Genomic DNA, 60,865 nt, shown 5'->3' with positions numbered 1-60,865 from the left:
ACAATTAATCAATTAACATCCTACCATGCTCTGTGGTATGTAGACAAATGCTGAGCAGTCCCAGTTGACCTCGATTTTGGATCAAGATGGCGCAAGGAAAATATCTAAGTGACTTTGAAAGAGGGTTCATTATTGGGGCATGGATGACAAGAGCTTCAATCACAAAGACTGCTCAACTGGCTAGTGTTTCAATAAGAACAGTGACTAAAGTGGTATCTGTATTTAGATCAATGGGAAAGACTTCAGTTCATAGGGTTGGAAATTGTGGTCGACAGTGCACATTCAATTCCCGTGATGTTTGATGCTTATGCATTAGTGCAATATGTAAGGAAAAACAGAAGAGAAACTCTTCCTCGGGTGACTGAGAATATCAATGCAGGGCATGATCAGACTGTGTCAGCAAGAGCAGTCCATCAACAACTACATAAAGAAGGATATTATAGTAGGGTTGCAGTGCATAATCCCCTCATTACGAAGACAAATGCACATTTGAGAGTTCAGTGGTGCAAAAACCATCGGCCCTGGTCTACAGAGATGAGGAAAAAGGTGATATGGGTCATCCTTCACCATATTCTCAACAAGTGGGTGAGTACATGTGTGGCGTACACAAATAAAACGGTACAGGCTTAAATGCTAGACAGTGGCTCTCAGTTTTCAGTTACTGCCTTAGAGCAACATTCCATGCCTGGGCATACAGACACTCTGATAGAAAATGGCCAAATGTAAGGTGGCATAAATTCATGCTCAGTAATAAGTCATGGCTCAAACTGTTCCAGGATGGCAGCAGGTGAAGGGCGTACCATGTGGAACAATTCAAAGTGTTAATGCATTAGTGGCAGTCCAGCTTGAGTGAAGTGAACACGGTATTGATGGCGAGAAAAAATAATCAGAAGAAAAAAAGGCCTAATCCACTGGCAGCAAGTTGTAACATTCATGAACTGAACTGTTCCAACAAGTCAATATTACTCCTCAGGCAGCAGGAGCAGGTACAACTCATCCTTTGATGACATCCATTTGGCTCCCATATTGTCCCAGCAGAATACATTTGCAAACTGTAAAATCCTTTTGTTCTCATAACTTCCAGACAAATCCTTGTTCAAACATAAATTATCTCAGTCACATGTGTGTTTGTACTGGGAATGAATCAGTTCAAGGGATATGCAGATTCTCATGTTTCAGAGCTCGCCAGCAGCAATTATAAGACTTCTGTGTATGTTGGGGAGTGGGTGAGGGATTGGGGGTTGGGCATTCTGCTCTCAAAAACCCACTAAGCATTTAAAAAATAAATCTTATCCGCTTGGTGGAAATCAGCAGAACTCTTTTATGATATATACTGTATATAGTAGCAGAGCATATACCATATGTGAGGAAAATTGCAGACCTTTTCTTTCTATCATATATATATAGTAGGCCTACCAACCCCTCTGATTGTGGATTTCCATAGCCAGGTCAAGCACAAAATCGTTTTAGCTGAACTTGATGCAATTGCTATAAACTAGATGGAAAGGCCTAAGATGCTGAGAGTAGAAATCTGATATGCAGGATGTTCACACACTTTGGTGTCCAGTAGTTGGAAATGTCTTTTCTGAAGTCATGACATTTTACATTTTAAACCCTTTTCTAGCCTTTGAATGTATTAAACCTTTATTTGCATGATACTTTGTATCAATATCAGATATCATATCAAGTTAATTTCTCACAAAATCAGCTTTGTAATCACCAATATTAATTAAAAATGCATTAATACTGAAAAAGTAGCCAAGTCAAAGATGAGTTCTAAGATAGATTAATTGAATCAAGGCCTTTTTTTTATAGGAACAAGACCTGTAGGGACATCTGAAGGATCCACATATTCATTCAAGTGAAACTTTCCAGAATACACCTGGCAGCAGAACAAGGTTATTTTCTAAAAATATGCTGTTAAGGTTAACTTTGCACTTAACAATAAGCATAACCTTATAATGGGCATAAAGACATGCCAACAAAGGCAAGCCAGTTGCAAACTGATGAAACAGCTCGCGGCCAAAGTTTACTCTCATTAATCAAATATGTCAGTCAAGCTGACAGCATACACTCAACTGTAAAAAATCAAGTGTCATTTTTCTCCAGAAACTAGAGTTCCCATACATATCAATTAGCATACAGTGCAATCTAAAACAAAAAAATTCACAGTGTAAACCAAAGCTATTAAAATGGATAAATAATGGTGCTTGCTTGACTATATTTCAGTTGACTTCGAGGATTATACCTCTGTGAGGCTGTATGTTTAAAATGTCTATTTTCAGCACATGCTATGTCATGTCAATCAAAATGCTATGCTTTTTGCAATGTTGGACCATCCATGCTCAGAATTGGGGGGTAATGGATTGTTTACAGAACATATTTATTTATAAGACAACTTTATTTACCATAGCTCTGCACATACCGAGAGAAAAGAATAATTGCCATTCAGTGTTGTTGTAATTAAAGTATATGCTATTTGGAAGTGAACAAGAATATCACTTCGTATTCCACAGTGCAATTGTCTCCTCGTAATGCTTCCAAATCAGATCTGTATTGAATGTGCACAGTTCGCACTGTGCTGGGTGATATCAGCCATGCAAGTGATTTCATTGTGTTGCCACACTCAGTAACCTGGATTTATCTGCCAACCAGTTTTATAATGCACTGATCTGCATTCTCAGCATGTCAGTGAATATAAGCAACAATTCAAATTGGAATTACTGGCAAACGTTGTGCCTCACTTGGAAGTACATATTAAGAGATAGTTACTTTATACATATTTAAAAAATCTTAATTGTGTAATAATAATAATAATAATAATAATAATAATACTTTATTATTATTATTATTATTATTATTATTATTATTATTATTATTATTACACTGATGTAACTGGTCAAGAATATGGGAGTACACTGTACAGACAAATAATGAATCAATAAAAAAACAGATACTTTAGCATGAAAAACCTTTTAAATTCCAATTTGCATTTAATCACCATCATATATAGTTACTAGTTTTTTTAAGGGTGGTATGTAATGCATCCCAAAGTGCTGATGGGGTTTTTAATCTCTCCTAGGAGAATGGCTGTTGAAGATATTGGCCCACAGCCCATTATCAAATCTCAGGGATATGAACAATGTGTACCAGTTTAGTACCAGAAACTTATATTTCTTTCACAGTCCCAACAGCAACACTTAAGCAATATCACTGGAATGCAGCCATGCACATAAAGACACTTAATACTGGACTAACATTTTCTAAAAGCAATAACAGCTTTAAGGGGTTGCGCATTGTAACTACCTTAGATCACTGTAATAACAGCTTATTTTCCTTGCCAATTAACAGCTCTGCTACAAGGTCCAGGAATGAAAATAATGAAGCAGTCTTCTTCTTTTTTGTGGTGTCCTGAATCCTGATATAATTTTGCCAAGCAATCCTTTTGGTTGCTATACCATTTTAAATGAATCTTGATTTGATAATACTGGCTGAGCTCTGAAGATACACTTCCTTATGCCTTCAAATTTATTTAAATGAACATGAACTTGCTCTCATATGGTACACATGCTCAGTGGTGTTTTTGCCTTTGTAATAAGGGTTTGTGTGCTGTAGGTTTAAAATTGGCCTACTTTAGCTGCTCCACACAACAGTCCACTCAGCTAAAGTTCAAGGTCTCAAACAAAGGAAACTAATAACACCTTACCGAAGCTCCAAAGGGTGACATCCCCTACTGTAGCAGACAATATTCCTTTACACACACTTATTCTGTTATACTTTATGTAAGGAATAAACTCTCAAGATGAGTGGTTCTCATGATATGAAAATTTAATTCTCATGATATATACTGTAGATATGCGCACCTGGAGTGCTAATGCTTTGAGATATTTAGAATTGTATTACCATAGCGTAGAAGATGAGCTGTCACATGCATTTAAAGGAAAAATTTGGAAGTGTGTTTTCATGTTGATCCCTGCTTATACAGCCAGTGTGTTTGGTCATATTAATACGGAACTTGGCTTTGAAGTTGGAAGGATTTACAGCGCAATATAGAATATTGCAGGCTTAACAACTAGCCAAATGCAATCGAATATTCATCCTAGTCATGCTGTAAAACCAGCGGTAATGGGAATATCACTGGAATGCCTGGAACATTCATTGATTATTTTCTACATTGGTTTTCTGAGTGATATATACAGTATATCCTTTCCCTCAGTCCTGCCATCCCATTAGTCCTAGAATTGTCATATTTGGTCTATCAGCATATCTCCTCGTGCTTGACATTATTTCATCTAGGATCCATAAGCTCCACCTGTAATTTTTGCCTGCCTTTTTTATTTTAAAAGATGAGTCCATGTCATGAAACCATGAGTCCAGATGATTCCAGATTAAGCAATAAATGTGTCATCGTTTGTGAAAATATTATCAGGCATAAACAAATGCAGCATTTTTGTCCATTAAAGTCTGGAAGGTTCATCAGTCTAAAATTCATGACATTCATCCTTATCATAACCAATTAGTGCTCCAACAAGTTAGAAGTTGGTAGCATCACAGATGCCATTTCATTCTGTGGCTGGCATCTTCACATTTTTCACAAAAAATGATCTGTCTTAGAATTTTCTTGTCTTTCCCTGTAACGACTAAGCTAATCATCCACAAAATATTACATTCTGAACAAATTACTGTAGCAGGTGGGACGTTAGGACCCAGCGGTAGCTCCAGTATAGGGAAGGCGTCACTTTAAAACAAGGTAAGATGTAATCGATCGTCGCGAGACCTCCTTCAACTATCCTTTGGTATTTCACATGCCAGGCCCGCGTTGGTAACCGGACTGAGGTATGTTTTAATTACTTTTAGTTTCGCATTGGCCGTGTTATTAAATTAACGCTTTTTACGAGGGCTTAGGCATAAAGGGTAGGACAGTAGCGCTTGTTTGTACATTTGAACTTTTGTAGCCTTGCGTATCTCGAACGAACGTGACAAGCAAGCGCATTAAGATTCTTTTACGGAAGACAGAGATTAACCTAGCTAATGGCGCTGGCTGGAACTGAGTATGTATATCTCCTCACTTTGATTAGAGAAAATGACACAACTATGTTTAGGAAAGGAAGCTGAGGTTCTCAAGCTATCAATTTCTTACCTGATGTCACCAGTTCAACTCCTAACTGGCAATGACCCATTTTGTATTTATTTTTATTTATTTTTTTACAATTTAGTGTTACTCTCATCACTCACTTGAGCACTGCAATTGAAGTTTGGGCAGTCCTCTGATTTACTTTGCCATGACAAAATGACCATTTGCTCCATCACAGGCCGCACAGTATTCAAAGAGAGATTAGACTGATTAGTTAAGAAGCATACCGCTCACTGATGGAAGCTGCGTGCCTTTGGGCACTTGACGTGTTGCTAAGGCCTCATACACACTACAAAACCAAACTTGCCAATGTGTACAAGGCCTGAGACGAGCGGGTGCAGTGGTAGCCCAAGATAGCCTGCAGAGCTTAAACCCTGTTTACACCAGTCAGGTGAAAATCCAGCTGTGTGCCCCCACTGCCATTCGTAGCAGGCTAATAACAGCTCAGGCTCAAACCTGCCATGTCTAGGCTACAGGTCCCATCCTGCACATGGTATGAGTACCTTTACCAATTTAGCCATTTGGGAGAAATACAGATATCACCTCTGATTTGAAAAATCGTCAGAGAACAACACATTACACAAAAAAAAAAAAAAAAACGGATTCAGAAACAAGTCATGGTTAATTATTTTCCATGATAACAGCGAGTTGAGAGGAAACTTCAGACATGTGAGGAACCATTAGGTACCATATTAGGTGAGTAATAAAATTATTTTTATCTGCATCGCAAAATTGAGCACATTATTTAAAATTGTGGACACATGTACTCTACATTCTCCACACCCATTCTCAGAGAATATTTATAACAGATTTGTTGCCCTTATTGAAGGTTGTGCAGAAAGCAAATGCTGTCGTTAAGAGAGTGGGTATCTTTTTCATTGTGTAGTTACTGATTAAAACTGATTTTCCTAAATTTAATTTATCATTTAATTTCCCTAACATAATGTGACAAAAGTGAAGCTGTTTCTTGTATTATTCCTGCAAATTGAATATTCATATTATTTGCACACTTGTTTATCAATGAAAATAAATAAAAATGTATTTAAAGGGAAGGTTTCTACCCCAACTATTTTTAACTCAGCAACCGCCACTGTAGGGAAGTAAGCTCATTAGTGAAATCAGGTTGTGTAGTAGGCTACATGGTTGGAGGAAATGCTACAGACACTGCGACCTTTGGGACGAATAGAGTTGATTTATACTACACTACATTCTGTAGTAATATAAAAATATCTAGTCCTGTTAAAAACTTGCACTGAAATTAAGCATCGCACTCTCCCTAAAATAAATAAACTATAAGTCGGGGCAAATTTAAAATGAACTGCATGGGAGAGAAGCCTGTTTCATGGCCAGAACACTGAAATGATGTACAAAATTCCATTCCCCAGGTGAGATTTTGCGGAATTCAATCACACACACATTTATACCTTTGGGTATTATAAGATTATCAACAGGAGATTCAAAAAAAAAAAAAAGAAGGCACATAAGGTTTAATGCTTATCCCCTGCATTAACAGTGGAACAACAGCAAGGGCATCTATCACTGCAGGCATAGCAGATGATAAGAGGGTAGATGGCACAGACATGGAGAATGAAGAGTACATTTTGAAAGACCAGAATTAAAAATATATATATATATTCCGTGAATATAGGGAAAATACGTCAGATATAATAGACAAGGAGGTGTGTGTTAAAGAACCACCCAATGCGAAGCAGAGTTTGCCTCCATGGAGTGTGTTCAAACCCTTTAATGCACACCTCAGAGTGTACCATGGCTATGACATCTAATGCTTCATTACAGTTCTGTTTAAATTATCACTCCATGGCTAAACAGTCATTCAAGTCAAAATAACAATCATCATCAGTCACTTATTTCAATACTTAAATTTGATTATGCTAATAATATTGATAAACACAAAGTGCCATAAATGCAATTATCTTGGCAAAATATTAAAATGTTTTAATATAAACTGTCCTCCTTCAGTTTTAAGTGAAATACTAAGAGATCACACATAGATTTAAGAAACAAAAAGAAGTGTATCCTGGTGTCCCTTAGTGTCTGCAAATCTATCCAAAATGTCTAAATTGAGCATTGCTGTAAATCATGACATAATTATATATTTAACTACAAATAAACTGTTTTGACTCATGAAACTCACCTTTGCATCATTTCAAGTGGTAATTATTACCTTTTCATCAATATAGGGGTCTAACATAGCTAGGCGTCCAAAAACATATGAAAAAATAAACCTCATTTCAAAAAATGAATAAAATACTTTTGTCCATCATAAAGCATGTAAATTTGCCCCTTTTGATGGGTTAATATGAAACATTGGTATCACATTGAAAAATAGATGCTATGATGGAATACAAATTTTTGGTGGTGAATGAATATTTATGAACTCCCAGATAGACACTATTGTCCAGTGTGTCATGATTTGGGGGGGTGTAGTTCCGGATGAACTGCGGGGAGGGGGTGCCTCTTGTCTATAAATGAAGCTAGAACACAGAGTTTGTTGTTTTCACACATTGTTTGGTTGCAGGAGCACTGAATGTCTGAGTCGAGCAACCTTAGCAGGCTAGCCACTTGGGGGTTTGCACGAAGGGTTTAACCTTTAATTATGCAGGATAGATTGACAGCATGTCTTTGGATTCAGGTGAAAACCAGAGTACCCCGAGGAACCCCACACGGATACAGAGAGGACATGCAAACTCCATGCTGAAATGCAACGGTCGGATTTGAACCCGGGGTCTTTAAGCCGTGAGACGATAGTGCCATCTTCTCTAAGCCTGGTTCCTGCCCCTGAGGGGGCAGCAGCACTCAGGGAAGAGTTAATTGAACACGTAATTGCGTTTGTTTTCAATTCAGAGGTGTTGTCATATAAGCCTCTCTGAATATATTCTGTGGGGGGGAAAAAACACTCTGAAGCTTTGGTTGCCTGAGCACCCTATCTTGTAAATTACATCAGAATACATGTTCATTTTGATGGTATATCCAATGGAGAAACTTGCTTGGTTTGTGTAACTATCTTTTGTTGAGGAATCTGTCTCCACAATGTTGAACACCACAGATGTTGAGCAGGTGAGATTGAATAGAATATGACAACTGTGATGCCTTAGCAATTTTTAAAAATGTATTTATTTTATGATTGTTACTCTACTGTAAGAACACAACGTGATGATCATGTTAAGATTAAGACCAAATCAATGGTTTAGAAAACACTGAGTACGGTTGGCTTTTTAATATGTAAGATCAAAAAGAGTTGTATTTTTCTCCTAATGTGTTCCTGGGGTGTTTTGGTGAAGTAGGATTTAAAAATACAAAGAAAGAAATGCACCACAGTTAAACATTAAATAAGCCATATCACATTCTTGTGTCTTTTTCATTAACTTTTAGCAAAGTGCTGACACTTTAATGTATTTCCCTGCTAGAAGATATGGCTTTTGACTTTTTCATTTAACTACCAAAAGTAGAGGAATACATTTTTTTGGATTTTCTATCCAACCAATGAACCAACGTACATTCCTTTACTGAGATAAAATAGTTTTAACAGTAAAGGAATGTTAAAGGCATACTATGTTAAAGGCAACCTATGCAGGATATTTACCTTGAATATATTATTAAATAACTATGCTAAGGCATATCTATGATGCACTGGCAATATCTGTCTTTATGCACTTTTACCAAAATTGTGCACCTTTAGCCGTATTTGTTATCTGAAGAAAAACACATTTTCAACGTACAGAAATGCCAAGTTACTCACACATACAAAATGCTGTCTATACTATAAGTCATTAGGGTAGTACTGGGTTATGATTGAAACAGTTGACTCACAAAAAGCCTTATATAAGCAATTATATATAATGTTATAGTGACCTTATTGTAACAGTGGAGCAGTGGAAATGCGCTCTCTAGTGTGATAAATCACGCTTTATTATCTGGCAGTCTGACGGACAAATATGGGTTTAGCAGAATGCATAGTGCCAACTGTACAGGCCCGAATAGTGTCAGCTGTACAGTTTGGTGGAGGAGGAATAATGGTCTGTGGGTGTTTTTCATGGTTTGGGCTAGACCCGTTCCACTGAAGGGAAATCTTACTGCTATGGCATACAATGACATTCTAGAGAAATGTGCACTTTCAACTTTGTGGCAACAGTCTAGGGAAGGCCTTTCCTGTTTCAGCATGACAGTTCCCCCATTCACAAAGCAAGGTCTGTAAAGAAATGGTTTGTTGAGTTTGGTGGGGAATAACTTGACTGGCCTGCACAGAGCCCTGACCCCATCAGACACCTTTGGGATGAATTGGAAAGCCAACTGTGAGCCACACCTTGCACCCAACATCAGGACATGGGTGTGATGTTCAGGTGTACACATACATTTGTAAATTAGTACTGTGTGAAAGTCAGAGACCACCCTTTCATTTATTCAATTTCCAGTCAGATCAGTCATTCAGTGCAATAATGCAGGAGACATTTTTAACATGGAGTTACAGAAAAGCCTCCACTGCTACGTATATATCAGTATTTGTCCACTCTTTTGTGCACCCTACTACCACTTTTTTTTATCAATTAAGCCTGATAAAATTGTGAAACATTTATATTTATGATCACAACTATGTCTCTACAAACATGAGGAAATATCAAATTCAAAGAGAAGTAATAACCGAATATTGCCCAATAACTACCTATTAATAAATTCTTCTTCAAGCATACCTTGCTTTTTCTCATCTAAAACTGACACGCTACTGCATGAGCTGGTTGCTAATTAGCCTAATTTCCTGTCATATTACTCAGCTGGAGAGCCACATTTCCAAATTAACATAATGAGAGAAGAGAAAACAAGCAGCAAAATAACACAATTAACTATTCCAAACATTAGCATTAAAAAATAACCCTAACTACCATAAAACTTCAGCTCATCCTGTCAATTCAAAAAAAGACAGAGAAAGTGACTCTATCAGAGCTGTAAATAGACTGTTCTTTGTTTATTTGTTGATCTTTGTTGATCCCATGCTAGTCTATTTGATTCTTTTTTTTTCATTTAATCATCTATTTTTGTCTACCTGTGCAAAACACTTTATCCTCTTTAGGTGTCTAAATTTATTTTACATGGCATTGTTCACACTAGCTTGCTAACCATGAAAAGATGATCTAATCCTTATGTAATCCAAATAGAATTTTCTGCCATTTTGGGTGTGGGAGGTTGAAAGTCAGTTTAACTGCATCAAACAACTTAGAGACAGTTTTTGCAAAATTGTTCACAGTTCCCGCTGTCCACGTTCACTCATGCCAAAATTGAATGATTGCTTTTGTTCTGTACATACACATCTGAAAAAAAAATACTAGCTTGCTGCCTACAACCTGAACATCATTTCAAATCTACAGCTACACTATTTTTCTGCCCTTAAAAATTATCGTGCTCACCTGCTGTCGCTAGTCCTTCAAGTTAATACCGCCACCGACAGCAAGCCACCACCACTAGCACAGGTTTCAACAATGGATTGATACTGCTCACCACCAATCCCACACATTTGGTAATGTATAATGTACAATAAAGTTCATTTTTAACATTTGATTGTCGGATTAAAGAAATTTAAATGCAACGTGCTTATTTCACCTTCAGTGTAGCATTTACACTCTTTTGTATACAAGTATCACTGAATGGCTTACCTCATTTTCTCTAATATTGTGAGCCGCCATGTCTATAAATCTGTTTTTCTGTACAAAAAAAATGTACAGTGCTGTCTAATGGTCTCCCAAGCAGAAAGAAAATTGCTTTACATTAATATACATTAGAATTTCTATAGCTCCTCACCATTTGACCAACAAAGGTCAGGACTGGACATATTTAATGTATTGGTATTCCATAACCTGATAAATCAGATACATTTTTATTTATTTTATGTAAGCTTAAATTAGGATCCACCACAGCAGTTGTAACAACAATAATCAAACAATCATAATATACTATAGCTGTGGCAACACTTGGAAATTACTGTTCATAACACTTTTTAAAGCTTAAAGGATTCTTAAACTGACATTATGTCTGACTGTCCTATTTGATATTCTTAAGCTGCTTCAGCTTCAAATGACCTCAGATGTCAGTTTGCAAAGTATCAGATAAAAACAAAGAAAGGCTTGGCTTGTTGGTAGCCTTTGGGGTTGTGGAAGTACTTTAGAAAGATACTGGCTATCAGCACTTTATAGGCTAACAACATTAATGAGTTTCAGTGCTCTGGTACTCCTGCATGGACAATCAGAGATATGTGTTTGAATTGAGCTCATCATGCAACAGCAATAATAGGCACTCATTATCTTACTAAAGAAGGAATTTCATATATTCTGGAAAAAAAAATCACAATGTAGCTTTGGGAATACAAAATGTTCATTTTCTGTGATTCACTATGCATTGACCAGCTTCTTGAAATCTCACTGAACGTGATCCTTAATAATATTGCACAAGTCTTGTCATGGCATGCCACCCATTATGAAATGGTCACACTTTTCATATTTTACATCTTTTATAATTATCTTCTTTAGGTTACCTTATATAGGTTAAATACTCATTTACTAGATAGGGATTTATAAATATGAATTTGAGGGACTGCAAGATCATTTATTTTATGAAAACCGTGAAAAAAGGGGAGAAGGGACGGCTTATGTGAGACATGTCAGAATTTGTCTGTGTGAAATGGGATATATGGTATATGCTTTCTATTATTTTATTAATAAACTTTGTTGTATCCCCTCTGTAAAAAAAAATAAAGCATTATGTCAATATTGCAAAAAGTGAAAAACCAAATGAAATTTGGAATGCTGATTACTTTTTCTTTTTATTGTTCATAGGATAGCAACATTTTCTTTTGAATTTATAGTGTTGAGTTGACGGGCACAGATTTATAACAAATAAATGACTTATGCCTCAAGTTTATGGCTCATTGTTTTTGGTTTTTACCTATTTTCACCAAAAAATACCTGGATTTTTTTAAAGAAGCTGGTTGGTTTACGTCGATTTCCACCTGGATTTCATGTTTCTATGCATAAAAAACGTTGTTGCATGCAATATTATGTAAAGTGTCCTCGTGGCAAAACTGATCTTTCGTCAAGACCCGTCAAAGTCTAACTCCTTCGTTACAGTGGCCTAACCGATGCTGCAGTTATTGTATTCGACCAATGCTTGCTGTACTTACTGTACTCGACCAGTTGACTCTATGCATGAAATAATTTGTTGTAAGAAACATCTGATTACTTTTATCGTTGTCCTCTTCCATTGCTGTGGTATGTCATTGACAGCAATTCCTGTGCAATGCGCACTGATTGATTCTGGAAAATAGAGCCTTATGTTAATCTAAAACTAAACATGAGCAATGTAAATTCACATTCATCTTTATTTTTTTTTTTACTATGATGATTTCACTGCCATTCACATTTTACTACATTGCATTGTATGGGTATCTAAACAGTTACAAATTTGCATAGATCATGATGCAAATAGCCTTTGCAAAGAATATGAGTATATAAGTATATTGTGCACTCACAGTTTGCCAATCAGAGATTGTGTGAATATGAGTAAATGTTGACAGACTTATATTTGTGAGACTGGCATTACATGTTAGTCTTTTTACCTTATTCTATATTTTAATTTATATCTATTAATTAATGCTCAGTAATGAGTATGATGTTTGGTAAACACCAGATGATGTTTTGGTAAACAAAAAAATGCGTATGATACCCATAAGAGCGGTGATTTGTGCCATTTTAAATTTATGCAATTTCCATGTCCTGGTTTTGGTTCCTTGAGGAAGTAGATTTTTTAGTGATATTCATCACTACTTCAGCAAAACTAACATAATGCTCTGAAATTTGCCCTATGATTTGGAATATGTAACTTGATATAGTCAACACCAAGCAATCTCACACAGGAATTTGTTTTCCTCACTGTACATTACCTGTAGATCCTGCAAACTATTAATTTCTACAAGGTAGGGAAAATATATGCATTGTGGTTGCTCATGTGGCACCTCTACATAATCTGAGGAAATGGTAGTTGTCAGACGAAATGATCACCATTATTGCAAAACAGCAAATGGTTGTTTGGACCCATCGGCAAAAATGAATTAACTCAACTGTGGCGGTTCCTCCACTAACCACTGTATCACTTTGCATGTGTATAATGCCAAAATTGTAGACATGCTCATTTGTTCCACTATTGAGCAGCTGACAGCAGTTCATATGATGATTGTGTTAATAAGATAACAATAATTGTGATGCAGCAGCATTCAACACCCCACAATTCTCCAGAGGCTGCTGCACAAGCCAAGGCAATATTAATCAGTGTCCTCTTAAAGTATGCAATTACTGCTGAGAGGGACAGAAGAGCTGGACACAGGGAGATGCAATAATTCCCACTTTTCACCAGTTTTTTATTAAAAGAGGGAAATTTAAACAAATAAACAAAAAAACATTTTCCCCTTATGGATTTCAGGTAAAAAATAATAAACTGAAATAAAAATCAAAAACCAAATTAAACAAAATGCAACTAAAAGTTTTCAGCCACATTACTTCTTTGTTTGTTTCTCTCATCGAGGATTCCCCAGTCTCAGACGCCTGCTGTGGAAAGAAGCACACTTTTAAGTTGTGGGATGATCAGTAATACAGCCCAGATGTATGGCTCTCAAATGTTCCCGATTCCCTCTCTCCAATACTGAGCCCTACCACAACTTAGCTTCCATGGAAAAGCCTCAGTTATGACAGAACAACGCTCAGTTCTGCAGTTCTTGGTCCAGTGTCATGTGAGAGATGTTTTCACAAAATGCTTAAGGAAATTTAGTCAGTTTTGTGCCTCTATCTCTCTGTGTGTGTGTGTCGTCTTCTATTCAATGGAATATGTACAAGATGCAAGTGTTCCAACATTGTCTGGTATGTGAATGAGTGATTTATGTAAATTTGGAGTGTGAGGCCTTCAGGTGATATTGTCGTGTTGTTAGTGCTAGTTTCAAAGATCTGTGCTCTGCATGATACACAGTCAAAATGTCCAGTGTTAGTTCTAACTTTTACATTGTTACATTATTTACTGTGTCCGCATACCATGATTCATTAATAATATTCTTGTGTGTGTAGCCAAAATGCAGAATTTTGGTTTCATCTGACCGTAAATCTTAGTTCCAGCTGATGTTCCAATAATCAAGTGTTTTGATCAGATGAGAGCAAAATCAAGCTATTTGGTCAGGCACACCTGAGGTGCATTTTATTTACAAGATGACATTTTGTCATTTTGTAGCAACTTCTGCTTACATGTCTGCAGAAAATTAGCTTTTGGTAATCCACAGTGAAGTTGTCTTTCCAAGACAAGCATTTATGCAAATCCTTCAATTAAATATGCAGCAGTGATTCATACTATTAATTCCCACCCTCGTATTACATTTTCAATTAGCTTACCTCTATTCTGCAAATCAGATTCTAAAGGCATAATTATATACATGTGATAAGGAAGAGATCAATGTCTTCATGGGGCAGCAAAACAGGCTATTACCGTAGAAAATGAGTTGTACATTTCTACAGATTGTGGAGTGTAACTGCCAAGGCAAAAAGCAAAGAACACAACATATCATGATCTTTGAGCAACAGGGCTCAGGTGTACATTTTCAACTTTTTTTGCCCTTCATTTATGATCAGTGGAAACCCTTGTCACAAAGTACTGCCTCAGGGTACCTTAGAATAAAACATAGGGGATGACCCATTGATTGACTTGTTTTTAAAATGTACTTGTATCTATTACATGCCTTACAGCAGTCCTAAAATGTCCATGTACTCCACTGAAATAAAGAATTTAAGACCCCTGAAACCACCTAAAATGTTTGACCAGATGACAATCTGAACTCATATCGGTTTGCACCAAATCAAAACACACATTTTTTTACAGGATTACTGATTTCTACGGTGACCCAGAGGTGTAGTTATAATGAATGAAATGCTAATTATAATGCCATTTACCTAAAATATGGGGATGCTGAGTGGCTCATTTTGTTAATTATCATGTTAATTACTGTTCTAGTGCAAAGATAGCCCCACCTGTCTAGTTTCAAATATGGACTGTTCCAGTGCTGTGTGTGGCGATAACAGCTGACTCTAGCATTGCCCAGGCATGGGAGAGTTTCAAAAAGCAGTGTCTGTTTTTGCACACCGCTGACCCCTGCTTGTCAATTGGGTGCCCTTTTGCTAAACTGCACATGAACTGTCTACCTCTGCCTCAGTGACTCAAGCCTGTGCAAGCCAGACATGAAAACTGCGGTGTGATAAGAATCAGAGGCTAACATCATGTGCCTCGAAGCAGAGTACACAATTGTCTGTACTCTCCCAAATCAATAGGGGACATGATACTGAGCACTGATAAAAAAACAATATAATTGGGAATTCCAAGACTGGGGAGAAAAAGTGAGTAAAGTATAAAAAATATTTGAAATATGAAGAGTGCCATTTTCTGTTTTGTCACTGTTATCATACTGTAACAATGGCAGACTAATATGTAAGAACATTTCAGAACAAATTGAAGTAGTATTTCATGCAACATATTCTATGACCAAGTTAAGACAATAATGTACAAGTGCGGGATTTTTAATGTCACTGTATCGTACAGTATAATGATAATGGCAACATTGTTTATTTTAATGTCATTTATTATGCAGTGCCTTTCTGTTTATTCCTGGTGACTCAGTCATTTTTGGGAAAAAAGAAAACACAAAACCATATATAATTCAGCCTCATTGAAAAAGTGCATTACATACATACATACATATTGTACATACATACATACATACATGCACACAGAGAATACTTGATTATCCCCATAATGACATTTTCACATTGCAATCACTGCCTGTGATCCGTATACAAACAAGACAGGAGCATGATAAACCCTATGCTGTATAATCCTCCATTTGATTTTGAGCTTGGCCGTACTCCACCAATGATAATACAAGCCAAAGGTTTAATTAACCATTTGAATTAAGCATTACTGGTTCACTAACAATAGCAGAAATGCAAATGCTACAAATCAGCTTATTTGACAACAACAAGCTGGAAAGTGGTGCAAAGGAGTCTTATGATCAAATGAATGGAACTGTGACCTAGGACCTAGTTAGGAAATTGCATTCTCTCAACAGGATTTATTGGAATGCTCTCAAGCCAGGTTTTTTGGCCGGGGGTATTTCAGATTCAGTAGCACCAGAGTGCTTAATTTTCATGGGGTTGTGTGCTTGTCTCACTCCAGAACATACACCAAATACCATATTCACTTTCTTGATAGCATATATTCAGTTTGTTTCATTTGTGAAACATTGTGATGGCATGCTCAGATAGGAAGTGAGTTCATTAAAACAAACTAAAATGTAAACTAGTCTCCAGTCAGGTTTGAGGGTAAGAACAGTTTAGCCTGAAGGATGCTGTGACTGTATTCCATAGCATTCTAGCATTACTTCAGAGGTGCAGGAGTGATTTTGAACCTGGGGGGAACACCTAAATGCTAGGGTGTCCGGGAAAAATTCCCCGGGAATTCTTTTTAAAACATTTCTTTATTAAAATAGTTAAATGCTTGTTTCTGGTGACTATTGAGAACAGAATATTCTAATAAATGTGGTTGTAACAGGGTCACATGGTTCTCGTGTAAACTGCTAATTAATGCAAAAACTATACAGTACACCCTGAGAAGTAAACTTGACCAACATATTTTCCTGACCTGAGTGCTATTCCATAGGACACCTTCAGGTGAAAAAGGGCATAGCTCTATCTGTATTGTTATCAGGAATTGATATGGTTCAGTTTACCAGCGAATTGTAGGAAAGTGGTGAAATCATTGTTGCAGCAAACATATCTTTCGTGTAGTGATTTTATTGCATAGCCAAAAAACAACACTAAACAAACAAACAAAACTGCAACTTATTTGTCTTTAGGTTTTTTTTTTTTCTTTTTTTTTTCTAAAGAAATACAAATGTCTGGGCCCTTCTTTTTCACTTGCTGCATTATTTCAAGCCAAGCCATGCACTGACTGCAAACACAAGGATATGAGAGTGACTAAGACAAATTACAATGGAGGTCTGCATACAGTAATGGGGTTAAATGGGGGAACTATGCATAAAAAGGTCTGCAGTTCCTACACAGATCACCTGATATTGATGTACAGCACATACCCTCAAATTAAAGCTGACAGTCTGCACTTTAATATTCATTGTTTCATTTCAAATTCAATGTGGTGGAGTACCACAAAAGTGATTTTTCCTGATGCCTGTTAGCACACTGTATATCATTATTTCTGAGTCTTCCACAGTAACCCTGTGATCCTTAATGATGCATACATGCATTCACATCATAGCCACATTAAATAACAATTGCTGCTTGACCCAGTTGGTGAACCTGTTGTGACCTTACATGCTGTATTGCTGACTGACAATAATATACAATTGTGTTAGTTAGAGCATGACATGGTAAAGTCTTTTTAAATAAACAGGAAAAGACATGCAGATTCATTGATTAGTATGGCTGTATGGATACTGTACAGTATGGATTAGTATGGTTAAATTCTAGACCTTGCACCAGTTCCAATGCATGTATATGTTACTTTATGCTTGATACACAGACTACTTGATACAAATGCAGTTTGCTTAAAATTCACTCTTGCTGGTGAATCTACAATTAAGCACACACGTGTAGTTCTCTAGCAGTTAATTAGCTAAGCATTATCTCTCCTTCTGCAGTGATAAACAAGCAAATAAAGAAGTTGTTTTTCTTTTTAATTAAGGAGTAATTGCAGTTTGTTATTCACAGCGGTTTCCCTCATTAAATCCACTTTGGGACTAGCCTAGGTGTCCTGCAATTTGAAGACTGAACATAGCTTTGCAACACTTATGAGTTATATGTGTCATGTGAACTGACATATTGGAGAAAAACCAACTAGAGTAGGAAATATTCATTATAAATGCATTGGGTTTCCCAGCAGAGTATGGATGAAACTGACTTATCCCCTTATCCACATCACAGTATTTCAAGTGGTAGGTCTAAGAAAACAATGCTGTGTTTGTGAACCTGAGTCTCCGGTATTGCCACAGCAACTCCAAACCAAAGGGACTTTTATCGAGCCTCTCTACTAAAACATAAAAGAAAAACCCACACCAGCAAGCAATCCTGAAAAAGTCATAAAAGGCATTGATTATTGTTTTTGTCAAAGTTATTGTCAATAACTTTTTCCATTGTCGATCAATCTACAGAAAAAAAGTGTTTCTTGCAACTTTCCTTACATACATTATTTATCTAGAGTGTTAATTCTGTTTTATTAAAAGAGAGAAATAAAAGATATATCATCTTAAAGAGTATGGTATGTGTTGCAAGCACACAGTGAAGATGTCTGAGGTAGCTAAGAAAATCCACGAGGTAGCTAAGAAAATGTTTATCATGGATTCAGTAGCCAATGTGTATGCACCACCAGGTGCTGTGGCTGTATTAGGAATAATTAGCACAAACATAAACACAAACACTGGAAAGTTGTTGGCAAAATGTAATGGCTGCATTAAAGATAATATAACTGTTGCTTAGCCTCTATTAGACTCATGCTTTGAGAAAATGGTGTAATATATTAATAACCAGTTACAGCCATAGCCCTGTTGGTCTATGCTGTTCCACGGCCCATGAAGCCCATTTATGAAAAATATATTTCTGTGTTATTCCCTAACATGCCCGTTAACATCATGACACATGTAAGCCTAATTTTACTAATACAGTCATTTAAAGATGCCTTATAGATAATTTTTTCCTAGGCTAGTTAACAAGCTAGCTTAGGAAATAATAAACTTTATTTAATGCGATCATCATTAGTTGGCTACACCCATACAGCAGACTTTGAGCTAAAATAAAATTCCACACTTCTCACAATTTAACTTGCTAGCTTGGTAATATTAGCTAATATTAGAACAAAATGGTTACCACTACACACATGGATTCTGGCTAACAACAATGAGGGTTAAATGTTCCCTTCTTTTTTGTCTTAAGAAATAAGCAGGGCTTCTAGCAGGTGGGGCTGCTTTAGCTCAACTAAGCCTATAGAAAAAGAATGTGGAAAGCAGGGTGTAAGCCCAAGTTCTGGTGAGTACACGTTAAAATAAATTCTGTTCATGGAATTGTGAAGTCTCAATATGTTTTTGTGTTAAAGTTCATGAAGGCACATTTTGAATACATAAGTGCCTTCAGACATACTGTAAAAATTCCCCATTGATCAGACAGGATATAAGAATGAATGTTGGAAATTGCTTCTTAGTGCTATCCTAATAATTAGCAGATAGATAAAGTCAGTCTGCAGACAAATTATAATCCTGGGGCTACAGGGTTACACAGCACAAGCAAAAAAAATATATTTTTGTACTAAGAAATAATTGGATCATTTATATATATATATATATATATATATATTATAGAACAAAGCTAAAATTGTACAGTGACTATGTGCACAAGTCAATGTGCGGTGTTCCCAAGCTAGATAGTTATAGTGCACATACTCTTACTGTCATGACAGTGATCTGTAATGATTCAATTTTTTGTTTGTTTTATCTGCAATTGTTTCACATCAGTAGGGGCTGTAGGACAGTTGTTCAGATGGCCACTAATGGTAATACAAGGGCAACAGAGGGGATAAAACTTAAATATACAGGATTTTGTTGTCACATATATTCAACATTATCATCAAAATCGAATCACATTACTATGAGTACGTAATACAAGTCAAACCAATGGTGATTTTGAGCAGGAGATTTAAAAAAAAAAAAACTGAAATTAGTGTATTTAAAACGTGATGTAACCACCACTCATTCAATCCCATTCAGTTCAGTTAAGCCATGCCATTGTTGTGATTTAATAATGGACTCGTGCCTACTTTTTATTTCTTTCATTTGAGCAACACTGAGTTTTGGTTTTGTTATGTTTAATACAACTTCAAGAGGCTGTTGTCATTATTTCTTAGTTATAGAGCATATAAGCCATTTAGTTACAGGTTTAATAGGAAATTAAAACTGACTCATAATGAAAGGTTTAGATAATGTTCTAATTATGATGGAAGAAAATTCAGACAAATTTCTCTCAATTATGAGATTCCTTCAAACTCAATAGAAAAGTGACATCTTGTGAGAAACATCTGATTAGTGTATCATTATCCTTGTCTTTCATTGCCGCGGTAGTCTAGGGAAATTTGCAGCAAGGCTCTTAAAAGGGAATGTGAGCAGGTCATTTGATTGGCTATTAACAAATGCATCACACCCACTGATAATATATTCAGCTGCTTGCCAGTGGTCTCAAAAATATCAATAATCACGGGCCATGCCCACTGTGCCACACGCCACACCAGTGACTACGTCCATGCACCGTGCAACACTGATTCCAGCCATGCAGCCAAGCAGATGAATGGCAAAATCAATTGTTATTTAGGAGCACAGTTAAAGTGACTTTGTATGCGACCAAACGTTTTCATTTCCTGTGGGTGGCTTTGCATATTATTTGGACAAATGCTCATGTACCACAGCTGCTCTACATTACACTGCCCTATGTTTCGCTTCACTCTCTATTTCGTGACCATTGTTGCAAAGCTGCATTTAAGTTTTCTATGGACTAATTTACATAACTGGAAATACACAATGATTATCCCTCCTTAATGATGTGCAAAATTCAATATTAAAACTTAATGGTATAAGGTGTTCTGGGACACAGGTTTCAGTGTGCTATGCATAAACCAGTTTACTTAGAAGAACAGAACTTGCAAATTTGCAGTGCAGCAGCTATCCACTCCTATTGATCACATCCTGTGTTGTTCTTTATAATGCAGTATCTGAAGCTGCTTTTTCATCCTCCGCAATGTAGCGGTTTGGAGCCTCTCTGCATTCCATCTCCTTCCTCTCATACCCAAGTGGTTTCCTCCTGGTTTCAGGAAAAAAGTTTTTGTGTATGCTCTGATTTCAAATGTTGCATTGGCATTCATGTATTACACAATAGTAACCTACACATTAATGCCCTATTAGCAGCCAAGTAATATATAAGCATAGCTCAAAACACCTCAATTTTTTGTACTGCTAAGCTTTTATGAAAATAATGTGTATTTGTGCAGTAGGCAGCATGTAATCTATAATTTAATTTGTTGAAGGCACAGTTTAAGCAAATATATCCCTGAGGTAAGCACTATACATTTTTAGTTTAGATTTTCTTTATCACCAAAGGAATTGGGTTAATGAATACACTGAGAATATTTCAGGGTGATGTGGAAATAATAGATTTTGAAGTGTACCTTATTGACTTACCACTTATGAGAGATTACATTATTCTTCCTCTAGTTGACTCAGCAGAACTACATAATGAATATATGCATTTTTTTATTATTCCAAAGGATGCCATATGCTCAGTTTTGGAATGCATCGCTTTCTGTTTGGCCACACATTCTGTCCTCGAGCAGTCGTGCCAGCAGCCCTGAGATGGAGCCAAAATGTGTGCACAGTTATGCTTTCTGAAATGTACTGGCATGCAGAACGGCTAGTCTTTATTGCCATGATTGTTATGCAATATTTTAGGGCATGTAACAGGTACATTTAGTAACCAATACATGCATCTTGCTGACTTTCAGTGAATTCCTTTATTTTGAGGAGTCTGTTCATTGGCAAAGTAACTAAGACAAGGGTTCAACAGCAATATCCAAAGAAAATACACCGACCACCATCGTAGGCTAAAATGGATACACAACTTGTTTTTTACTATATAACTATAACTGTATAAAATATAATGCTTATCGCCTATTATAATGCAGGACGCATAGTTTTTCAGGACTGCTTAGAACAGCAGCACAAACGTGTTCTTTTATTTTTGCTCGCTACATTACTCAAATGATGTAGCTGGGGACAGTCCCTTCCCAGAGGGCTTTTTATGCAAACTAGTAACATGAAACTATGGTGGTTTTTGGAGTTGGAGGCTGTTGTGCAGGGTGGTTTGATTCCTCATTTTTGCGATTTAACATTAACATGCACTGATTCCTGTACAGGTTAGGGAACGACCTTAAGGGTGTTGTGTTACGTCATCCTGTTAGGAAGCTATTGGAGAGAGGTTTTTTAGTATACCCACTTCTCATTTATTTCCTTCTCCAAACTTTATTTTTACACTGCAGTATTTTTCACATACTCACTGGGGAACATGCACTTCAATGAACTATAAAAACAAACAAAATGAATGACAAGGCTGACGTAACGGGATGCAGTGGGGAGACTTCATAGTGGGTGAGTTACCGACCTCCTGCTTTTGGTTCAGGGACTTCCTGAATGTACCTGTGCACTTTTTGGTTTGTCTTAGTTTCATACTAAACACCCAGCGCTTAACCCTATGTTCAGCTATTTATAGTTACTATGCTTGGCCCACCCCATCAAGTAACGCTGGGTAAAGAATAGGTAGTGGATTGGTTAGGTTCTTTCAGGAACCTTAGATTCAGGCTTACCCTTATGGAAATTTAACATACTTGAAAATGTATTGATAAAAATATACAATCATGATTTGACAGTGCTTCAAACTACATGGGCAAATATACACAATATATTTCAATATATTATACTGCTACATCACTATATTTTCAATATGTCCACATATTTACATTCCAATATTTCCTTAAAGGTTCAGTACCCTCAAAAATAAATCACAGCCTTGAGCGACAGATGAGTTAAAAAGGCTGTAAAATAACCAATACAGCTACATTGTATGCTGAAAAAAAGGAAAACTACATAATTTTATGTTATCATAAACACATCTACCTTTTGTCTTACACTATGTGGTTCTTCTCCAGTCTTGGACCATATATTCTCTCTGCCCCTTTAATGCCCCACTAATGACCTTTTTACAGCTATTATTTTCCCAGAACAGATGTGCTAAAACGACTGTCACTTAATCATAGTTTGAATTTTGTGTTGATAAAAATTTGCTCAGGCTACATATCAGTGCCTTTATTTGCACAGCCTGTTCAGGTGGATATGGCTGTGGTACAAGTGGTACACTTGTGGTTTGCAAAAAATTCTTGTTCCAAATGAATTGCAATGCTGACAATATACAGCATACCTGTCTGATTGAATAGCCAATGAATACAGAAATCTGAGTTACAGTGTTAGCGGTGACTTGGCACTGTGTAGTGGTAAGGCACTTTGCTGAAGGGTACAACTACCAGTGTCCACTTGGGAATCCATTATCCCCAGGCTCATGGCAATAATATCCTCAGGCTTATGCCAATAATATCAATATGACATGCTTGTACAGTTGCTGCTGAACAAGGCAAGCTATGTTTCAGGGGAAAATAAAAATATGTATGTGTGTGTGTGTGTGTGTGTGTGAGAGAGAGAGCAAAAGGTAAGGAATTTTTCACATTGAATCCAGGCTACAGTATGTTGAAATGCAGACAGGTAACCTTTTTGTCAGAAGGAACAGTACGGTCTTCCAGATCCAACTCTGTTGGTCAGTATATAGTTGCAATACTAATGCCACTCATGATTCATTATGAATCCCTTGCCCTTGAGAAAGGCTTTGGTAGAGAAGTCATATTGTTGTTGCTGGCTCTTTGAAAACTTTCAAAAAGAGGAAGCTTTTCTGAACATTACTGTTGTTTGGAGTGCATCCTCTACTTTTAAAAATCATTGATTGCGAATCTCTTCCTAGAGTCAGGGGAGGGGGTCCAGGAAGAGATTAGGATCCACTTTCCTTTTGAAGCACTAGGCATGGCCGAGCACAACCCTGCAAGTTTGGCAGTCAGACCTTTGAGCTCCCTTGCAGGCACTGCAAGAAAGTAATTGTGGAGACAGCTTTGAAGTGTTTGTACTGAACGCTTTTTGACAGATAACACTAATTCCCCCTTAAGCAGAACCATTGGTTCACAAAGTAAACAGTTAAGCAAAATAATAATAACAATAATATAAGAAACTACTAAATAAATAAAAAAGTTAACAATACCAAAGGGAAAACCTGGTTCATAATAACATTTCCATGAGAATTAACTGATGTCCTGCATTTTCTACCACCAAAAGAAAAATGAAATCACAAAAGATATGAAATCAGAGATATTCATCTTCTGGCATTGGCATTGCTTCTCCTTTGAAAAAATATTAGCTCATGATCATTATTTTATGGGAACCTAACATTTCCTTGCTTGATTTCAAGGTTAATGCAAGGGAATGTCTCAATAATTACAAATTTACTGTGATATTTAATAGCTGAATTTGAAAAAGAATAAGATTGGGATAATATTATGGTAAAACAATTTTCATTTGGTGCTTAAGAGGGGTAATGATTCAAACTTAAGTACCCATTATTTCTGAGAGGCAATCAGGTGTGTGGAATTTCAGACAGGTCTTTAATCAGAACAATCAGATCTAGGTCATGCTATCAGTAGGTCAGACAGTTTTCTGCAGCATATTAATGGCACTAGTCTGAATGATTCATATCAACTCTGGTTTTCCTCCAACATTCAAGTCAGTGCAGGTCGGTGTATTCAGTGTTTATGCTTTTTTGTATTTACCTCAGCAAATTCTGTCCCCAAATATATTGACATTTGAATAGGTTTACAATCCATAGTAATATTTGAACCTTACAGTGGGCTAACACAGATGGACTAGGAAACTGCAATTCCTGGGGGATAGTGCCAGATTGCCTTTTGTGTTGTGTCATCACCATCATCATCATAACAAGAGAGGTGCATGTATTTCACCAGCAGCAGTGTGACCATCAGAAGACAGAGAGACATCTGGACTACAGGACGGCAGAAAAGCAACCCTCCACGGAGGAGAACTGCAGAGCTGGAGAGCTTCTTTGGAACAGGTGAACAAAAGGAAGACATCTGCCATATGTGTACTGAATTTTAAGATGCCCAAGTAGAGGTTGTATGCATGTCACCTGTTACTAAATTCGCTATCATTTTCACCGATTCAATTTCCACACACCTCAACATCCCGGATGATATCAGCAAAGACACCAGGGCTGCTACTTAAAAGTGGGGGCATGTTGTGAAAACGGAAGACATCTCAATCCTACTCATTACTTTCACTTTGTAAAATTCAACCAAAAGTAGAACCCTTTAATGTGGTTGAGAGACCAGTAAAAAGTGCTGTTTCAATATATCCTATCTGTTAAAAACCATAGCAAAGTCTTGATTTTCTTTGAAGTTTGTGAATAACACTGAGGCTATGCCTAATAATTCCAGGGAGTCGTTCTTGTTAATATTACAGAAATTGCTGACATCCTGTACATGCTTTGTTTGGATTTTTCAGGGAAGAGAATACCACCCAGTTGCTTTACCCCCTTGCACTGCCCATAACTCATTCTTTACCACTGACAAATTCTGCTGCCTGAAGAGTACACAAACATACTTGAGGAGTGCCTTTCCTGATTCAGAAAGATTTATGGCTGTTTATTTCCTCATTCATCCCAGCAAGGAGAGCAAAATTTAAAGAGCAAGAGGTTGTCTTCCTCAGTGTGACTCCAGCTGCTGTTTTGGCAGGACTATCACAGATCTATGCAAGAAGTGCTATCTCGGAGGAGAGAGAATTCTTTCCTGCACAAGAGAAGAAAAACCGTCTACATTAGCCATGGACCAACACGGTCACAGAGGAACAGGAAGTGGAAGATAAGGACCAGGCTGTCACTAGAATGGCTGAGACCTTAGGGACTGCATGGGAACCAGATAAATGGACTGTCAGTCATATAAATGCTCCTCACAAAGACTATCCTCTGTGGAATTGAAAACATCTTTTATATCCAACAGATATGGACCCACCCAGTATGTATGCAAACATGGAGGTCTTGTTCATGTGAACTGTTGGTGCTCCTTTGAGGAGAATGTAATATCTGAATTATGACAATACTAAGCCATTGACCAGGATTTCACCAATAATTGCTCTCATCAAAGTTTTTTCTTTGTAAACTAAATTTAGACAGATAATCTTAGTTATTCCTGACCTTGACAAACTGTATTTATAGATACAAAATTGACACCTTTATTGTAAGTCAAAGTTAATTAAATAAGAAGCTATTCTCCCTACAGTAAGTCTATTAGATATATGTTGGAATGCATTTCATTAGGTGGCTAAGTTCTGTGTGTGGGGAAATCATTTCTGGTGATGTGACAAGCAGGAAACTTAAGATAAAGACAATGATAATAGAGAAGAAATGTCAAATAAGCCAAATTATTTCATTGTGCAGCTGTATTAAGTTGTATTTGAATATTATATATTTACAAAAATGAATGTATGCAATGAGTGCATAGTCTATGGTCATTGCAATTGCAATCATTTCTGTGGGAAACCATGAAAAGTGTGAAACTCTTGGTGCTATATAGATACAGGATATCCCACAATCCAGTAACTTGGTAAATGGCCTACCTGCCATCCTAGTCTTGGAAATTGGCCTCTTTTGATGTCATATTTGTGTAAATTAATCGTTTCCTTACAACAGTGATAAAGTTGGCTGAATACATTTAGATTCTGCCCTTCTGTCCTTAGTTACTGAGTTCCAGTTATATCAAAAGTATGCCTAACAAATAAAAGAAGCCACAGCAAAGAAATCCACTGACCGAATGTGTGGTCAGTGGAAACAGATTAGTTTGTCAGACTGCCAGATAGTAAAGCGTGATTCATCACTCCAGAGAACACGTTTCCACTGATTCAGAGTCCAATGTTGGAGTGATTTACATCACCCCAGCTGACGCTTGGCTTTGCGCATGGTGATCTTAGGCTTGTGTGCAGCTGCTTGGCCATGGAAACCCATTCCATGAGGCTCCCAACAAACAGTTGTTGTGCTGAAATTGCTTCCAGAGGCAGTCTGGAACTTGCTAGTGAGTGTTGCAACTGAGGACAGACAATTTTTACAAGCTACGTGCTTCAGCACTCAGCGGACCTGTTCTGTGTGCTTGTGTAGCCTATCGCTTCGTGGCTGAGCTGTTGTTGCTCCTAGACATTTCTGCAATAACAGCACTTAGTTGGCAGGGCAAAAATTTGACAAACTGACTTGTTAGAAAGGTGGCATACTGTGACAGTGATAGGTTGAAAGTCAATATGACCCATTCTACTGCCACTTCCTATGGAGATTGCATGGCTGTATGCTTGATTTTATGCAATAGGTGTGGCTGAAGTAGCCAAATACACTAATTAGATGGGGTGTCCACATACATTTGGCCATATCTAGTGTAGGTTGATTCTTTGAACACTTTTTGTTAAATATTTGTTAAACATTAAATTGACAGAATTTATTGTTAAACTTATTTTACCCACTTATTTGTACATTATACTACCTGATAGAAAATGGATGAAAAAGAAGCAGTCTGCAGTAGAGAAATTGGAATTCTGTACAAAAGATGAACCAAGCCTCAGATACTCCACAATCCTTATCATTGATCCTTTGTCATACAGATGAATTCAATATTTTTTAAATGCAGTGGATGTGAAGATACTATTCAGGAAAATCCAAATCAAAAACACTATTTTAACACAACATTAAGGGCAAAAAAGCCCATGGGGAGAGATAATAAATTGTAGTGAGGGTCTGAAAGGAGCTGATTGAGGGGGGAAAAAAATCATGACGGGATTTCATTACATTGACATGATGCTCATTTCCCTTGATCTATAACAAGGGTACAAGGGTTTGAAAAGTGTCATTACTCACTCCTTGAACATATCAGTGTATCCCCTTTAATTGATGTCACGTTGAGGCCTTGATAAAACAATCAAAGTGTGATTAAGTTTTGAACTACAGTGCTTGCAGCTACAAACACTATTCAGTTCATTTTGGTGTAGCAAAGTTGAGAAAGCCAGGTTGGGAATTTAGCCAGAACACTGGGGAATCCCCTACTCTTTGCAACAAGTGCCATGGGGACTTTCATGACCACAGTGAGTCAGGACCTCGGTTTAAAGTCTTTAACGTTTGACGTTTAACATCTTTGAACCATACTGTAGATATAACCAGGTGCTAAGTATCTTCTGTAGTAATGCTTTTCCATGCCTGTACTGCAACCATCTCCAGCTTTGGCTTGTTTCAGGGGCTAGTTTGCTAATGTTTTTTCTTCAGTATATGAAATTCAGATCGGGTGACTGACATGGGTAGTCAAGAGTTTTCTTACAGTGGTTTAGAGTTTCATTTGGCACTGTCACTGTGAGAGATCTTCCCGGCAGAGGCAAATTTGCATATTTTTATTTTTCCCACAGGAACAACTTGTTGTTTGCACATCCACCACCAGGTAGCAAATGTGAGCACTCAAAATTATTTTTGACAGATAACACTTCAACTGTGGGATCATGCATTTGTGGGATGAGCAGCACAGCTGATTATCTGGGTGGGGTCCCAAGTGAAATGTGGCAAATTTCCCTGCCAATGTCAAACAGTGTATTCTCCTGTTGGTATTGACTCTATTGTTTGGAGTTGTTTGCGGGATTGGATGATTGAACTCTCTATCAGTAACAAGGAACAAACAAGACATATTGGTAATTTTACGCTTTATTCATTGAACAAACAGTCAGGAGCCTCAGTAGTGGGTGGGAGAACCATACGCAGCCACAACAGCCTCCTCCTCATGCTGGCCACCAGCATGGTCACGCGTTGCTGTGGGATGGCATTCCATTCCTCAACCAGGATTCGTCGCAGGTCAGCCAACATGGTTGCGTTGGTCACTCTAGCATGTACAGCACGCCCGAGCTCATCCCACAAGTGTTCAATTGGGTTAAGGTCTGGGCTGTTGGCAGGCTATTCCATTCAACCACGTTGGCTGACCTGCGATAAATCCTGGTTCAAACTCTCTGAGCTTTCTTGGGAGTTCATTAACTTGCTCAGTAAACATCCTGGTCTCGCGTTCACTGAAACCAGGAATCTTCTCTGGTACAATGTTAAAGTATTCTTGCAGGTTCTTTCAAATGCTACAGTATAATCAAGTAACAATATATAGATCACTGAACTGTCAGAAAATAGTGGCTGTTTGCTTTAATACGATGTTAAAAAATAGTAATTTCCCTCGCAATCATTGGGGAAAGGTGTCATCGTCATTTGAGTAACTTTTTCCTTCGTCAGCATGAACCAATATTTGTACAATAAAACTAATATACATGCACATTAACTCATATTGTTAGGCTATAGGATGCAACATTTTATGAAATATGTACTCACAAAACAAAGTGCCAAAATGTCTCAGTTTTAAACCTATCAGACCCAACGCTCAAAATTCCATTCCAGTTGGGGACTCGAATCGACCAGACACACGTCTCCTTTTTCACCGTAATTAAGAGAACATCCATTCATAAAACAGAAATGCTTTAGGTCTATTCCACATAGTAGACAAGACCTTGCTGGCAGTGGCATACTATTCTAGCAACTCGGGTGACCCTCCTTGCGCCACAGCTTCAGCTGATAGGAATTGGACAACCAGGATGATGACAACAGAGGCTGGCTACAATTAGCATTATATTCATTTCACCAATAAAAATAATCCATTCTGAGGTTATTTTTAATAGAGATTGCTGTTTAATTTATTTGTTTATTATTATTATTATTATTATTATTATTATTATTATTAATAATAATGCCATTTTGCTTCTGTAATTGCTGTAGAAGTCCCTCAGGACCCTGGTGGCTTAACATTTTGGGACACCTAAATAAACAAAAGTATGAATACATAATAACCATATAACATGTAAAACATTTCACTGTGAGGTTTTCTTTTGACAAAATGTGTAATAATGCCATCACTGAGGACACAAATTATCGTAAACAAAGTCTAATTGGTGTAGTAGTGGGACATTAGGACCCAGCGGTAGCTACAATATAATGAAGGCGTCGCTTTAAAACGAGGTGAGCTGTCGGTCCTCCCGAGACCTCCTCAAACTATCGTTTGGTAATTAATATGCCAGGCCCTCTCTGATAGCCGGACTGAGGTATGTTTTAATTACTTTTAGTTTCGCATTGGCCGTGTTATTAAATTAACTATTTTTATGGTGGATTAGGCATAAAGGGTATGACAGTAACGCTTGTTTGTACATTTGAACTTTTGTAGCGTTGCGTATCTGGAACGAACGTGACAAGTGAGTGCATTAGGATTAGCCTAGTTAACAGAAGACGGAGATGGCTAGCTAATGGCGGTGGGTGTACTGCGCTTGCAGAAGGTGACATTATAGTTTATAAGTTATGGTTGCGTATGTTTTTAATGGAATTTGTACTGTGTAAGGAGAATTTTAGAACAAACACTTGTTGCTACTGGCTATCAGCCAACGTGCATCTTACCTCACAAATTAAACACGCTGTATTCCAAAGCAATGCTACCCAATGTTTCTTAAATTGTTTTTCATCAAATATAATTTATTTTTGCACTTTGTTTGTAATGAGTACGTGATAATAGTAATTCATATATAAATGTAGGTTATGACAGACATGCATACATGCATGCAAACACAGCCTACTGTGTCTGAAAGAAACATAAGCATGGATTCAATCCTTTACCATGAATGCCAAATAAATGAAAGTATGTCAATTAGAAAGGGAAGTGTTTTTTTTTTTATGGGCTATCTCACGCGACAGGTTAATGAATTGTTTGTGTCCGTGGAGGATCTATAGGGCTAGCAAACCATTAATTTTGAAAGGAGGGGCTGTCGGGTAGCTACAGTAACATAGTTTAAAAAGCAGTTATCAGTACAGCGGCACCGGTTACGTGAACAGTTTGAGTTAAATAAACTAGACATACCAGGCGTGAAGTCATTATCTTGCAGACGTTTCTATACGACGGGTAACGTTCCAGAATCGTGAGGCTGATGTCAGATCAATTTCGGAGATGCCTGAATGTGTACTAACGTTATACAGTCGGTCTGTCGTCTCGCAAGGTAGCTAACATTAAACACGGTGAAAATGCGGAACGTGGAACTGTAAAGTGTGGGTCTATTATTTGGATTTCAGAAATGTAATTGAGTATCCCGCAAATATTTTGATGCAAAAGCAATAGTTTAAATGTTGTATTTGTAGTTGGCCAGCAAGCCAGCATAACGAGTTGGATATGCTTCGGTCGGAGGGGGGTTACTCTTCATTTGAACCCTGGTTTGTCAGTCGTGCAGAAAGTTCCAAAGGCAAAGGCACTACCCAGTGAGCTACGAGGGAAGCATTTTGTGTGTGTATCCAATGTTTTTATTGGTTGATGTATGTAAAAAAAGACCAATGGGGAGACATTGTGTGGGCTAGGAGCATTTGAGGCAGGAAAAACAAGGAAAAACTGCAAAATACCCTAAGTTTGTGGCTTCATTGTGTGAAGTTATTTGTGAATTCTGTCTGTTGAAATGTGGTCAGAAGGTACAGAAACTAATGTATTTAAGGGCTGAGAGTCTGTGGTTATTTCTGTAGGGAACCCTGAAATGTGCCAAACTCTTGGTTCTGTGTAGGTATGTGGTATGTGAGACATGTGAGACCGACCTCTTGAATATTTAAAAATTTAGTGTGGCCTGCTGTGACTGGTGTGGGCGAGGCCGAAACCAGCGTGATAAGCAACTATGGTTTTACTGGTAGGCAGCTGTTCTCCAACTTCAAAAATGGGATGTAATGGGTGTAAGCTAATGGCAATGGTTTATCTGTTGCCTTGCAGGCTAAAGTGGAGAATTAAATGCTGTATGTATATTTACATGTGTGGATAGTTTTGAATGTATGTCCATGTATTTAACGTAAGTGCACCTTACCGTTTGTGTATCGGGGTTCCTGGATTCTTTAACTTTGCCCCCTTGTGTGCTGTGTTGCACCTTATCCCAGCAACTTTAATTGTAATTTGTGTGTAGTGGAAGGAGTCCTTTTGTGTGCAGTGGCCTTTTCTATGTGGGCATTGTGCAATATCCCCTTCCCCTTTTTGGACATTGTGCAATTCTTCCCCCTTTTTAGACAGTGTGCAATATCTCCCTCTATGTTGGGCAAGAATTGTATTATCTTTGATCAGTTTTACATTGTGTGTTACTGTTGTGGTTTCCAGTCAACAAAGTTCTTCTTTTTTGATCTAGATTTAGCAGATTTCTTCTATCTTTTCAATAAAGAGGATGAGGCAGAATCTTCAGAATCAGACTTTATTCTCAAGTAGCCTATATAGAGTACATTTCTTATCATTTCTACTCCTCCTGGAGGGTGTTTCTTTTGGCTGCGCCACAGTTGTTTACTGGTTCTTTGTTTTTATGATTTAGATTATGAGCAATTGAATTAATCGGGGAGACTACAGTCTGTAAGAGTTGTACAATCTTTTTACCTCCCTTGAAAACGATGGGAGGGTTTTTGGTTGTGCATCTCAGGGACATCGACCAGCTTATGTCCTGCGCTTCTCATGCCACTCCACGCCTCTTTTCCTGGGCTTTCTATTGCTTCTAGGAAACCTTGTTTTATCTACCCATCCCAGCACTGTCCCCAAAAGAAAAGAAACCAAAAGAAATGTCGGTGGCATAACTGCTCTACCTCAGTGCTAGTTTGGCTACGCCACTATATTGTCTTGTTATGCTGTGCCTGTTTGTTATTTTGGAGATTTTAAAATGAATTGTATTCTCGTGAAAACACAGCTGTGATATGGTGAATCGATAAAATCTATGGGTAAAATAAACTAACCAGTTTTGTACATAAGCCTATGCCTCTATTCATTCAATTGAATTGGGTTTGTGTGGGGAACCTTAACCTTAACCTATAGGCTATTAGACGGTCTCCCATCCGAAGAGTACTGATGCAAATAGAAGCCAGGTGATGGAAAGCCATGCTAAACGGGTGAAGCTGCACACAAAGCAATATTGTGTACTTATCTAATGACTGTGTACCATTTACATGGATAGAATATCTTATTGAGAGATATGCCAGGTGGTGGAGCTGGTGGAACGGGTGGGGAATGGGAGGGCGGTGTCCAGTCTCCGGATTAGATTTCTGGGGGATGAGTTGGATCACTGAGCTCCGGTCTGCCGTTTGTAGTCTCTCTTGGTTTCACTTTGTTCCTTCTCCACCTTCCCCTTTCTCTTCACCTTTAAGGGTATAAAAACTTTGAATAGGCTATATGATAGGGGTTGACAAAGACTAATTATCTTCAGTCCCTGCTCCCATTACAAACAAACTGGCAGAAAATTCTCTCTACCAAAGCCATATGGACCATATGGACCTCAGGGCTCCTGGAACCTGTTAGCAATACATGACTTGCAGCTTAACTATAATCTCTTTTTGTTCAGAGGGTACAAATATTTCCGGCTTTTTATTTGCAAAATGTCTTGGCAGGTCATCTGAGTAAGTAATTTGGCTATCCATGGACTGGATATATTTCCAATGCATCTGAAGACAAGTAGGCCTACATAAAGTGTAAAGTCTGTCAAAAGGGATGAGTCCACAAGATAATTCCGTACTAAGACGGAATTCAATTCAAGGGGGCTACTCTTCATTACCACAATATTAGTTTTAAAATGTTCATCTGATTTTGTCTTAAATCATTGTTTCTTAATCCCTGCTTTCAGTGGTGATATGTGACCACTTAAATCGCGTGTGCGCGTGTGCGCGCGTGTGCGCGTGTGCGCGTGCGTCTGCCTTCCCGTCCCCCCCCGTCTGTCGTGTCCCTCCCTCTTCTCTGTCGTGTGGGCTTTTCTTCATGGAGTACTGGGCCTTTGAAAACCGATAATGTCACTAGTAATTATGTAGAGAACTTTGTCTTGCACATTCATTTACAATTCCTTTTGCCAGAGCACCTGCCTAATTAAATATTGTATTGCATAAAATGTCTGTGCACGAAATAGTTAAATTGGTAGTTTTTTGTATAAAATTTCAGTGGCACTAGTTATCATATCTTAAAAGCCCCCTAATAACTAATGTAAAAGGGCATAAAATGTACATTATGAAATCCTTTTAAAAGCTTTCCGTCAAAGTGCAACTACTTCCATTATATCTCCTATATTGTAGCTCACTCTGAATAAGAGCATTTGCAAAATTAATGCAAATAAAATGTCATGTAATGTATGTGTATGCATCAGTAGGTGATTCTTGAACATTTTTTTAAATGTATAACTATAGTCTTTATATGACCAATTGTGGTGACCTTTTACATAAGTATGCTGGCATACACGTAGTTGGGGGATACCACCTCAAGTGTCTTTTGTATTTGGAAAAGAAATGAAAAAATGCAGGCCTTCTTTTGAAGTTGTTAATGTAGCAGTGTAAAAAAAAAAAAAAAAAAAAAAAAGGGCCAGTGGAAGGCAAAGAGAATGGGGAATGCAGTTCGAGAGAGGGAGAGTGGAGGGAGGGAAGTGGCAAAGTGTCCTGAAATTTCTCAAGCTTCCTTAGAACACAGTTCAGGTACATATTTCCATGGTGACGCTGCAGGCAACATCCATGCATTTCAAAGTGTTAATGTTCTGTCATAATTCAAATAAGTCCCTGGCAACGCTGCAGTTTTATTTCTTGCCACTTTAATCTCTGGATATGCCCTGGATGATAAGGAATCAAAATTAATAGTGCTGAGTGATTTTATTGTTCAACTTCAATCATCTGTACGGTAGAGTGTTAAATTGCTCCTCACAGTCCCTTTCCACATATGAGCACTTAAACTTCACTGGTAGGTTTTCATAATTATAAAGGGGTTAATCAATACAGTTACAATATGACATTACATCACATTTTGTATTTGATGCAACTATAGAGAACAAGATCATTTATGAACTATATACTAATGCCCTACTGTCATGTTATTGTATGGTTATATTTACTATGGTAAATATAGGTCTTTAGGTTTTACTGTCCAATTTTCAGTCTAAATAAATTTAATGTATATCAAGTTTAAAGATGCATACTAAGAATAGAGATTTTGCAGTGTGGATGCACATGATTCATGTGTATTATACTTGAATGGAATCAAATTTAATAATGAGGAATGTCAATTTTTTCCGTTAGCTGCTTCAATGGCCTATATCATACATCTGCATGATTTTTTGGTAACCTCAGTCTAGATTTGCTTTGTTTTTCTTTTAGGGTCATATGGAAGTATAGCCCCAGTAGGCCCAAAATCCAACTGAATGGATATATTGCAAAATAAAATCAAAACAGAAATGTAGCAAATTTACAGTAGGATGGCCCTTAAGGTCAAGAGGTAGTGCTTAACAGTTGCATAATAAAGTATATCTACAACTTTGAAAAACTATACTTCAAAGGCATGCATTAACAGAAGATTTCAGGAAAACAAATAGCCTACATATGAAAAGAAGACAGAAGGGGTCTCAAAGGTGGCAAGAGCTATTTGACAGTCTTATATTAAATGTATCGTCTCAAAGCTACAATAAATTTGGTCGTTTGATAATGTGCTTGCTATGGTTATGGCATGAACTTCTTTAAAAAATCGATGTGAATGGAAGTTAATGAGGGATTCCATGTCCCAATCAGAGATACTAGATGGAAACTATCAGACTTGAGTATTAGTCGTGCCAAGTAAACTGCCCAGAGAGTCCATTTAGCCTATATGTAGGCTGTTATTCCCTAAAGGGAAGAGGAAACATTTAAAACATTGAGCAAACCCCTTTTTCTCCATTAATTTACCCATCGGATTATTTAAGATTCAATGATTTTAAAATATTGAATAGAATTATTTGTCTTAAGTACCATTGTGTTCTGAAAAGGTTCAGAATTGTTCAATACTGTAATCGTGTGCTATGGAAAGAAAAGTAAAAATGGTAATTGATCAAAAATTATCAAATGTTTCTTGTAGCCTAAATACTAACGGTATGTGTAGAAAGGCCTGGCAGCTGAATATTAAAAAGGACGTTTGTGGAATTTAAGAGAGCAGTCTTGGACCAATCGGCACGTATGGAGTACCCCTCCATTTCCCCCCCCCCCCCCCCCCCCCCACTTCTTTTTTTTTTTTTTTTTTTTTTGAGGCAAAAGGTGAGAAACATTGTCACAGTTAATGGAAAGATAATAGTCTCATAACTGCAATTTCTCACATTGTTAAATGAAAATTTGTATGCATTTTAAACTACCACATACCAACCTGCAATACCTGTTAAATAAATAAAAAAGAGGAAATGTACCTGCTTGTGGATTAATTACACCAACTTTCTGAAATTAAAATAAAAGCAATGTAGTCAACTGATGTCTTAATAGATCTGAAGCACTGATGGCCTAAAGGTGTGTTGAGTTTGTGATGAATTATGTCTATTTTGTTCCTGCAATCAAGTATGTGCAATATCATGAATATGCATGCAGTGCAAATTTGACACATTTTCAGAATTTAGTAGGTGCGGTTATCCAAAGTAATTTACGCAGATTAACAGTTGGAATTTGTGCCTATATTAAATCACATTTTATTCCCCATATAAAATGATCTAGTTTGATTTTAATCTTTGAAATACTCACTGATGACAAATATAGTTGTGAATGTGACATAAATGTGTGATAAATACAAATAATTAAATGGCTGTCTTATCAATTGTACTCTTTCAGGGAGCCAGAGTGCTATACCTCTGGGGAAGAGCAGGAGTGTGCAGCTCACCAAGTTTAAGTGACCGAGGGATGGGATGGGTTGCCTCTTAAATCTGTTATTTACCCTAGGTACTGGATTTAATTTGTTTGACCAGACCATTTGCAACCAAACTTGCCAAGTCGTCATTGATTTGGTGGATTGATTTTTTAAAATGTTTTTATTTATTTTCCCAACGTGATACAGATACAATAATATGCAATGTGATTCTATGCAGGCTAACCTTTGTCAGTGATCTCCATGTCAGATAAGCACAGACTCCCCTCTCCCCCCTGGGAACTGGCTAATTGAATTGCTAAATGTATTCTCTCGTTAGCCACCTCAGGTGCAACCACATCCCTCTTATCTGTGGCACCCAGATTGTGCATGTGGATGTGTGAGTGAGTCTGATGCATTTACTTTTGCGGGGGGAAAAAAAAAAGGTGTAAAATGTAATATATTGGAAGTCATTATGCAATTATCAGCTTCTTGCATTGGCTTAGAGAAGTCATGCAGAACACATGGCTTCTGTGTAGCACATTACATGCTTTTGATTTTTTTAAATGTGGAGATCTCTCACATTAACAGTGATAAGAGTAACATTGAGCAAGTGTTTGAGAGGAACTTCCAAATAAAGTTTTAAAGCGTATTGTGTACTTTCATTTATTAGGCTTGAGCTCCATGGGAAAAGGCTATTAATGAGAGTTATAAAGGCTGTGCAGATTGTTGAATTTTTTCCCCATTATAAATGCAGGCAAAAGGCTAATAGGGAGTGCCCAGTCAAACAGAAAATTAACTGTGCAAACAAAGAAATCTTCATTTTGTTAATCTGAAATCTGCACATGTGCAATTGTGACTCCACCCCTGAAAGGCAGAGAATGAGGTTGATTTCATACATCCCAGCCAAATCTAAAAACAACCATATAAGTTCATGATGTCTGTTGCCCATTCATTGGGTAAAAGACAAATTTAGGCTGCACTTTAAGTTCAAAGGGGAATATGATAAACCTAACATGACAGATTCTGTATTGTAAAATTATAATAACAGCAGTCCAAATTCTGGGAAAATAGAATCTATTCACAGAAGCACAGACAAGCATTCGCTGTCTCCAAAAACATGACACCAGCTACAACATGCACGCACGCACACATACCAGAAAGCATCTCTAGTCAATCAATTTTAAGGTCATAGCACAGATCTGTAGTTTTTGCTGTGTTTTTCTGGGTCTTTGTCCTGTTGGGACATGAATCTGTACAATTTTATTACGCTATTATTATTTTATTAAGTTGTTTCTGTACTTAATACACATTCTCCAGTTAGGTTTGTGTTTATATGAGGGCACTGAGTGGTGACTTGAACTTTATTTTTTGTAGTTATTTCAATTTCATAATTGTTCCTAGGAGCAACTGTGAAGCTAGTTATTACACCTCATCGTTTTAATCCTCTCAAAGTGATTAATGTTCTTGGCACTAATGTTCTGTTGGACATTGACTACTGGCATACTAATTTGAAATTTACTGCCCTGGTTGACAGAAAGGATAAACAGGGCTCCTCACTGCAATTTGGGGTGAACTTCTCACCAAACATATTGCATTTAAAGCCAGGTGTTAGAACTACAGTGATAAATACAATGCATTATTGAGCAATTATGCTAAGACATGCCCCTTTGTCAAATCATGGTAGCATTTCATGGAAAGTAAGACTTGTTATGGTCTAATGTTCACCTTTGTATTCCAGTGAAAATAAAGAGCTTGTTGTTGATAAGGTGGATCTACTTCCAGTTTAATAACCTGTTCAGTAGACCAGTCAATTTAACTCTGTTTTTCTACTGTACTGTTGCTGCTGCTGCTTTCTACTATACTGCTGCTTTCTACTGTGCTGCGACTACTGTGACTACTATTGATAATCATAAATGGTAAAATACAACAATGCATAATGAAACTGTATATAGGACCTCATTCCAGTTGCTCGATAACATTGTGCAAGTGACATCATGGTTGTTCTGCAACCATGAGAAACGAAAATTAAAAATGTCATTAAGAGATCATCATTGGTAAATTAGATTTTCTTCAAATACTTTTAAAGCCATCTTCAATACAGAGGAGAATCCTTGAAATAATTGGATGAATTAGTGATGCATGCTCATCCTGTATCATACTTTTAGATCATTTGCTTATTTATTCAGTATTTTAGAGGCTCCATGTCAGATTAGGTGCTGTAACATGCTTCTCTTTTATTGTCGCAACTTTTATAAATTAAGGCTTAATCTAAATCTAAATTACCCCAACAAATGTTGAAGATATGAAATCAGATTTACAGAGTAATTTATATTTGCCTGTGCATTATATATTTTCTCAAATGTTGCTGTTGCTGATTTGAATTGATTTAAAAAAAAAAAAAAAAAAAAAATTGTGTCTTGCTTTTATTCTGAATAAAAGGCAGAAAAATACTAACCGATGCATTAAATGACCTGAAAAATGAAGCCTGGATCTTTGTTTACTTTGATTTGTGTGCAGTCAAAAATGCAAGTCTCATAAATCATCTGTAAACCTGGATTGCTGTGGACTGTATTACACTGAATTGGTTCACCTCCTAGCTATCTTTTAGATGCTTTTCTTTCAGTTGGGGATTGTATGCCCTCTTGTGCCCCTGTCATCCGTTGTGTTATTTGTTGATCTATCTTGGAATGATTTTGTTCTCCATTTACATTCTGCCCTGCAGACAACATTTCCTTTCACTTCTAAACTCTTGACAGAGAGACCTGAGGTGCTGCATGCATCGCCAAGTGATTGATTATTACTGTAATTTGGTTATTATTCATCAGGTCAGGAGTTCATTCAAATGGTTGCGATCTTGCATTGTTGATATTTTCTCTATCCCGTAAGCAGCGTTACCTGTTATTCCTTAAGAGCTATTTAGTTTTAGTAATTATATTTCGAGTGTAATTTTTTGTGCTAAAATTGACTTCATACTTTTTTGTACGCATCACCAACTTATTGTTCAGAAGATTTTGAGTCGAAGGATAAACTAGAAAATGTAAACAAATATACAATTTACCAAGTTTGTCTGTGGAAGCTTATTGATAGTTTTCTGTTTCCGTAGTCATAAAATGGGTTTTAAAGACAATTGCTCTGGCAAATTTTAGATTTGCACTTCAAGCTTTTTCAAAAATTCAAAGCTCTTTCAAAAAGGAGCTTTGAAAATCATGTATTCAGTTATCCAGCTGACTCAGTAATTTTGCTTCATAATACATGTCCCCAGTTAGCCATGCTGCATAAATTACCATGTTTAAGTAACTATCCCTGTAATCTTGCTCCGTGGTATACCCTCCTGGTTTGGACATATGCACTAAAAATTCATTTATTTATGTGCCAGGAAAAAAGTGTGCAGTTAAAACATTTGACATGCAATGTAATGTAAAAAATAAAAAATAAAAATTAATACCAATCTGGTGTTTTTTTTTTTTTTTTTTTTTTTTTTTTTTTGTACTTTGCTGTACCAAGTACAAAAATACTACAAACTAAATACAATTGGCATCAATATTAATATGCCCTTTGCCAATGCAGCATGGATTGCATTTTCAGATATACTAAGCTAAAATAGTACAATGGTATTGATTTAAAAACATTGAAAATATATACCAATACAAATATTTTGTACCTTTCTACCTTCAAGACATAATGACAACATGGACCTGGATTCAATGAATACTTGTCTTTCAGTATTCAGTAAAGTATTCAGTATCGAAAGAATAAAGCTAATAATTATTATAATACTTAAAACAATACTAATGATATTTGCTTTGGTGTAAAATAGTGACTGAGAAGCCAGATGTTCCAGAACAGTGAAGAAACTTGTATAAAACAGAAACTTTGAGGTTTGTATCAATTATATTTCATTTGCTGCTTGATGTAACAACTTTGTATTAGACACACAAACAGCCACACCATACTGAAGATTTTTTTTCAATAAGAACTGTGCATATATCAAAATGTCACATTTCCACCAAAGGCCAAAGTAGCCTGCTGGAGAAGGCCCACCATGGTAGTGTCCATGTCAAATCTGAATCTACGTCAGATTTATTGCCAAATCTAACATGCTTGTTTTGACCAATAATTTAATACAACTTCATGGAGATGACCAAGCATTTAATACAACTTGAAACAAAAGTGGGGGCCTTCAAGATATTTTTGAAATATTGAGATTAAGCAGTTGACTGTGTACTCTACCAGCAGTGCCTATTCATACAGAGGAAATCAATGAGATTGTATTTTTTCAATCATTTTGTACAGCTGTTCTTAATAACAGAAGGCAGGTATTTAGCCTCCAGTTGTTCTGTGCTACGTTACGTAATTAAATATATGAAAGCAATATTACAATATGCATTATACATCCTTTACAACTTGTAGTTAAAGCCTATATTAAGGGCCATCTGGAGTTTGATTTGTCTTATGGAGAACATCACTTGGCATTTGAAAATGAATTGTAAGGAAAGAGGTTTAGAAATTGATGTGCAAAATTCACACTAAGTAAATAGGCCATAAAGGGCAGATTGATAAGTGTTTGCCATAGCCAACAGACATACAATCCTTTTATATATGTGTATACTAACGAGTACAGATCCATGTTGCCCTTCATTCTCCTATTTTCACCAAGTAAATGAGCCATACAGGGCAGATTGCTAAGTGTATACTACAGCCAATTGCCAACAGACCTACACTCATTTTATATATGTACAGTAATGGGTATAGATTATAGATCCATGCTATATTTCAAGTCAAAGAAACACTTGACAAAAACAAATTCATGTGTCCATATTTGATTGGAATTACATGAGCTAGCAGTATCTTTTTTGTGATTTCTGGATTGACAGAACGTCTATGACTACATGGACTGTAAATGATATGCGAATGTGAACTGAGTTCAAGCTGTTGTGAGTTTGTAGAATTCTGGGAAGCTTCTTTTCCATGACCGAGGGAGACCCATTGATGCGCTGATACTGTACCATACAGGTAATCTAAAATAAAAAGGAAAAAAGGGGGTGGCAATACTGATGACCCTGCCAAGAGTTTCCTATGGCAGCATAACTACTAGGACAGATGTACTATCTGCACTGGCATGAGAGAGCCAGGAAACCTACATACCCTTCAAGAGCCTTAAAAGTAAAAAAGAACAATCCAGGTCTGAATATTGGTAAATGGTAAATGGACTGCATTTATATAGCTACATACTTTTTTATGTTACTGACCCATACAAAGCACTCTAAGTCATTAATTCAAACTTGCAAAATCTAGGCCTGCCATTAAAATTTTGACCAAGTTACAAGAAACAATATTTGGCTGTCTTAGCTCACTCAAATTAAACAAGCTATAGCCTATTCCAATGCAGTGCTACCCATTGCTTCCTAAATTATTTCAAATAACTTCAATCAAGTAATCTACATTAATGGGGCAAACGTGTGGATAGGCTTGTAAGATTCAATATGTATTTAATAGGCCTCAATATTTCTATTTTATTTGTATTGTCTGTCTTCATTTTATGGTTCTGACTTCATTGTATGGCGCTCACTGCATTGCCATGCAAGCAATATCAAGTTTAAATAAAACATTTTTTAAAAATGACTTGTATTAACAAAAATGATCACACTCCATTTCACATAAAACAAGATCCTCTGTAAAAAATAAATTGGAAGCCAATATATAGTTTGTATTTAGGAATTGGCTGTAAAATGTCAACATTTTGTTGTTCTCTGATTTGTGATAAAACATCTTTTTCCACAGAGTTGACTGAGAAGATAACAAAAATTATACTACATCAATGTCCTTTGCTGTACTTTTTCTCACAATGAACATGTTTTGACTTCTGTGGGTTCAGGTGAAAACCATTGACATCTGATAAATATACTGACATAACAGAGACATTTTAAAGTAATCTTTGATCAAATGATTGACTGCCTCCATTAAGCTACATTGGATTACGAGGGATAAAATTATAGTGCACTGCAAAAAAATAAATAAATAAATTTCAGGTTGATGCAGAATTCATCAGCTTTTTGCCGTTAAGGCAGTCAAGCAAAGGTTTGCCACTTACAGCCCCAATGAATATCAATGAGCGTTCCCTTTTGGCATAATTTTCAGATTTCTTTGTAAAGACTGTTGACAACTGGCAGAACAGCATGTGTTTACCAAGGTATTAAAATCTGTGTCAAAAATGTTCCCTGAATTTGACTGCACTCAGTTCCTTTTCATCTGAAATGGTGTTACTTCTGATAAATAGCAGAGGTGAAAATTCCATGTCCTGTTAATGCACAAGAACATCTGTAACATTTTATCAGTTCTTAATGAATATTTTTCACATTATTTAATTTGTTGCTTAATTAAACTTATAATGGATAACATAAAATGCATTTGTCGTTTATTGCTCAAGTCTGGGCTATAACAGTGACATTTAAGGAAACCTCCAAGTTGGTTTTAATCAAGTGATATTTAATTATTTTATCTTTAAATCACAATTGACTTAACAGTACCAGTGGTTGTTGTGGGTGTTAACACGATAACACTATCAACTAACTTTAAGTAACAAGTATCCATTCATTAATATAATGTATTTCTGAGTGAATGAGTTACACATGTATTAAAAAAAATAATACTCGTCTACTCAGCCATCAACACAGGGAAATCTGTGACTTTAACCACATTCCTTTCCAATGTCAGATATCATGTTTCTATTATAAAGATACAATATTTGAATAACTCCGTGTCCAGCTAAATTTCCAATGGCTAATTTAAATCACAGTTCAATAAATACCAGTTGAATACAAGAAGAAAATACTGTCATGCAGTGGTTTGAAGAAAACTTGGGTGGAAAAACCTGTCTATACAAGGAAAGCGCATCACTCACTGGCCAGTCTTCTATCAATAGTTAAAGAGAGGCTAAATGGTAATGAGGAAGTAATTGGGGAATATATCTAAACTAATAATGATAGTGGTAGGACAGTTTATAGCATGAAGCAATAAACTAGCTGGCAAAGTAGACTTTCCAAGCAAAGAACTGTGTGCTATATGCAGTTCAGAAAAGCAAGGCGATACATCTAGGCCTCCAGGTTGCATTGTGGCATGGGGCTCAACCGGGAGAGGTTCAGGGCTAAAGCAATGTGTGAACCAAAGCTAGGGGAAAGGGGCAGGAGGTCCAGGAAAAAAAAAAAAAAAAAAACTTATATGGAAATTGGTTAAGCACACTAATTGTTCAGTGGGGGGGAAAAAAGGGAAGAAAAAACATTTAGGAAAGGGGGAAATTATGTTTATGTTACGTTATTTTTCAGAGAGCATGATTTATAGATATTATATGTTTAGTTCTGATGTGCATTGTATATCTTGTGATACTTATCTACCTTTTGAATTAATGTAGATGAAATTTTTTGTATTTAATGAAAAAATGTCATTCACATTTTTGGAAAGATTAACAACACATCCATCTATTGAGAGTTTTCTAGGATAGTTGAACACTTACATTACTAATTGCATTTCCGAGTACAGTTGACTTGGCAAAATACAAAGGTCTATCAGTTTTATAGTCAACTAACTTTAATTTGTGTCCACACAGTGCACAAAATGTTGATGCTAATGGGAATGTTGCTTTTGTTTATCATGTTTTCCATTCTTAGTTGCTGTGCAGACTTTCTACCTGTAAGTTTCTTTATTCTGGAGAGCCAAGCTTTAAGACCTTAGGTTAATGATAATGCAGTGATCTCCATTGCACAGTACTTGGCAAACAGATTAATTGAGCAACAGACCACCTAGCCACCCTATGCATATGTAATAGCATCTGAAACTGCTTAACTACATACAGGTGCATTCATTTATCATGGTCAACAAGTTATTATGGCAAAAAAAACACTATGTACTTGACTGAAACCCATTAATCTTCTGTTCTGACTACCTTGTGTCCTTTTCAGAGATAAAGTGCTAGAGAGTATTGTATCACCTTTTAAAAACAGTAAATTAATTCCTTTCAAACAAAACGGGAAACATGGTTTTTCTGTTTTTTTTTTTTTAATTTTTAAATTTTTTTTAAAGAAGTCCTGGTTTTTTTTATTTAATTTCATTTCATTAGTATTTACATCTATAAAATTTTACTGACATTACTGATAATGTTTTTTTTGAATGTATTTACAACATTCTTAAACAACCAGCAAGCACCACTAATATGCTGATCAAGCTTAATATTTTATTTATTCGGTTTAGTGGTGCCTAGGGCATTTCTATGAGAAAATAAACTGAGGTACTCAGCTTTTGCAAATCGTCACACTAGAAACCATTGATTTGATTCATTCTTGGTACTGTAGGCCAAATGTAGGCTAACATTTGCCCCATGCATTATATTTGAATACTAATGGAAAAAGTGGTTTAGATGATAAATATGATAGGTATAGGTGATTGGTAAAAAAATATTTTTTTTAAATCTGCAAATTTCTTTAAGTAAAAAAGCAATAGGCACCCCAAAAGTCCAAGTGAACAATGTGCATTTCAGGAGTCCATGATTGATGCACTTCACGACAGAAGCACATTTTAAAGCAGTGCATGCCATCATCATCATCCATGTTGTTAGCTGTCATGACCAAGGGGGAAATGAGCCTTCAAAGACTGATGAACTACATGACACAGTCCTGATACATAAGTAATTGTTTACTTGGACAGATTGCTCTGTTACGACAGGGGGTAACATGGTCAATCAGATGACAAGGAAGAACAAGATGTTGGGTGCCTGGATGTTGGGTGACACCCAGTATGATAATGTACATAAACGTGTTCAGGAAAAGTGCTTTGCGTGTCTAACTTGTTTCCATTGGCTGTCTGCTGAGACTGAGGAGCTGAATGTTTTAATGGTCGTTTGGGGAAGTACAGTGAGCTCCTTAATGTTTGGGACAAAGCGATATTTTGTCTTGATTTGGCTCTGAACATCATAATTTTAGAATTGTAATCAAGCAATTTGTATGGTTAAAGTGCTGATTTTCACATTTTAAATTGTATTTTAATACATTTTGCCTGTTATACATTTCACCATGTAGGAAACTGCACATTTTATGCATAGCCCCCCATTTCAGGTTGCCACAATGTTTTGGATAAATGGCTTCACAGGTATTTCCTATTAGTCAGCTGTATTCAATTTCTTCTTTTCTGCAGGTACAAGAGAGATTTTGTTATCTAGTCTTGAGTCTTGAGGCTTTTGATTACGTCTGTAATTGGTGTGTCAGCATAAGGACCTGAGTAAAAGTCAAGGATTATGAGGCTGATAAATATGAAAAAACATAGGGCAAACCTTCAACTTACCAAAATCAACTGTTTGGAACATCATTAAGTAGAAGGAGAGCACTGGCGAGCTCAGTAATCACAAAGTGCCTGGTAAGCCAAGGAAGACGTCTACAGCCGATGACCAAATAATTGTCATTATTTCACCATAATGCACAGTGAAGTCTGTCAAGGTCTGGTTGGTTAGACAGGGTCTTTGCCCTCAGAGCGAAGTTGGTTTTGGTGAGCTTTGAGCATAAAACTGATGTCACGGAACCCCGCGTGCATTTCCCATAACCAGATTGGTCGATCATTGTGGGCACTCGAACATTTGATTGGCACAAGGTATTGGAGTTGTTAATCAAACACTGATGGATAAACCGTTTATTACTACTTTAACTACTAGAATTCCTTCTGAAAGAGGCTGTTCCTGTGCCAAACTGGAGCCTAATCGATCAAGCAGTGAGTTTGCTGCAGGGTCACGATAGGAAGGACAGCCACTTCATTATGCCTTGGTTGACCAGAAAGGTTAATTGTGGATGTGTCTCAGCAGAGGGTCAGTCGTGTGGTCTGGAAGCCAGAGGCCTCAAGTGTTCTGTGTTCTTTGTTACACCACATGTCCATTGTTTAACTGAAAGTCTAAAATGGTGGAGTACAGAGGCAAACCAAGAAAAAATGTCTTTTCTCCAAACATTATGAAGCTTGCTGTATATGATGTGATAGGACTGACTCACTACTGCTTGCAAAAGCCTACAAATGTAGGACAGAGAGAGATGTCGTTGCATAGCAATATATTTTTTAAATTAACATGAATGGGGATCTTGGAATGTGTGTGAAATACATGGATGTACCTGCTGCTAGTTAATATTATGTAAGTGGTATGAATAGCCAAATTGAATAGGCTAGATCATAAATTCAGTTTTTTTTCTAATTCAGATTAGTAGAGATGTGATTATAAAGCAACCAATTTTATTAAAACAAATAAAAATATGATAGAACAGACACAAAACAAAATAATAAGCACTTAATAATTAGGCCTAGTTAATTATATATTATTTTGGAGTTAACAGGAGAGCTTGAGCTTATCTTACACTTATCTGTTTATTCATGTTTTGCACCTCATTATTTGTGAGGTGTGCATGCTGCATAGTTATGCTCTTCACACAAATCAGTGCTGTGCATTATCACATTCCAAAACAGTGTTGACAAAGATGCTCAGAACTGATAGGAATGCAATTATAACAGGACACACATTCTGATATGTAGAAATTATGGATGGATATATTGAAGCATCGGCAATTAGACTAAGGGTGTTTATTGTTGTTGCATGTATCACTATTGCATGGCATACTCTAGCAGTCCTTGCCACCTACATTAATCCTGCTCTGCTTCCATGCCTTGGTGGATTACTGTAGCCCCCTCATGAGTGACGCCCCCCCCCCCCCCCCCTACACACACACACACACACACACAACCTGTTCATTCCATCCTTGAAAAGCAGGAGAGATACTGCTCACCGTGAATAAAATGTTCAAGTGAAGTGTGCATTTTACTGAAGGGGTAGCAGTTGGCATGATGATAAAAGCAAATTCCCAAGGACAAGCATGGTCCTCTCTCATAATGTTTACTGATCTCTGTGTCCTTGGTATTATTTGAATTTTCTTGCTCTGAAAAGGTAACTATAATATTATGTGCATATTGCATGATCTACTTGGGGCCCATCACATCAAAGATTTAAGTGAAATATATTCTGCAGTGCATTTTTGTCTGAGAATTCTAGCACAGATGCATTTCCTCATTTGCTTTTTTCTAGCATCCCATGCATTTTCTTGTTTGCTTTTAAGCATTTCCTCAGGCAAAGAAGGTTGAATGACTTCAAGATAAAACTGGTTACTGACAACCCTCAGATGCACCCTTACTAAAAGCAACGTATGGCAGAACAAAAAAAATTCTGCAAGACTTTGGTAAAGAGGTTGTGCTCAAAAACCTGTACAGCCTGCATGCACAAATCAAGCACAGCTTGTAAACTAAATAAAAATTAAGTAAATAAAACCAAAGTTTACCAGGTCTGTTAATGGAATTAGCATATGCTGTTTTGGCATTTTACATTTCCACCAATGCACAGTAATAGGGAGAGGATCATGGGGAAGACATTCAGCTAGGAATCGGTTTGGCTTTGCTACTGCTACAGGGGAGAAAAATGTTAATGACTATTTATCACAGCTTCAATTTGGCACTTTACTGTGCCCAATATGCCACTTTGAGGTCCTCTTCAAGGTTCTTTGTGTGAAAGGATGCTTTGTGTGTCACGAGGAGATGACTATGGATTCTTCTGCCATCCATTTACTTGTATTTCATGTGGTGAACATCTGTTGTGGTTCACCAGGATTCTTAAACCCAAAGCTGGAGGAGCCTAATTTATGTATTTTTTCCCCCCACATTTTTTTGAGATTAGGTTTTCTTGGCATTTACTGCAATTACCATTGGGCTGCCTCAACACCAAGGGCATGCACAGGATTTTAAAAAATCTGCCTGTCATGTGGGTGCCAAAGAAATGAGAGTAGTGGGGGGAAGGGGGAATTTATGATCACAGGTAGCAATAATAAAAAATAAAAAAACAATGATTCTTGACTTACACAGGTCTTGCTCTGCTGCTGAATTTAGTGTCTGCATCCCCTGCATATTCCCCCCATACTTCACAAGTTGTCTACTTATTCCAAGCAATGTTGTATTGCCGTTTTGTTTGCAACACATCATTTCACACCGACAATTTGCAATATCAATTGTTTTCAGCTGCTCTACCTTTGTGTGTTATGTAGCCTATAAGCATGCTAACTATGTAGTCTCTGGCCAAATGTTACCTTTAACAAAAGTTACACTCAGTCAATTTTTAATAGAGAATTGACATTATCATTGTCAGCAGCTCAATCGTTGTTAATGTGTTGTATCCTCTGTCCAAACTAAGTTTGAATAATGTAAAAACCCAGTTATCAACATGCAGCTGATCAAGCATTGACAGTTTATAATGGTTAGCGTGCACTTATTTATAATGTAAATACAGCTAGATAGGCTAGTTCACAACAGAAAAGTTCCAAAAAAGTTGTAATGTGACTTCTCACGCTATATATTTTATATAGCTTTGAAAAGATGAAAGCAAAATAAAAAAACCAGAAACACAAGATGCACTTAAATTGTTGATGATTGTTGAAGTCTGCTGCATTGTGATAGCCTACCACGGTAATGCCCCAGGGTTGCAGGAGCACCCTTTTTGTTTTACAATCAATCAATACAATCATTTATGAAAATATTTTAATGTTTTTAAGATAAGCCATTCAAAATATGAAATTGATGACTAAATCGATTGCCTTCGATGCTCTTGTTCTTGGTGCAGTGATTCACCCAAATATAGAATCCAGTCCTGACCACAGAATTGTCGTCCAAGCAGATTTTTATAGTTGGGAGGACTTCTATCCCCTCATCACACAAAACTCTTCTAATTGGTTGAAACATCCAGTCTGCCTGCTCATTCTGTGTATGAAGTGTACAGATGGTGGACTGAGAGTGAAAAATGTGTGGGCTGGCAATACGCACCCCGGTGGAGGTGCATATTTGTTTGTGCTCTCCTGAACTGATGGAAGATGGTTCAGCATTGGGAATGGTCTTATATAAATAATAATTCAATTTGCCCTTTCTGAGGTGGTTCATGTGTTTTTTTTTTTCACCATCTGTTGCATTTGCTTACCACCTGAACATATTTCACAGTTGATAGTTTTAAATTTTATTTTGTATTGTTCTGCAGATATCAATAGTAGAATGACAGGCTACTGTTGGCTTTATAGTGGTTGCTATGATGGAATTCAGATTTTTGGTGGTGAATATTTTAAAGAGCTCCCAGAAAGATGCTAATGTCCAGTTTGTCATGCTTGGGGGTATAGGCTAGTTGCAGATGAGACTGCAGGGAGGGGGTGCTTGTTAAATCGGCAAACTACACAACAACGGTGGCATTGTATTTTGCATAGTTGTCTTGTAGTGTCTACTAATAAAGCAAGCTTAACTGCATGAAAGTAAACATAGTAAAACACACATCATTGCCAGACCTTGTGTAAACCTTGTTCAGTCTTAAAATGCTAATTTTTTTTTGGATCAATGTTATACTGATGTAGTTACTGGTCCCACTGCATTAGTGATTCACATGCTGTACTGATCAATTAATGAAAAATAAAAAAGGCAAAGTTCTTTGAATGGATAAAGCAGACGTGGTAACCAGTGAACTTTATTGTCAACAAACATGGCAGCTACCTGGTGTGGATTAATGGACAACTTTCTGATTTTTTGAAAACCTTATGGTTAAAAAATAATATCAGTTTTAACCTATTTTTAATGCCAGTTCTTTTGTTTTGAAATTATACATAGCATGACAACTGGGGTCAGACCTTTAATACAAAAAATGGACCATATGCCCAAGTGAAGCAACAATGCAAATTAGTTACTATTGTATTATGCAAAAAAACTTTACCCTTTCAATTTGTTGAAATATTACACTGTAAATATGGTTTATGCATACATTAAAACTTCTGTGCACCATATACCACTGTATTGTAGTGCTTTTAACTGCAAGTATTTCAAAAATATTACTTTATTTTTTGACAAAAACTGCATGGACATGTATACTCGCGCTCTACACATGCACGCGTGCACACACACACACACACACACACACACACACACACACACACACAAACAAGCTTAAAAATACAAAGCTATAAGACACACCACACTTGTCAAAGACTGCTGTCAACACCAACTACATTCATCTCAAGGGAGAGAGTATTTCATGTGAACACATGTAGAAACAGCTGGTATATCGTATATTCCATCTTTTGTTCAATAATCCCTATCCTATCTTTCTACAGCACTTCATGTAATCCTTTATTGTTGACCATAGGAAAGTGATATTTATTGTAATTATTGTTATAATCATAAAAGCGGTTATATTTCAAGTTTCTATAAGGCTTGTTTCTTTTACCCTTAGTAACATGCAAAAGTACAGAAACTCACGATACACAATGTATTTGTGCACTGAAACTGAGGTGTTAGACACAGATCAATGAATTGCTAATCAGCAGAAGTTGTAAGTGAGCATTATTCAATGTAAGCTAATAGCTGAGGAAATGTTTGTTTTTTCTCACTGCAATTTTTTTTAAAGCATTTACTTGACAGGTTGTTATCTACAGTGACTGGGAAAGGAATTAATTACCATGCATACAAATGAAGCTGGTTCATAGTAGGTACTAGTCATGTATTAACAATTAAAAAGGAAGAATTTCATTTTTTTCTGGACGACTGGTTCCAGCCCTCTTTTGCATAACGTTAAGTATATATGGTTAAACCGCACAACTGCAGTGGTGACCAGAACCCATGGACCATTTCATGATGTATTTCAGCCCCTCTGAGTGTCTTTATGAATTTATGAAATATGAAATGTGTAATTCAGTGTCCCCTGTGCCATTGCACTCCACTCACACAGAGTCTGTGTTATTGGTCTGGTGATTTCTCAAAGTGCACAATACATCACCCTTTGAAAGTTCAGAGGCACGTACGAAAGTGAGTTTTAGCTTTAATGTAGTATCATGGCCAAGCTTAATTAACGCTCATGTGGCATCTGTTGTGCATAGCATCATAACTCATGCGATCAAAGTTGTTGCAAGACTTTCATCACTATATTTAGGTCGACCAATCTATGCTCAATCATGTACTGTTTTACAAAACTCCTGATATTCCAATCGAGCAACAGAATGAAGGATGTAAATGTGAAGCATGGCTTATCTGTATGTTAAGTGGCAAGAAAGTGAGCTAATTTCAGCATCCTGTGTTTTCAAGCACCCGATACCATTATAATGGCAGCGGGTGCTTAAAAACATGGGTTAATGAAATTTGCTGGTATTTGTTAGTGATATTACCATGCTGGTGTTTTCTCAGAAAGGGAATTGTTTTCCCTTGCTGAGAAATAGAAAGGTGCATTTTGACACTACATTGAGGAAAGTGATTATTTTTGTCTACTGAGCGATTTAAAATGTTAGAATTATGTGATTCCAAAAGAGTTATCTATGAGATTGAGAGAATATTTAAACTATATATATATATATATATATATATATATATATATATATAAACTGATGGTGTCCCCTGAAAGAATTTTAGAGCTGTTATCACAAGTACATTTGAAACATCTTGTATAGGTTTTATTTAATTTTCTGGTTTTCTATTGATCGATTTCTACTTTCTATATATTGAAATGTTATCATTACCATGAAATGGCCTTAGATGCCAACATGGTTCTAAATAACAAAACAAAACAAAAAGTATATAGAAATTGATGCATTAAGTGTGCTATTTACATTAGAAACCCAACTGATATTTCAAAATGCCCACCCTGGCAATGCATTATAGAAACCACCCTTGAATGGGAGGAATATCAGTGTGCTGTATGTGGGGAAAGTCTCATAAAGTGCCCGAACACAAAAAAATGTGAACGGTCTGCTCAGCAAAATTTTATAACCTCTCAATCGTTACAATATAATTTAATAAACATTTGACCACCGAAAATAACAAATACATTCTCCACCTGAGGGAAACACTGTTAATGAATTTGACTTGACAACCCACAACTTAGGAAAATAATGTTTATGCACTTTACGTCGTAAAACATGCATTGCACTACCTGTGGAACCAAGGCCACACTTCCTGCAGAAGGCACAAGGAATAAATAGGAATTAGTGTGCCTGTGTTAAAAGAGTTGAATGAATTTCCCTGAAGCTTTCGTGCATTGATCTTGATGTATTTGGTGTATATGCTGGCAGTGACTGTCTGATTCGCTGGCTGCCTGTTTCCATACAAGAGGTCGTAGTTCGCTCTCCTGACCCCTAGGAAGCTTTGGTCATCAATGCTGCTCTGTTTGGCACATTCCTGTTGGCAATGACTCCAATGGCATTCAGGAAAGCAGCTGTTTCACTAGGCCTTTTCTTCATCAGTCTCCTTTGACCTAGTCTGACTAGGAATCAGATGGAATCAGCGGCGTGCTACATCATGGCTCATAAAATTGTGTCGGGCATTTTGATGGAGCCGACTGCGATACACTCATCAAACCCCCGCAACTGTATTGAAAAAAAATCCAAGACAAAAAAGTGCACTCATGACCTTCAGGAGCAGCAGGAGTGCATGTTGGTGATTGATATGGCTAACCTGCTTATCAGACAGTAACTTGCACAGATGATAGATGGCAGCTTTGTTTAACCGAATACATTTTATGCAGTGGGCATCTGTTACAACCACCCTATCCAGGCAAGGCCAATGCGCCATATTTTTCTTTCCTCTCTTAAAGCCAAAAACTTTGAGCAAGGTATAATAGCAAGCACTATTAAATAAGTTGGACTGAGTCAAGGCTAAAAACCGGAAGAAAAAACATGCCCTCTGATCTGGAATGTCTTCCTCAGATTTTAAGTCTTACTCAGGATTAAACCTTTCGATGTTACTCAGCAAGGTATTTATTTTTTCCATGAGCGTTAAGTAAGTTTTCTTACAGAATTTCAAGTTATAATTAAATTACAATTATGCAATGACATTATCATTCAACAAAATGCTTTAGAAGTAGAAAATTCAAAGTGTGGATTTTTTTTTTTTTTTTTTAAGTAGCTGAAAAGACATCCTGTCATGCTAAGATTTGAACAATGCAGAAACTCATCAGCAATGCTTGATGGGTTCTGTATAAATAATATCTCACATGAAGGAAATCTGTAATTAAAGCCAGCCTAATTCTGCATGAAACAATGAATCTTTCAGGAAGATGTAAGTGAATTCAACACATCTGTTCAATGTTTTTTTTTTTTTTTTTTTTTTTTTACTACAATAAATAAAAGTTTCAATTGTGAACAGGAAGTCAAAGAATTTACGTTTTTAAGAGGAATTAAGTTGTCAACTATGTTGAAATTTGCCACTTGTTTCCGCATATATAAAGTATAGGCATACCACAACTCAGGTCTTGTTTTATCATGAATTCATCTTCTACAAAATGTAACCAAAATTGAATGAAAAGCTTGACACATCACTTACACAACTCAAGGGATGTAAAATAAATATATCTGGCAAGTTTGGTCCAATGTGTTCAGATCAGAATAAGAGAATCAGAATAATTCCTGGAGGCCCACAGGCACTGCAATAGTACAATAACCCCAACTGTTAATAGGTAGGGCCCGTTTTTTGCAAGGAGGACGTCGCCAAATATCTACAAAAACAATATGGCTTTGCTAAAAAGCTGGTGTATGGTGTAGTGCCTTACCTCTTTTCAACTCCCTCCCAACAGTTGCTGTTTGTTACTGCCTGTTGGGATAAGCGGAATTTATGTTTTCTCAACTAAAACTTTTTTTTTTTTTTTTTTTTTTTTTTGAGTGGAAACAGATGCTTGAGGCTGTATCTTTCCAAGACCACCAAATGGCGAGGCTTCTGTTTAGACTTAGTCATTGAAAAATATTTTTGTTGTTGTAATACAACCTTAGTAGGCATGAAGTCTCAAGAACATTGAGACTCATGTGTAGTGTTTTCAGCATGCACCCTGAAAAATATACAGTTTGTTTACACAGGCCAAGCAAGCCAAGCAACCGATACATTGTTAGAAACTAATTTCAGTCACAGTTTATTCACTAAGGAAATCGGCTCAATGAAAGATACATCTAAGATTTTGTTTATAGAACTGAAATGGCAGCCTGAATGACTTGTGTAATAGCAATTAATGCTATTAAGTGCCGAAACATTGGAGATAAAAATTTGCATTGGAGTAAACTGAGTGTGTGACCCTTCTTTCTTTTTAAGTTTTACTTGCATGTCCTTCTGGTCTGCACCTCGCTAAAACAAGGTGTGCGTTTTTTTCCACTTTTGATTACTTCTTTAATTAAAACAGTACTAGTATGATCTTGGATAAATCTTCCAGAAGACAAAACTATATACCCGAATCAGGATGATGAACACCAATGAAATTTTTTTTAAAAAGAAGAAAACTGACATTTCCCTTGTATCCTGAGAGCATAATATCTTTCCTGCTCAATTTTATTTAACATTGTGGAACAGCACTTTCCTCTCTCTATGCAATTAATTAACTTAATATAACATGACATTTACTGCTAATGACACCGTGGCATAGTTTAACCTCTTAGTTCTCAAATAAGGCCAACAAGGATGTTCATGTACCGATTGTAATAAAATTGTTTTTGTTTAATCAACTGCAACAATAACATTTTGTCCCCGAAGAAGAGGCTGCTGGAGAATTCTATAATTTTTGTGATACATGAAAGGTAAACAATGTCACTCTGAATGCCCCATATTTTACAGACTCACAAAGAACATGCGGTGTTCTATTACATAAATCTAAATGATTATATCCTCCCTCCGTCCAAAACAATACTCAATGAGATCATACCACAATGATTAAATTGAGCTCACTGTTACCATAAACACAACTTAGAGATCTGACACAACACAAGTGGTTGGCATTCTCGCCATAAATATATATATATATTTTCCCCACTTCCATCTTGGAGATGGAATTAATTGATCATTAGGCTAACCAATGCCGTCTTATGGACATACAGTGAGCAGAGTTATAATGACAAGGAAAATGACTGGATGTCTCACATTAATTTCACAATACTATTTGAATGCAGATCATAAAATAGATAAAAGCTTCAGAAAAAAGAATCATAAATTGATTGGTGGGCAGAATATTAATTGTAAATAAAATGATTACACATGCTGTATAAATATCTTAGAACTTCTATTTAAGGTTATTTTCATCTCCTGTGACTTACAATGTGAACTATACATAATTTATTTGTATTTCGCTAAGTCCTTTAGGCTGCCAATGTGAGAGGAAATTGCTTCTGCAAAACTGAACTTACCTCTCGATATTCTCCTAACATTTCAACACAACACATGCAATACAAGGTAAATTATTTCAGTTGATAAAAATGAAATGGGATAGCCTGTAGTATGAGGAAGCAGATGTCACTGAACCAAAGGGGAGAAGTCAAGTGGAAAAAAACAAAAGTAGGGTATCTGAACGAAAGTACAAAAAGTCCTCCTGAAAGGACATGCATGGCCTACCCTGAATCCCGTTCATTGCAGCCAAAATGGAAGGAAGAGGGAAACTGTATCTGCTGGCTGATCATTTCTCTCCAGTTGAAATACAGCAGCCTTAGGTACTTTTTTATTAAAAAAAAATAAATATCAGATTATGTAGCACTCTTGTTCAAAGTTAAGAGCTGGTAATAAATAAATAAAACATTTCAGTCCCATGCAGCACTCAAACCTAATATAGGGCAGAAAGATAAACAAGTATTTCCATCAAATGCACATTTTCTTTTCAAATTAATATGAGATAATTGCAGCAGTCATTAATGTTTCATGCTGCACCAGATGGCTTAGGCAAGAAAATTGTGGGTTGGTAATGTGAGTAAAATCCCATTGAAAGCAAAGCATGACCACGGCAGGCTTCAGGATTTCAGCATATAATTCCCACAGGATGAAATGGCATGCCTGAACACGGGGAGGTGTTTCTTACCAAAATAAAATGTACCTAGATTGTGTAAAACATTGTTAAGAGGTAGGCTTCAGAACGGTCATGGTAAATCCAATACGTAGAGCAGTATAGAGTTAAAATAGTAAACCAAAATGTATGCATGCTATATATTATATTCAGTGATCTGTTGTGTATGTTGTATATGTATGTAAAACATCCTTAGAAAACATTTAATACTCTGAGTGTCTGCTCAAATGTGCTGCTGTCGTGTCACAATCTTTGAAGAGCCTCAAAGTTTTTTTTTTAGTTTTTTTTTTTTAAACATTTTTTCATCTCTTTTTGAAATGTTTTTCATCAACCACGCATTTCTTTTTATTTTATTTTTATTTTTTGCACAGTGCACAAAAATACCTTTGTGGCAGTTTCATGTCTCTACCACTGGCCTAAGCAGGGAGCATGAAATCCACTGTGGAACATTTTCCTTATCAGCAGCAGAAGCAACTGAATGCAAAGGTCAACACAACAGACTTTGCCTTTATAGTGAAGGTGATTTGAGGTTTAGAAACGGCACTTTTCATTAGCATACAGAGAAATATGAAGTCATGTGGGGCTTGTGGGTCTTGCTCAGTGGCTCCAAAGTCCTCAGTGGGAAATATCTACATTTTTTATCAATGCAGTTGAAGAAATGATAGGTGTTGGCATTGAAGAGCTTGGAATGTCAGAGTGCTACAGTTCAGATGGAGATGACTGGATTAGAATGCAAAACACACAGATACATTTTATGTGGAATAAAAATAAAATGATGTGAAATCAGAAAGGAAGACATCCTTACACAAAATGGCAGATTCGCAGCAATAAAACTCTCAAAACATTTGAAATATATATTTAGTATTTATAATGTTCAAGCAACAACCACCTTTAAAATGAAAATCTTCTAATACACTACAATGAGTGAAATCACTTTTCTAAATAGATATTTGTACTAGTCATTCAGGGCTGATTGGAAAAGAAGATAACTGATTCACTAAGGGTTACAGAGCTTGGGTGACACAAAGCAAACAATAAAAGAAGGATTACCTCAGCTTTTCCTCCAAGCGAAGATTTAAGTGGATTTTTCCCAGCCCTCTGACATCCATTGTTCTCTGTTATGATTAAATAAATAAATAAATAAATAACTAAAGTTTATTTATTTATTTAAACAGGCACAGATAAACTACACTGCTACTCCTTTCTTCAATTGGTTTAAGTGATGGTAGATGTGTTCAATATTCAACACAGGAATGAATGAACTGACACCTAGAAGTGAACTGAAAACCGAGAATGAGGATTCCTTTATTTCCAGGGGTGAAGGGGATACATTTTTGGGTGAAGTTAACCTGCATACAGTCTGATATAATTTATATGCTTTCGTCTAGCAACACTTCAGACACACAGTTGACTAGCATTTTTATTTTCTTAATCAAACTCTTGCTTTGGTGGAGAACATGCATTATTTACAGTAAAAGAACAATAGACTGGTAAAACCAGATTACGGTTGACAAAGATTGTTTTTGTAAAATTGTTGTCACAGAGACTTGACAAAATAATACACAAGAGAAAAGGTTCAGTACAAAAAAGTCATTTGGTTGAAAGCCATTTTTTTTCATGTTTACTCTTTTCTAATAAAGAAGCAAATCTATTGTTGCAGATCTCTTATAATTGTATACGCTCTTTTCATAAGTAGATTATCACACATTCTGGACCATAATCAACAAAAGTCACTCTTCAACAGTATAGCCCATTGTACTGCCAATGTTTGTCAATGGAGATTGCATGGCTTGCACGCTTGATTGTATGCACCTGTTAGCAATAGGCGTGGCTGAAATGGCCTAAATTACAAATTAGAAGGGGTGTCAACATACTTTTGGATTGGAAATGTAGTAATGTAGTATATTTGTTTCACATGAAGTGAGTTCCCTTTTGTCTCCTTTAATTTGTCAACCATATATATATATATATATATACATATACACACACACGGACGCACGCATGCACACACTAAATATATACATTTATTTATTTATTTATTTATTAGTTTCTAAATAGCATAGATTTCATCTGGGAGGAAAGGTGCTGAGTTCAGTTTTTGCAGAGGCATAGAAGAAGTAAAGGAAAGACTCCACTGGAGGCATTACATTTTTGCATGTGCATTTTAAAAAAAAAAATTGTTTCTGTTCTGTAATGCGAAGCTGTTATTCCTGAAGCAAAGTACATGCACTGAGTATGTGATTACAGAATGTTCCGACATCTTTCTGCTTCTTCAGATAATTGCAAACCCTCAACAGCCTTGGAGGACGCTAATGATGCTGACAACTGCGTAACGCGAAGTAGCACATTCCCATGTATTGCATTCAAAAAAATAATGTTAAGATTCACCAAACAAATTATATAATTGATTATTCATGTGACATTTTAAGAAATACAAAACTAAACATGATGGCAAGTGTCAGCTGAAGTAGCTCAATAATTAAAACTAAAAGAGAAAACAAAGCTCATTCAATACCATAATTGCACACACACACATATTAATTTAGATAAACTGCAACTGAAATATTAATGCCATGTAATTACTGAGTACATGGATGTCATTCCATTGTAGCCTACGTGAAGTCATTAAACCTGATAATAACTTGCACACTTGAGAAGACTGGGAACAAATTGATAACTGTGACCCGTCCTCCATAAGCAACACTGCAGGCAGCTATCACTGCAGTGCCGTCACGCATAATTGGCAAGTTCAGCATTCAACTCTAGAGCACAAAGTGCATCAGTTCTTCACCGAGAAACATGCAGTGCTTTAGCAAGATGAGAGCCCCTTGTATCAAGAATTTGAATGTTTGGAATTTCTTGCAGACACACAAGATGTATCTCCTAGAACAACTTTTGACTAAACACAAACTCTCCAACCTCAAAATTGTTATGCTAGGGACCAAATTTCAATGACACACTATTCAACATAATTGTGCTGTGATGTAAATCATCCACTACTTTAGATGACTTCCTACAAATAGAAAAAAATGCACCTATTAACCATAACAGTTGATTTAGCACATCAACCTAGTGCTGGTTTGACATTTAGTACAGTGGTTCCCAAACTGTTGGTCGGGACTATTACGTGCGCCGCACAAGGTACTTCACACATGCAGTTATATTGACTTTTCATAAAATCATTCTATTACTTGAAATCATGTCAGACTATATTTTATAAAGCAGACTGGTCATAGAAAATGATTCTACTCATTAAGTATGTTGAGGGTTTTTACAGTTTCTGTACCCTGACTTAATTTTCATTATATTTAAATTTAAATTAAGCCATAAACAATCAACCACCTTTGATTTGTCATCAGGTTAGGTCTGCTGGGTAATATAAGCTTTATGTTACATTTAATGGGATGTAAAGGGTATTGTAAACCCTTATTGTGAGAGGTCAATGGCCTCTATCGATAACATTCTCTTAAATTATTGCTTTTATCTGTCATTGATTCAAGGTGCAGTGCTATGGAGTTAACAAGCTTAGACACTTCACGCTGTGATGTGGAAGCCCCATATCAGTCAGTAAAACCACAAGAGATAAAAAAAGAAATAAAGCAGTCCCCTCGCCAATGAAGGGCTGAAATTGACAGCCCAGGTTGATAATTGGGGTAGTTTATAATCCATTAACTGAGTGCAACAAGAACTACTGATACTCCAGTGATAGTACTGACAAAACCAAAATACCCATCTGAGTCATAAGCAATCAATCCACTCTTTGTATATAGGCTAGGAAAAGTCAATACATTGAGCTGAAAGTGTTTTCAGGAACACTTGAAAACAAGCATTTCTATGTACATAAATAGAATTTCATATGTGACAAGTACCATCTTTCTGAACAAGCAACTTACCTTACAGACATTGAAAAAATGATCTCAATTAGACATTGCAGTGCCAAGTAAAATACCTGAAAGCAAGCTACTACCTGAAAAAATCGAACCTCTGTGATTTACCCACCGTGACTTTTGCCCCTGCTTGGGAACCCCGTATAAGTTACAGTAATTTTGCAGTCTTGTGTTCTTCAAGCTCATTTACACAGCTTTTGAACATAGGTTATGGCTTCCTTCTTATGGCTTAGCTATTCTGTTGCAAGTTACTTTCACTTTTCGTTTTCACATAGCTAACGAGTGGCAGCTTTATTGATTGTTTACCTGAGCTTTGTTAATCGGCAAATGCTTGCATAAAGAACCCTGCATAAAGAAGAGTGACTAAGGGCACTAGCCTATATTATTGTAGATAATTTATGATTTAATTGAATAGTTTTGTAAATAATTTAAATTTTCCTCCTTGTGGGCTGTCATCCCGTGGTTGTC

General features: G+C 36.7%; 1 long non-coding RNA gene across 1 annotated transcript; it reads left to right on the top strand.

The window, feature by feature from the left end:
• The first annotated feature begins 4,779 nt into the window (after positions 1-4,779).
• On the top strand, positions 4,780-27,647 carry LOC118212385. Its single transcript, XR_004762210.1, has 3 exons — positions 4,780-4,836; positions 24,887-24,990; positions 25,440-27,647. It is a non-coding gene; the product is annotated as an uncharacterized LOC118212385 (long non-coding RNA).
• Positions 27,648-60,865: the final 33,218 nt, after the last annotated feature.

This window comes from Anguilla anguilla, chromosome 14, assembly GCF_013347855.1.
Source record: "Anguilla anguilla isolate fAngAng1 chromosome 14, fAngAng1.pri, whole genome shotgun sequence".
Lineage (NCBI taxonomy): Eukaryota > Metazoa > Chordata > Actinopteri > Anguilliformes > Anguillidae > Anguilla > Anguilla anguilla.
Note: the sequence above shows the minus strand (reverse complement) of the source record. Positions and strands in the feature narration are given on the sequence as shown.